Source organism: Gouania willdenowi, chromosome 12 (genome assembly GCF_900634775.1).
Source record: "Gouania willdenowi chromosome 12, fGouWil2.1, whole genome shotgun sequence".
NCBI lineage: Eukaryota > Metazoa > Chordata > Actinopteri > Blenniiformes > Gobiesocidae > Gouania > Gouania willdenowi.
In genome coordinates, this window is record NC_041055.1 from 20,800,793 (window position 1) to 20,856,408 (window position 55,616).

The following is a 55,616-nucleotide window of genomic DNA, read 5'->3' on the forward strand; positions in this document are numbered from 1 at the left end:
TTTTTAAAAAGAACCTTTTATTTTATCCAAATGCCTTAGTGGAAAAAAAAATTAAGATCCAATTGTGCAAGATCTCATCTCTTCCTTTTTTAGTTTATACATGAGATGTTTACTGTATGCAAAGGAACCGTGGTAAGATTAATTACCAAAAATAAACATGAGGGGTGAAAGTTACAGTAACTTTTACTTTGAGTATTATTTAATTGAGCTACTTTTTACTTGTACTTGAGTCATTTTCGTATGACTTACTTGAGTACAACATCAATCAAGTAACAGTACTTCTACTTGAGGATATATCAGTACTCTTTACACCTCTGATTATTTTAACTGCATTTCATGATTATTATTAATTACTAGATTTATATTTGACAAAGTGAAAATATAGAATACCATTGTTTAAGATTGAGTGGTGTTTTAATTTGAAAAAGTACATGATATATTGAAAAAAAAATTCAGGCTACCCCATTTAAATTTCAGGCGACCCCACGTGGTGTATCGGCCTTAAGGTTAAAAAACACTGGAGTAAAGTGATATATTGGATTAATAATATTAATACTGCTTCTAACAATAACTTTGGCATTTTCCAGTAATCAGGGTTTTCCCTGAGAGCACCTGGGCTGAAAAGGAGCAGCGGTAAATGGGTCATCTAATGCACGCCCTACAATAGTCCATGAGTGCAGAGGTCCCACGGCGACCGAGCCCACCGCCGCCTGCTGCCCCACCCTGGAGACGACCCGGTGCCCGGCCACAGGTTGCTGAGGCAGCGGCACCTCAGTGTGCAGAGGAGCTGCTCTGATGCTGAGCAGCTGGAAGGGAAGGGGCTGAGCTGGATGATGCTGACTGATGCTCTGCAGCTGCACTGAGGCTGAATTCAACACCCCAGGGTTAGTGAGAACTGGTCTGCCGCTCTCCTGTCGCTTCCCAAAGGGCGCCTGCAGGAAAACGTCCGGGGGCTCGGCCTCTTTGTGAGACACAGGATAGCAGGAGCTGCTAAGGGTCCCCTCACTTTGTTTTCTTGGTGTTTTAAAAGGAGCGAGCTGGAAGACATCAGAGCTACTGGGAGGAGGAGGATGGAGCTGAGAAGCTTCAGGTGTGAAATGAGATTGGACAGAACAATGCTGCCTGGTAGGCTCCTCTGATGGAACCGCTGTGTGTTCATTACAGATGTGAGCAGATGTGATGTGCTGGATCCTCACCTGTTGGTCGTGGTCAGTGGGCTGCAGAGGAGCTGCTGGTTCGTTTGTGCTGAGCTCCCTCTGCAGGTCTGTGTGAGGAGGAGGAGGAGGAGGAGGAGGAGAGGGCCCAGAGGTCAGAGAGAACAACACTAGCTCAAAAGATACATCAGATAGTCACACAATAAAACATGTTACAAAACATGTAAGCTTTAACGATTACTGTGAATGATAAGGAATTTTATTACAGCAAAGATAAAATAACAAAACCAAAATGTTTTCACTCAAAAAGAAAAGAAAGCTTGAAGTTAATTTATTTTCTTACCCGAGCAGAAAATGGTTCCAAGCAAATAAAAACCACAGGCTAACTGTCAAATCAGCTTTTTTTTTTCCCATAATAATGCATCAAGTGAAGTTGGAAGTAATTCAAAGAAACACAATCACTCCGGATTTACAGATCATACACTCAGGCTGCAGCGGGGGGGCATCTTTAATAGATTTGTGTATTTGGAGGTACTAAGATATTTACAACTGAATTTGTTGTTTATTTACACAATGAGTCATGTTTTCGCTGTCATTTTTACTTTCTTCCGAGGGCCAAATTGGGGGTTTTATAGGGCCGGATTTGGCCCCCAGGCCTTGAGTATGACACAAGCCCTAAGTCACTGTACATGCTGTATAAAAGGAACAGCATCCATCGCCAAATCAATCAATTCATGATGTAAAATCAAAGCAAATTGAGTGGATTTGAAGCCTTTTTTTAACCTTCAAAAAGTGTATATTGCCACCTATTGGCAGTAAGTGTGTATTACAGGAAGTAAATCAAAGGTTTGAATAACAAAAAAAAAACACATCAGGAAAGTTATTCACCTAACCTTTCCTTTTCAGTAAATCCACTCACTTTCAGTCTTTAAGTGAAGTAGCGGTGCACAAAATGACAATTTCCTTATATATCTTTTTCACTTGGACACTTCCTGCGCCTCTTTCTCTCCGTCCAGGAACGCGTCAGAATCAACACTCAACACGGTGACATTCACATATGTATTTTATTTGCCATCCCTTTTATATTTCTTTAGTTATCTCACAAAAATAGAAGGAGCACACGATATCACAGCTCTGACGTGGGTTTGGGCCGTAACAACAGGAGGCATCTCAAAAACACTCACTAGTACCAGATATTCAACAGCTTGAGTTTTGGCAAAAAACAACAGAGAAACGAATGAGGGAGCTTCGGTTTCACGTCAATGACTCGTCTCTCTCTCTCTCTCTGGTTTATCGATTATAACGGCATGCTGGCAGCTATAGGGAGAACTCTCAGGAGTTGCATAGGTTCAAACAGTAACTGCTGAATGGTTTTTTTTTTATCATGGAGATACAGTAAAGAGGATGAGAAAGGGATAACGGGAGTGATAGAGTGCACGAGCTGTGCTTGTAGTCATTACAGGAAAGTCACTGATGCTTTGCAGATTAAATCAACATTTGGCTGACATACTAAATGACATACCAAAAATGATTTTAAGGTCTAAAATTTTAAGTTCTACACACGGCCTACATATATATAATAACCAACTGTGATAAAAAGGCTTTCTTTGAGTTACTTGATTTATTTATTCTTTTTTAACTTTGGTTTCGAATAAAACGGGTCTGAAAATATAACACAAACAAATATTTCAAGTTTTTCTTTTTCCACCTGGCGAATTTCAGCATGATTTTTTTCTTCTTCTTCTTAACACGATAAAAACTAAAGCCCGAGTAGAAGTAAAAAGATTATTGTTTGATCCTATTAAACATCTGTATGGCTCAATTGAGCTGTTCTTTAAAACCCTGGATAGCTAATGTTCTGCCACGCTGCTGCTTCGTCATCATCATCATCGCTCTCAGTGATCTCCCAACACATTAAGCATCAGACGAGGTGTGCGTTTCACTAAACTGTAATAATACAACTCCCAGAGGCCGTCACTATACATTTCCAGCTCTCAAACTGAGAGCAACAAAACTCATCATCAGACTACCTGAGAGGATTTCACAGCAAAAAGAGGGGGAGGGGGCGTGTCGCTGTGCTTTTAAGAAGAGACTTCAATGACAATGTGCAAATCGCCATATTTCCAGCAGACAACACCACAAGTAGGCTACTGGGAGAGGAAAACACAGCCAACAATTCAAACTCCACACACACACACACGCGCACTTATTACACTGTATACACTGTATACCAACACACACAAACGTAACATTCAACATCACTGCCATGCTTTATTCATATGAACGTGATGACAACAAAGCCAAACAAAAGCCTTGAAATCACTACAAAAAAAAAAAAAGAAACAAGACAGAAACTCCCACGTCCCAGATAATGTTTTAAATAAAAATATAATCCTCCATCGGTGCATGTAAACAAGCATAACACAGGCTCACTTTCTTTCCTTTTGTTTTTTTTTTTTTTTTTGCACAACAGCGGATTAGAACAAGGGATCTGACCTTATCTTCCAGGTATGCAAAGACCAGGATTATCATCTATGCATTTGAATGAAAACACTTACAGTACAGTAAAATAAGGAAAAACGGTCTTATACACACACAATTCAACAGAGAGGAATGAAATATCTTTATAGAGTTTTTCTTCAATATGTTTGGATGCTTGTTGCCTTAAGAATTTTAGATATACTCTAGTTCAGACTAATGTTCATTACTTACATTCATATTCTAACACTTTATTCATATTAACATGTATTAACAGGAAAACAATGTCATATATATACTACATATATGTATATATATTTATATATTTATATGAGTGAGAGACTTTTCACAGGTAAAAGCAACATGTTTTCCACACGTAAAGCTCGATGACGAGGACTTTGTATATTTGCTCTGAATGTGGAGCCTGCTGAGGTTGCAGATATGCATTTACATTAAGTCTGAATGAACCAATGAAAGGAATGTAAAATGAGAGTGCAGGATGTTTCATGGGGGAAAATGTAAAATGACGCCCGTTTCTCTTTCTTCTTTTTTTTTCCCTCGCCACAGAGCTAACATTAGCTGTCCGATGCTACGGGAAAGGCTGAGTGTGTGTTCGGGCCGTGAGATTGTGTTTGTTTCTGTTTTGCTGTGATTTTTTCAAGTTTGCGGTTGTATTAAGTAAACCAAAGTTACACTTTTGGTTTTAAAAAGCAAAGCATGTAGATAAGAAACTCTCCCACATCCTGCCTGTGTCGTGCACAGGTCATTAGCTACTGCTCAGTGATTGTAGACTCCTGTTTTAGTGCCAAAAAAAATTAGATATGTCTATCCCTTTGAGATCAAACTTAGAATAATATAGAATTCTACTTACTTTCTATGACTGCAGCCTATTTAAAAATTTGCTGAGGTGCATGCATTTCTTATATGGCACACTGTAAATAACAAACTTCATTGAAATGTTTTAATTTCAATCCAAACAGAAAGCCTTAAAGGGATCCTCCACTGTTTTTTTTTTCTCTACATATGTCGCCTAAAACCGTTGAAATGTACTAGTTAAGTGAATAATAACGTACTGTTGAAGACACACAAACCCTGATAAAAGAAGTTGTTTTGGGTGAAAGTCCTTCAACGGTCCATGATTTACTAGCTAACTTCAGTGACCAGAGCATTAGTTGCGCGCATTGTTTAAGGGGGGAGTAAAGGTCCCTTAGGAGAGCTCTTCTTCATTCTCTACTTCCAAACCGCAAAGAGCCGTCGCCCCCTTCAGTCAAATGTTTTTATCCTCTTTTCGGTAAACAAATGAGGTTTACGTCAACATCTTTAACTTCTCCTGGTTTTTTTAGAGCAACCAAAAGCAGCACAATTTGGAATTTTGACCAAAAAAGCTGGCTAAATGATCTAAAAAGCAGGCTGATAGTTTCACTCCAACAGGAAACAATGGGATGTTTACAGACAGTGGGGCCTTGTGACATCATCAAGATGGCGAAACATAGGCTCTAAAATGGTAACGTAGTCCTATTTTTATAAGTTAATAAAAAATGAATGAGGTGCAAAATAATGTGTTTTGTTAGGCATTGATCTCCTAATAAGGTACATTTTAAACATTTTAGGCGATATTTGTAAAAACAGTAGAAGATCCCTTTAATAAGGTTTGTGAAGAGTTGTTTTTTTTAATGTTTTTTTTGCTACTTATCGGTTTAACCTTCAGCTTGTTAGACAATTCTCTAAAGATCATTTGAATTCCCACAACTTTTCTCTCTAATCTCTAGCAGCTTTTAAATCCTTATTCTATTTTACAGCCCCAAACAGAGGTCACATTTAATGCAACTGTGCAAATCAGGCTACATGAGTACCTTTCAAATGAGTTTGGCATTAATAGAAACAAACCTTATTTGAACTAAAGGTCCATTATTCTATTTTTTTTTTTCTTCTTCATATTTAAAATGTGCAAATAAATCGAGGGAGAAGAATTCCAGAAGGCAAACGACAACAAATTTACTTGTGCACGATTACTACGACCACTTAGAACTAAGTCTATTGTACAATACAACAATAACCGTCTATTTATTATCAGACAGAATGCAATATTGTTTAAACAAACTGGATAGCTGTTCTAGATTCTGATCGAGGAGAAGATGACGTTTCTTAAGAAAGGTTGATGGTGTATTAGTAACGTTACCCCCCCAATGGACAGTAAACGAGGTGATGCAACTAGGACAGAGCAGGAGAATGGGGTGAGAGAAGAGAAAAAAAAGACAAGTCAGATATGATGCGTTTGATTAGATGGAAAGGGGTGAGAATGAAGCGCTGTTAGAGGACATGTCTACAGAGTTTGGAACTACAGTGAAGATGAAAGCCGGGGGTTTGCAACGAGCCAGCAGTGCCAACAGTGTTGATTGTTGTTATGCTGTGCCAGTTAGAATCCAGTGTTACAGCTTCTATAGGGAATGGGAGAGAGGGGGGCCGCCTACAGGTCGATGAGCTGGTCCACCAGCAGCAGGGAGCGGGCCAAGCTGGGCAGGCTGGATTCAGAGCCGCCACTGTTACTGCGCGAGTGGCCTCCTGAAACTGGCCGGAGAGAAAAAGGGGGGAAGGCGGAGGGGGAGAGAACGGGTACAGGCAGACACAGGGCAGCAGAGGGAGAGGGGTGGGAGTCACACCAAGCATAGAAAGCAGTTAAAGAAAAGGAGGGGAGGGAGGTTTAGAATAATAGGAGGAGGGAGAGAAAAGGAAGAATTTACCCATTTAATACTACTGCTTGCAAACATTCTCCACTCTTTAGACGTGAAATTAGTGCAGGCCATTTTATAAGTAAGATATTGAAGAAAAGCCAGAGTGAACACCCCGATGGTCTCGCATTGTGCTTCCCTATGAGACTTAAAGAACCTACCTTGGGAGTTTTTTCGACCTGTGACTGGAATAGGATCAAACTCGTCCTCCTCCACTGCCTCTGCACCTGCTGCTTGAGACTCAAAGTCTGAGATGAGGAGAGACGAGTCTGCGGAGAGAGATGATGATTCTCTTCAGGGTGTCTCACTAAATACAAAATGTTTATCCATCCATCCAGCTGTTGTTTATATAATACATTAAACACACTTTTTGTAGATTTCAAAGCAAGACAAATTTATTTGTATAGCACATTTCCTATACAAAGGAATTCAATGTGCTTCACATAAAATAAAGTGCAACAATTAGAAAAATAACTATTAAACTGAGTATAAAAATCAACAAAAAAGTTACAAACAATGACAAAGAGTTTGAAATCAACAATAAAATTATTTAAAAAAAAATCTCTCCTTCAGTAATAAACAGGAGAAAAAAGGAAAGCTTTGGATTAAAAAATGTTCACATTTGATGCAGACTTCAGTTTGTTCCACTTCTTTGCAGCATAACAACTAAAATCTGCTTCACTGTGTTTGCTGTGACCTGAAGATGGAACAATGCTGCAGGGAACATTATTTGAGAAATGCATTGAAATATGTTTTGCTTTGGCTTGGAGATGTCAATTCTGCAAGTTGTATGAAGCTGCATGAAGTCAATGTCGGCACACATTCAAATTTCACACAAACAAAAACACAAATCTTGTGGATTTGAAACAACTGACTCAACACCCAGAACTAAAACTTAAACCTCTGGCTATCAAACATGCTGATTTGATGCATATCTTCTTTAAAAATATATTTAAAAAAAAAAACAATAAGTGTTTATAATTAGTGTGTACCATCAAACTTGGATTTGGAAACAAAAAAATTGTCAAATGCTTCTAATGAACAACTCAGGAGAAAAATCTAAACTACGGCTGTAGAAATGTCAGTTATTAGCTGCACATTTCTCTTTCAATTTGCCATTTCTTTTAACTCACCTGCTTTAATCTGTGTGCAGTCTCCAGACAAGATACTGAAATCATCCAAAGCGGAGGCGGCGGATGTGGGAGCGGAAGACACAGAGGAGGTGGTGCTGCCTGTAGCAGGTGGTGCAGAGATCAATGAGCAGCCCAGGAGAGAGTCGTCTGCAGTGAGAGGGTCTGAACCCAGAAGGAAGACAGAGCAGGATTTGTTATATCAGCGTGCAACTAATGATACATAAAGCACATGTGTGACTGTTATTCTGCTGCTAGTTTCTAATTATTAATGCAAAAGTAAACAAGCACAAACAGACACCTTTAGCAGACTCTTCCACAGATCCACCAAAAGGATCAGACAATGACAGGAGGTCGGGAAGCATGAGTGAGGAAACATCTGGAGACTTGAGTCCTTCAATAAGCTTCTCTGGAGGACAAAAAGAAAATGAGTGGGTGAGAACATTTTATGTTAATGAAAAAAGGACAATTCTAAATCAAATTAAAGTTCGACAAAGATCTGAGAAAAGAAACACATGAATGCCATCTCTGTCTAACTTTATTGCTTGTATTATTGGAGCTTTTTACTGGATTGTTTTTAGGTTGGAGCCAGACAGGTTTTAAATCATTCCTCAAATGTTTATCTCCATCATGTCATTATTTATTTAAGGTATAAATTGACTTCTACTTCTATTATTCATTTACTTTACCATTGCAATCAGGGCATATACACAATATTTTTTTTAAATGTTACTGAAATACAATGTGTTGTGTATTGTGTTAAATATTAGTATAATTATTAAGCTGACACTGTTTCAAAGCATCTGAATATTTACCTGGTGCATTGGAGAGCTCAAGAGTTTGGAACGGATCAGGAACAACCAACAGAGCACCTCCTGGTTCCATATCAAAAATGGTTGATGGTCTTTCAACTGGGAAGAAGAAACATCATCATGAGATTTCTATCCATTTTATCAACAGTTTGTATGTTCAGATCTGAGCATACGAAGTGCATTCGACCATATTCACGCAAGCTTATTTATCAATTCTGACATGCACGTAGGCTACAATCAAATCTCACTGTCAGGTCTGACCTCGTGTACGCAAATCTGAGAGTGTGGATTTGTGGAGCAGCAGCAAAATCTGACGTCTACTTTAAACCTTTACAAATGTGAGACAGTATTTAATCAGTAATGTGATGAAGTATAGGTGAAATTGGCTGAAAGCATAATAAACACAGACTTTCAATCGTTAATTCCTTTTAATGCGGTATTTATTGCCTAAATCATCCGCACAACTGAGGTTGATATAAACGTCATATTTCTGCGTGTGTCTCCAGGGTCTCTGCTGTGAAGTTGCTTGCAATGCACACAGGGGGGCAGACGTCACCTGCTCGGTAGCTGATCCTCTTCCACAGAGCGTTCAAATAGGCTCCTTTAAGTCCAGTTTTCAGAAAGCAGAGAGCTTTGTTTTGCTCCACCTCAGATGTTAAGATGCCAATTTTCATCTTGGAAAAGTTTCTTTTCTTTTTTGACCTCAATGGGCGGGACCTCCGAAACAGGAGGGCATAACAAGTTAATGACGATTGAACTCAGCCGCCGGATTTTTCAACACCCGATCATTTGTACGCTGGGATTGGTCAAATACATATACTTCTTAAATCACACGTTGGTCCTGTCGTACGACCAAATGTGCACTTAAATTTTCACCCGTTTTCACGCAAGGTTGATAAATGAGGGCCATTGTGCTCCGTTTTGACTTCAGTGCACTGAGTCTTATCTCGTCGATCATTCCTGAAATGATGGACATGCCTAGTGATGGTGAATGTGAAGGTGTGTATGCTGGTCGGCATGAGAAATACAACGAACTGAGTACATTCTCGTTTTTTATTTATCATGTACGTTATTCGAGCAGATATCATGACATTATACAAGAAGTTGCAAAGGATATCAGTAGATTTATCTACTTCTGAGATTTTGGATGATTTCAAATTAATTCCATAAGTGAAACTGCTCTCTCTGTCAGGCCTATTTAGACTGTTCTGGCCACTTACTTTTGACTTTACAGAGCAACACAAGAAACCCGTAAATGACATCATCGATTGATACGATACACACATTAATGTGCTTATAGCATTCTTCAGACAAAGTATAAAGGATCTATATTTGCCAGGCAGCTGAGCAGAGCAGCCAGACCTTAATTGCTATTTGTCAATCTAATCAAATCCAATATTTTATTCATGTGCTGCACAATGATAACCAGTGTTTTCAAAAGCAATTTAAGACTCTGAGATTAATGGACTCGTTACATTAAGAAGTTTACTTCCTAGTTTTAAGTCCCTTTCACTTTCTGTAGGCTTATAGAAATATGAAGAACCATTTTACAGCCAATAAAAGCTTTTAAAAAGCAGAGGAATATGTGTAATTTTTGTTTAAAGTGATTTTTTTTTTTAAATGCCTATTTTAAAACGGAAACATACCAGTTTCCTGGGGAACACCATCTACAGTTGAAGTCAGCAGGCCTGGTATCAGATCATCAGAAGGCGTTCTCTCAGTCTCTGAAGTTAGATCTGCAAATGAAACATAATCTGTTGCTGTTATTTGATTTCATACATCCTACATTCTTACATCTGTGCACAAACATTACCGTTCGCCTTTTTGTCACCAATTTTCACCTCCTCTGAGGTAAGACTGGGAAATGTGTCATCATCAAACGGGTTCCACTGAGGTTGGGTGGGAGTGATGGTTGCACCGCCATTAGAGGGAGCAGAGGGGGCGTCTTTGCTTTGGTCCACCGCTGCATCACTAGGAACAAAGTGCACAGGCTGGATGCTGCAAGGCTGGGATGTGAGAAATCTGCAAGTGAAATGACACAGACAGAACGGCACAAAACAATAAACATAAAGGGAAAAACAACATTTTCTCTCATAACAATGAGACTTACTGACTGACGGCAGTATCTCCATCAGTTCCCTGTGGCTCCTGTGAGGACACGCTAACTGAAGCCTCACTGGGTATGCGTTGATGACCTTTTTCTTCAGATGTCTTTGGAGTCGTGGGTGGAGTCTAAGAGAAAAAGGGGTTTATACTTAGAACATGGCTGAAACATATTTTAAAGCAGGGGACTACAAATACCGTACATCGATGTGTATGTATTAGTTTTTCAAATGATTTGAAGGTTTGTAACAAGATTTGTCAATTTAAAAAAAAAAAATCAGCCAATCTGCTTTAGAAAGTTGATTGTTAGGGTGATTTGTAAATTTTGATTTGTGATTTTTGGGATATCAGAGAATAGTGAAAATTGTGTGGATTGATGGGGTGTATTGATGAAGTTAACGGGCAGAAATTTAATTGAGTTGTATTCTTCTTACTGATCCTTTCCAATAATGAAAATGTTTTATTTGTAATGTACATGGGGAATCTGTGTTGGTTTGCATTTTTATGGAATAAATAAATAAGTAAATAAATAAATAAATACATAAATAAATAAATAAATAAATAAATAAATAAATAAATAAATAAAAAAAAGAGAATGTGCTGCTGATGTTCAGACATTGCATCACTGATAACTTCACAGAGTGCCACTCACTGTCTCAGCTGATTTTTGGCTGATCTCTGAGGAGGTTGGCTGAGTTTGCTGTTGGGACACAGTCTGCTGACCAGAGGCAAGTCTACTGGGAGAGGATGGAGCCTCAGGCTGCTGAGCCATGCTTCCTTGTTTGCGGCGTGCAGGGCGCTGAGGTGGAGCGGGGCTGGATGGGGTCGGTCCAGCCTGATCGAGGGTGGATGTGACCGTAGAGGGGGGTGTGGTCTGCTGAGCCTGAAGTTGGACCTCTGTCTTGGTCAGCGATGATGTTGCAGCCACTGATGCAGCTGACTCTGCTCCTGCAGCAGCGACTGTCTGCTCCGCCTATAAAATAAATAAATAAGATTGTTTTAAACAACTCTTAACATTTTAAAGAGAAAAAAAAACATTTCAGTATAGGGTGTGGTGTTCAGATCCAACACAAGCCTGTAAATTTCGAATCTAGCAGTTAAATCAGGTTATTATTTAAAAAATTACCGTACTTAGATTATAATTACAGCTGTTGATGACTTTTTTTTTTTTAGCAGTTTTACCAAATAAATGTTTGTCATGCTCTCTTTGCCTCCATTTGCATAAACTTAGACCAAACTCATTATTAATCTGTAGTGGAAACATCTGTCAACTCTAAAATAGTTTATACTTACTTGTTTCTGGGGAGGTGTGGCTTGATTCAGATTGTTTTGTGCCTGAACGAGTGGAACGGCGGACGATTGTTGCTTTTGGAATTGGAGTGCGGCAGCTGGCTGAGAGAGGTCTAAACTGACTCCTGCACAACCAAAGAACACAAACTATTAGTTACCAGACACGCAAACACCAAAGGCATGAAAAAGGTCGGAGGGGGGTCTGGGGGGATCCTTCCCCAGACAACTTTTCTGATTTTAACAAAATCAAGCAATCTTGTATTCACGCCACTCAAGTTGTGGTTTGTGAAAAACAATTAAAAATATATATATATATGAAGAATTGTGATGTTAAAGTAAAAGTACTTAACATTTGTACAGTTATTCGCTTTGTTTCTTAACACCACTGCTGCTGAGCTACTGGTTTTATAGTCATTTTAACAGTTTCCATCATGTGCAATGTTTCTTTCCTCTTTTGGTCTAGACAAGCCTCTCAAGCTTTCTTTGTTGATCCATGTGGTTTTTTAAACAGGCACCCTTTCTATCTCCGCAGCTTTTGCTTTGTTCTCAGCTGCACTGCACTTTCATCGTAGGGTGAAATAACTGAAAAACATTGACAGGACTTACATAGGGTGCTCAAATTTTTTTTTTTATAGTTTTTTCCAAATTCTATTGTATGAGAGCAGCATTAATGTCACCCAATTTTCGCTCATAGATCAATGGTTTACTGAATCCGAGCAGGTTTATTAAGTTTTGATCAACTTAGATCAGGGCGACAGTGGCTCAGGTGGTAGAGGGTCGTCTTCTGATCGAGAGGTTGGGGGTTCGATCCCAGTACTTGACTATGTGTCGAAGTGTCCTTGGGCAAGACACTGAACCCTAAGTTGCTCCCAGTGGTCGACTAGCGCCTTGCATGGAAGTCTTGTCCCACTGGTGTGTGAATGTGAGAGTGATTGGGTGAATGAGCTGATATGTAAAGCGCTTTGAGACTGCTTCAGTGTGGGGATAAAGCGCTATATAAAATCAAGTCCATTTACCATTTAATTTAAATGATCCTAATTTAAATAATCCTGATGATATTTTTCCTGATGATTAGACAAATATCGACACAAGATGCATCAGTTATTTCACCACTAGGTGCCAGAATATTAGAAGCTACCAAATTATCATGAACGTACGATGTATCAGACTCTACAATCTCTGGAATCAGTCTCGTCCACAACAACACACAACTTGTGACCACAGATCTTCTGTCTGCGTGTTTTCTCGATCAAGTGAAACCGGTCTAGCCCACTCCTGTGACATGTCCCAAGCAGGTCCGTCCAGAGCGCAAGACTGAGACCCATGCGTTCACATTAGTCCGCCGCGGAGTACAAATTACATCCATTTGTACAGTATATGGTAGATATGTGTGGAATGGATCTAGCCTCCAGCGTGCAAGGAGCGGCAAACAGCCTATGCCGATGACCCCCCCCCCCCCCCCCCACCCCCCACCCCCACCCAAAAAGAAAAAAAGTCATCAGATCTATACGATTCACATAAATGACCTATTTTGAGATCAAAAGGACGAATTTTGCAGAAAAGCGACTGATTTGCATGTATGGTTACCCAATGGTACTTACACAGCTGAAGATTTCATTAGCCACAATATGCATTCATCAGCTATAATTCTATAAAATGTATTAGATCACATCAGGGGTGCCGACTCGAGGTGTACGGATTGATCCAAAAATATCGATAGTATTGATACCACTGTTGGGATCGGTATTGAATGATACCCGTGTAAGAAGATCAACTCTCTGCTTTTGTTTTGTCCCAACTGACTGCTGCAGTTTCAACAAAGAGGCGACTTGTATGTCTGTGTCTGTGAGTGCTGCTTCTCAAGTGTATGTTGTGAAAAAAAGGGTGTGAGAAAGCAGTGGTAACAGAAACACTGCAAATGTATAGAAGCATGTGAAAACTTGTGCAAAACAAAGCCCCGAGCTACAGAAACGAAGGGAGGAGGAGATGTGTCACCTATTCCCTGTCCTGACAGACCCAGAATATACTAATATACATTCAGGTTGAGAAGAGTGGTCAACTTCATCATCAATGTATTTTTTTGACATGGAGTCGACAAGAACCATGACAAAAGTTTCTCGTCGAATATTTCAAATATTCGATCGTTGTACGTACCCACAGCCTGAGCTGCTGCACCAGGAACATTAGCTCGTTTGCGAGGGGTGAGAACTGCCGGTTGGATGGGTAGGATGCCAGCAGCTGGTTGAGTATGCACTGCTTTGGGCCTCTGCCGGGGTGTGATGGAGGTTTCAGTGGTAGGAATTGGATCTGTCAGTCTAAAGAGGAAAGAAGCATGTCGACTTCTTGGTAACTTATAAATAGTGTAAACGCTGATGTCTTCCAATTACTCCTACAGAGGGTGCTACAACAGTATTGATGGCAACAGTTAGTTAACGCATGTAATACTTGCCTCGGCTTAGCCTGGTTCTTCTTTGCTGCTGCAGCTTCACTTGCCTTGATTGGCTCAGGAAGTTTGGAAGGAATTGAAGAATTCTAATGATAAAACCATGCATTATCAACAAATCAATGAATAAATAAGAAAACATTCATCAAGATCCCCCACCAGATTGGTTGTCAATATAACTCACAAACTTTTCCTAAATGTCCTAAATCTAAGACCTTAGATGTATAAATAAGAAAATATTATCGCATCAAAATATAAAATTACCATCTTAAGTGATTTCTGAGAAAAACTGTCCCCTTTAACTCAGACAGACAGACAGAGCGGAGCTCAAACCTATATCCCCCTTCACACTTTGTGGTGGGGGATAATAAGATACAAGTTAAAATTTGTAATACAAATTTAAGCCCATCTACACAGTATGCAAGTCATACAAGAAACAAAATCACTTTCTAGCAGGTGCCAAAAGCAATGTAAGTGAAAGCTAAAACCAACCTTCGTATTCTGCACAGGACAGGTTCGCTGAGCTTGTTTAAAAGCAAAATGGGACACCTGGTAGATATCCGGTCTGATGTCTGGGTCAGGCTCCAGCATATAGCCTGAAAATACAAACAATAAAAACTAAAAAAATCCTCAAATCCGTAAATGAAAAATGCCACAAAGTAAAGTCAAACTTATTTGATTGGTTGTCATGAAAACACCAGAAGAGTCACTAACGAATGAGGCAGTGGAGATCGTAAGAATAACGGGAGTTATCTGGAATGGTGAAACTGCCATCACAGATGGCCACCTGGCTTTCACCAAAGGGCAGAGTGAAGAAACACAACTTGTACAGCAAGCAACCCAGAGCCTGGATAAGAAGACAAACACATGCAGAGCCCGTCACAAAGAGACAGAAACAGAGAATATGGAAAGAAAAATATTGACAGTTATTCAAAGAAATAATGCACAGAGGAAAACCCTTTTCACCATATAAGAGGTGATAAAACTAGCCATACACTGTGTGTTTCCTCAGGCAGTGATTCTCAACTGGTGAGTTGGGACCCAAAAGTGGGTTGCAGAGAGCTGGTCAAAAATGAATACTTAATAGCTCTCATGTTGGACTTGTCTTTTATTTTGAGAGAAACTTATTTTTTTGACAAACATGCCGCGCAATGCCTGAAAATATATAAATTTATGTTTTAAAAACGATTACATATGCATTTTTTCAACAAAACTAAACAATGTGAGCCGGAGATAGGCACCGGTAGACCCCGCAACCCTGAAATAGGACAAAACAGGTCTGAAAATGGATGGATGGATGAATGGATGGATAAATTTGGTTGGTTGAATTCTAAAAAAAGTGGGTCACGATTTAATGACCGTCGCAAAATGTGGGTCCCAGAGTGAGACAGATGAGAACCCCTGCTCTAAGGTTTAATATCTTTGAACTTTTGTTACATATTGATATGACATGTCATGTAAACTAAAGTTACAACTTTTTAAGGCTGCATATATTATCTGCAGCTTTTTTTTTTAAAGAGCCAACATAATTTTCTATCAGCTTCACTTACCCATATATCGGCCTTCGTTGTGATAATCTTGTTATTGTACAGGTTTACCATTTCAGGAGCACGATATGATAAAGTAGTATACCTGGAAAAAGCAGTAATAAGGTCACGAAACAAAAAAAGAAGAGTTAAGAACCAAAAGGAAAACAATGGTGACATTGTAGGGCAAACAAACGTGTGTATAAAGTGAAACATTTGCAAACATTTACATGTTATACCAGAAATATGCAAAGTTTGTCGTGCGTATGCGGATTAGGTATTTGAGTAATAGTGGGTGAATGTGAACGCATGTGTAAAAAAGTCACAAACTTTTTAATTTCCTCCTCGACGGCAGCCACCCCTTCAGTCTGTGGGCTCTGGAACTTGTTAGTTGCACTGCCGAAGTCACACAGCACATAATGTCCTTTATCATGCAAGAGAATGTTCTCCACCTAGAGATGTACAAGACATGGTTCACATGAGGGTTTTCACCAGTGATGCTGAGCATGTTGACTCGGGGTCAGTATTGGCAATATGTATCATGAATCTTGGGTCACGATACGATATTATCATGATATATTGCGATATTCTCCCCAGTTAATATCAAAATTAAACATAGAGATGCGGCTGTTTCTCTGCTAACACCTCAGCATGACGTCTTGCTAGGTGAGCTCGTAAGTTAGTCGTGCTCCCACAATATTTCTTGGGATATTGATTAAATATCAGAAGAAAATATATGTATATATTTTTTTTTTTTTCCAAATCAATTTAAATAAAAAACATACGATTTAAAATCGGCACCCAAAATATTGCGATATATCGTGAGATCAATTTTTTTTTCACACCCCTAATGTTGACACTTTTTTTTACTACTCATCTCTAAGCAGTAACTCAAATCATAATGCAAAACATTTAAATGTAAAAGGTGTAAATAGCATTCCATTCTGAAAGTGGGGAAAATATAACAGACGCTGAGCAACATTTGGTTTGCAAAGTACAGCAAAAACAGTGTTTTGACATTTCAACTTCAAATATTACAAACAAATAAAAAAACAAGTAATCTGAGTCTTAAGTTTATTCATAACCACATCGTGATTTTATAAATCAATAGCTTGTTCTCTCTTTTTTTTATTTGCACTTTTTTCATACACTCCCTCACGCTTCCAATCTTTTCATTATCTATCCTCCCAACTCGCTCTCAGTTTCCAGTCTGTGGCTGAGTGGTACACCCTATGTTTCCCATCTTTGTTGCATTAGTGCACTTTATGTCAAACAAATGGTTTATCAGAAGCCATTATTTGCAAAATTTGTTCTACTGTGGGGTTGTCCTCTCTGCAGTGACCCATTTTCTATATGTGGAAATATACCATGTGTGTGGTTATGTGTGTGTGTGTGTGTAGGAATTTAGAAATGAATCTTTGTCTCAGTACCTACGCTCTACGTGTATGTGAGTAAATGTGATTGATTGTCTGTTCCTGGCTGCTGTAATGCCAGTAAATGTACTGCGTCTGTGGGTTTAGACAGATAATGGGCAAGCTCACAAATGCTTTGTTTTCAGTTCTGATGGCGTTGCTACTTCGATCTACTGTATATATTAGGACAGTGTTTCTCAAATGGGGGTACGTGATGGCACTGCAGGGGGTACTTGAGAGATAGAGTGGAAAATTAACAAATGAAAGCATTAAAAATATGGGGTTTTATTTTCAATTTTGGTTAAAAAATGACAAGGTGATGCAGGTGTTGACCGGAAATTATAAAAACTATAGAAATAAATCTATTCAGGAGGCACTAAATAATGCACAATCCAATTATTTACAACAATAGATTCTTTAAAATGTGTGTTATCACTCATTCATCCATCATTATGCTCTACAGTTGATTTTTCATAGTATTCTTAGCAAAATGTTGGAGCCGGACCAATGGGGGTACATGGATTCAGAAAGAAGAGATGGGTGGTATTTGAGCCAAAAAAGTTTTAGAATCACTGTATTAGGAAAATCAAAATGAACTACCAACACTATTTAAATATCTTGCAAAAACTGAGACATTAAAAAAAGCAGAAAAGCATTTGGTTTCTCTTTTTCCTCAGAAACCAAATGCCTGACTATTAAAATAAATGAATACCTGTATAGCATTTTGTCTGAAACAAATAAGTCAATTTAACTCTCATTATGGCAAGATTATCCTCAGCAGGTGGTAACACAACTAAATGATCTATCCTCCTACCATACAGAGCAACTATAATAGGAATCTATAACGATTATTTTGTTTAAGAGCTGTTCTTCTTGCTAATTTGACTTAATAGACTTAAGCAAATATCCTTAAAGGGGGAATCATATTGATTTTAATAACAATGTAAGTAGTGTTATTATAGATCATAAATCGGGGGTCACCTTAAGGTCTCTGTGGATGATAGGTGTCTTGCGCTGGTGCAAGCGGGAAACAGCATCACAGGTGTCACAGAAGATTTGCAGCACCTCAGTCTCAGTGAAGCCAGTCTGCAGCCTCTGATTCATCAAATTCACCACCTGTCCTCCTGCAGATGGAACACAGGAAAAGCAACTTCTTTCAAACCATGATATTTTACGTCTATAGTCAGTCTTTGACTTGAAAAATCAATATTGCTGATGAATGGAAGTGCAAATACAAATTGATTCTACACAAAAACCCACAGCCTAACTACATGGTTTTCTACTCCCGACTCACCCTTGCAGTAGTCCATGAGTATGAAAACCTCCCAAACGTCCCGCGATCCCAACGCTGTGATACTAGAGTCCAAATAACCAACAATATTCTTGTGACCAACGAGGTCTTTCTGCAGGAACACAAACACACATTAGGGTCATTGAGGCATCATATTTAACAAATGTAGCACCAAAAAGGAACACAATACAACAATACAGATGTTAGTCTGTTAATTACACAGTGTTGTGACAAGCTTCCCCTATATGCAGGGTTGACAGTCATACATCATGGGTGGAAAAAACTTGGTTGGCCTGTGTTCTTTCAATAGACATAATTAAAATACCTCAGTTTGCCTAGGCGTCGGGTCCCAGGTTTTATTTTTCCCCTTTTCTTAGGTCTTTTTAAATTTTCTTTTTCCCCTCCCTCTTCTCTCAGTTTTATTATAATACCTATTTTGTCCATTATTAACTTGTTATTGTCCCCTCCCATCACCCACTAACAGCACAAGGCCATTACTATAATCATTATAATTATAATTGTCATTGCTGTTGTTCTCTTCCCCTCTCCTCTTCTCCATCCCCCAACCACGCACACACACTGCATTATATTGGGTAAGATTTGGAAATACCGTCTATGGTAACCAGTCAGCGTTTTTTGGTTTTGTTTTTCTGTAATTGTCTCTGTCTTTGATTAAATAAAATGTACCTTTTATTTAACGAGGGAAAAAAATGCCTATTAGAAAAAAGGTGAAACATTTGCATTCTTTAAATTACATTCCAAAAGTTTTGTTTAATTCACATGCAATAACTTACACCTCTATTGAAATAAAATGTCAGAAACAAAACTATGTTTCATTAAAACTTTATAAAAGTGCATAATTTAACACAAACTACACAAAAACTGCAGCATTAGTGGATGAAGAGCAGGAAACCTACATTGTATTTTGTCTGGCGAGAGGGCAAAATTATTCTCCGAGGTATCAGCAAAGAAATATGGGGGTTGTCTTTCAGAAAGTAAATGATTTTACCCTTTAGGCAAAGTTATTAATGTGCCAGTACCATCTTCCTCTGATAGTCTTTTTTTTTTTATTTTCTATCTAAGAATCTTCTGTGATTTGACTGCTCGGACAATCGACAAATGAAAATTAAAACATATCACAAATCACGTTACAACTAAGCTCCAACACCAAAGATAAATTCAAGAATCATCCCCAACTAAAAGATTTCGCAAAACTCATGACTAGCAAACAATCAAATTGTATTTTTTTTTTTTTATTCTCCTTTTGTCTGCATATGTCATCAAAGGTTAGCACTATACAGTATATACTGTAATTTTTTTGTGATCGCTATGCATGTTTAGTTCTTGCAAAAAAATGAAACAATGCATTTATTATATTGATTAGTAGTGACATTTTGTATTTAACAGAAAAAAAATTCGTTCTCTATTCCAAATGTAACAGAACAGACTCTGTACAGATTCAGATAGTTCTCTATATACAAAAAAATCGATTTATGGAAATCAATTTTTGGAATTAGTTGATAAAAACGATTTATTTTGCAAATTTGAGTTAAATAAATAAATAATTTTACAATTTTTTTGTTCCTTCCCACCACAGTTTTTTCAGACTTTTTTGCGTTCCGTCCTTGTGGGTTACCGTAGCACGATTTCTTTAAACAAAAATTGCACCTGTAATTTTGGTTTTTTTGCTTCTCTGTTCAAAATGTAATTCTCTAATCCAAGTGTAACAGAACAGACTCTGTACAGAATCAGATAGTTCTCTTAGGTATAGATGATGTATTTAGTCGTTCACTTTTGGTTTTTTTTTATTTTTCAGAAAAAAAACTAAATAGAAAAAAGAAACACAAAAGAAACCAAAGTGAATAAATTAATGATTGCTGTAAATATCTGTATGTTATTGGTATATAATTTGTTTAATTATTAGTATTATCTATCTTACTTTATTTTTTACTACTGTAATGTGTGTGTATCTGATCCTTATTTTTAACAGTGTTTTACTTATTTCTACACTTATTTAACGTTTATTCTTTCTTCCATTTTTGTTAAGCGTTTTAATTCTTTTATTTGTGATTTTAGATTTCATAAAGTGGCTGTAACAAAAGCAATTTCCCCCTGTGATTAATAAAGGGATTCTGATTCTGATTTAATTCAACCGAGGGGTCGAACAGGCAGGAGACATTTCCTGATAACCACATCATAATCAAGTAGACTCACCATGATTTGAATCTCACGCTTGCACACCTGCAGGTCATACTCATTGTTGACGTACATCCTCTTGAGGGCACAGCGCACCCCTTGATTGGTTCGCACAAGGAACACAATGGCAAACCCTCCTGTTGGAATGAGAGGAGGCAGAAAGTCAAATACAAGAGTCTGTTATGTGTGTGACAACAAACGTTTTGACTGTACTTAAAAGTACACAATCAGAACTTCCAAAGAAAAAGTGACACATTTATGAAAGTCACCAAAAAACAAACATCCAAAAGCATAAAAGTGAAAATCTACTTCTATTTTATGTTTGCTTTACACCTCAAGACTTTCGGAAATGTTGCAATTTCTGTCTGCGTCGCGTTGCATCACACTTGACAATCAAGACCAAATGGTGCAGCCTTATAGCATTATCTATTAGTCATGTCATAGCTGCAGGGTTTAACGTCAGGGCCTACATTGAGGATTCACCATCTGGTGTAGCTCAGACCACAAATTCACTTTGCTGAGTTTAGCTGTAGAAGATCGAGTCATCAAATCCAGGCAGAGACTGCGGCTTTTCACTGCATCCAGATCTTGGCATGCGGTGTCTCGTATTGCACGCAATGAAATATTAAAGAAAAGTAAATGCAGAGTTACTGAATAACTGTAGCAAGCGATTCCATCTGCTTTTAGTCAATCGACAGCTTGCTATACAGTATTTCATTCAAGCAGAAGTTTGTCAATGTGACCAAAGAGCTTTGCATAATTTGACTGGAGTGAAAACATACTAAAATCAACCAAATCTTTATTTTTATAGAAATATGTAAATTTTAGGACATAATTACAGTAAGTATACAAGTCATCTGCTTCATGTTTTACATCACCAATAGAAAAACACACCATATTTTAATATGAATTTACTATATCTATAAATCTCTTGATGTACTCTTCCTCATTCCTCTAGCTTGGAAGTTCCATCTTTAACATCCTTAGTGAAATATATCCATTTTCTCTTCTCTGTATGTCACTGTACCATCTTCACCTGCTGCATCATAACATAACTCTGACACGGTCATTCTAAAACTGGTCCATACTTATCACTAATTTAAAAATTAGTCTAGAATGTCTTCTTTCTCTTAAACTAAGCCACTGTCTTCAAACCATAAAGAGTGGTAACGCTCACTCCCTTCTGATCAGATTTTCCATTATTATTTGGATGTCCTGCATTCACTTATTCTACCAAAGTAAAATAGAAACCAGTCCTCCAATAACCGAAGGGTTGGGGGTTCGAATCCTGCTCTAGCCAAGTGGGGTTGTGTCCGTGGCAAGGCACTTTACCCACATTGCCTCGTATGAATGGGTATGAACTGTGCATGAATGGTAGCCACACTTCTGTTAGTCTGCCCCAGGGCAGCTGTGGCTACATTGTAGCTTACCACCAATGGTGTGAATGAATAACGTGCTTTCAGTCTCCTCGAAAAAAGTGCTATATAAAGCCAAGCCATTATTATTATTGTACTGTTATGTAATAGGATAGCAAGCTGCCTTTATGTTCTCCTGTGTAAGAAACAGTATAGATTCCTGACATTTTGTCTTTTTTTTTTCCATTTAACTTATCTTTAGACTCTATAGATTAGAGTCAAACTCGGGAAGTGAAACTCATTCAAGGGCCACATAGACCTAGTTTGATCTTAGGGGGCCGGATCAGGAAAAGCCATGTTTTTGCGAAAGTAAAACAGCAAAAATTCAGAAATGTGGTTACCCTGTTTGCACTTTCACAAAGAAACTTACATCCTAAATTTTAAGCAATCTTTCAAAATTCCTTGCGTTTGCAACTGGTGTTCTTAAAATTTGCAATGCAAATTGCCAACATTTTGTGGGATAATTTGCACTCTCTATTTTGTTTTATTTTTTTGCATTTTTTGAAAATTGGGAATTTGGAGGGAGTGAGATATCTACAACTTTATGGTGATGTACAAAGAGTTGTTTTATTTTGGAATTTTCACTTTGAACAAAATCTTCCCGAGGGCCTGACTAGATACTCTGGCCGGCCGTATTTGGCCTGCTGGCCTTTAGTTTGACACCAGTGCTTTTGAGTGCTGTACATTCATTTATATAAAAAAAAAAATCATAGATAAACACTGTGAGGTTCACATATACATTGTTTAAAAATAGCTTATTACATGTCTAGGGAATATAGATAGTTATCTAAAAATCTGGTAATGATTGCCTCTCCACATAGGCCTAGTGTTAGACGTACCCCTCGTTGGAAATCATTATTTTCGGGTACAGCTGTGAGGAACAAGTAGGCCTCTGTTTTAGAGATCCGGAGACCCTACACGTGAACATACAGGGACCCTAGAGCAAGTCTTTTTATTCGTTCAGCTTTCACGTTAAACACATACTCAGCGTAAATAATAAAGCATTCAATGATGCAAGAGTGGAAACAAAACATATCTCCTGGCATCCTGAGGGGTCTGCAGGCCTTCTCACCTTCAGCAATGATCTCCTCCACAGTGACTTGGTGCCTTCCGACAGTAAAGGCTCGTCCAATGAAGTTTCCTCCAGCGTGTCCAGACCCGGAGCTGCTGCCGCCGCCTCCACCTCCTCCTGAGCCGGGCCCGGAGCTCACCAGCTCCCGGCGAGAGTCGAAGAACTTCCTCATGTTGTCCGCACCACACCACACCACACACAGAAGGGCTACTGGTCTAGTAAGATGACTGACAGTGCAGCTTGTCAGACTGAAAAATCCTAACAAAGTCTAAGTGAAGCTTTAAATCCTACAACGTGTCTCTTAAAATGAGAGAATCCGGGTTTTGGCGGATTTTTGAGCCCATTGGCTTGTAAACACAGGCCAGTTGGTGAGAGCGGCTGCGACTAGCTGTTATGTAAGTGTATTACACGACCCAGGAGGCTAAAGCATCTCCAGAGAAAGCGTTTCTTGAGCTTCCCATCCAGCTGTTCATGATCGGCGGCGGCACTAGGATGACATTAGGTCCTTCTCCATCACTCACAGCCAGGAATGAGCTAGCCGAGTGCTAGCTGTGTGTGCGTTATGACATTTCTTGTACGTTAAGGTTATCCAGGTTATCCTCTGAAGACAACGTCCTCCGCTGCGATGTATCCGACGTGTAGGCTGTGCAATAACGACGTCCGAAAACGCCTTTCCATCCTCAAGGGGGTGAAGCGATCGCAGGCTGCCACATCGTTAGCTGCCCGTCGAGCTACTTAATCGCTGCCATTGACGATCAAACTATTATATCAGTTAGCTTACGACGCAGCCTCGCGTCTGCACAAAGAAGCGTCGGGGCAACAGCCAGCTAAAAAGGGTGACACTTTGCAAGACTGGCTGAAAAGATTTGACAAAACAAAGCGTCAAATTGGGGTTTCAGTGCAGCGTTTAATCTCCGTAGCACAGCAGTGTTTAGCTGCATGCAGCGCTGCCAGCTATCGCAGAATCCGAGCTGTTGCTGTTGACACGCGCAAAGTACTCTGGGTAGTGTAGTTCGGATGGCAGTGGAAGAATCTCACCCTCTGCTCAAATATGATGCTGCTTTCACATGATTATTACATATCAGCATAGGGAATATACATTTCCTGGTTATTTTTATTCGCCATATTTTTATTTATTTATTTTTTTTAATATATTTCTTTATATATCAGGGTTTATAAACCACAGCATTAACCTGAAAAACACTGGACATTAAAAGAGGGTAAATACCTCAGCACTCCACCCATTTAGAGACTGAAAAATGAACACAATTCACCCCACTTTCTCCTTTGTGCAATATCAGGTTATATTAATTTATTTATGTTTTTGTACGGTAAACTTCAGTTTTTTCCTTGTTTTGTACCTTCTATTGTTATACTGTCTTGGCTGATTTGTTGTTGGTAATTTTTCCATCTGACTCGGGACATTCCATTGTACCTGTTCTTTTTAACATGTACACTCGGCAATGAACTCTATTCTATTATATTCTAAAAAAGATTAGATATATACCAGATCACGATTTCAGAACTGAAATCCATCTTTTGTCTGTTAAATAGTCAAGAAAGAAAAAAATCCAACGTGTACACTGTATACACCATCTAACACAAATTCCATAATTATAGTAGCCATTGTACATTGTATATAATGCTATCATAAAACCACATCCATTAATTTCTACAATAGGTTGAGTGGACCTCAAAGGAGATATGCAAATATTTTTGGACAAAATTGGAGCTACCATCTACTGCTACAGAGCAGAGAAGTTTTGAACATAAAAGCAAAAGAAGAAAAAAAAGAAAAAGAATGAGAAAAGAACCATCAGCCCAGTACAAGTCAAGACAGCAGCAAAAAAAGTAGTCAAATAAGTCTACTAATGTAGCAACAATTGCATTAGAAGCACTAGAAAGTAACAAAAAGTATCATCAAGCAGTTTACAAGGCATCAGACAGCAGAGCTAGAAAGAAAATCCCCCTTATTTTTGCTACAGTTGCTGAAAAAAGTAAAAATAGGAGTCAGTGTGCACCGTGCAAAACCATTTACACATAGAGGTAGTAGAGGTACCAGTTTGGCTTTAATCGTCTCTCTGTTGTAGTGACAGGCATTTATCCTCACCAGTGGATGTCAGTGACCTCAGATACATCTGTTTTCATAAAGTGCAGTAAAGTCTCCTTAACACAACAGTCATAAACACAGAAACCATTGATGAAATTCAGGGCTCAGGGTAGTTATATTGTATTGCATGGCAGGTGTAGCATTTAGCATGTCTGTGTCCCAGCGAGAAGACCCTGGGTGCTGGCTTCCTCCCACAATTCAAAAAAAACTAATGGCCTAAGGTGTGCATTGGTGTGTGAATGGATGTTGGTTTGTTTCAGACTGGTTTCCTGATCAAGGTGTAATGCCTTGTGCCTGGTGTGAGCTGGGATAAGCACCAGCAGACCCCTGCCATCCTGCTCAGCAGTTGTTCCCAACCATCGGGCCGCAGACTGAAACCGGTCCATGGACCATAAAAAGTGCCAGGCTGCAAAAACAAAAAAAACACTTCCACTTTTGTATGTTTTACTCATTCATTTGATCGCACATGATTAAACTGTTTGGATGTGAGGTACACAGATGATTCAAGGTCAGGGAGCACATTCACTGCAGTGCTAGAGCAACATGCGTGCACTTTGGTATAAGGTACTGCAGTGTAATTCAAAGAAAGTGTCTTTTTGTACGGTTGTCATATGGACAACCCCGGTGCTATTGGTACAGTTACCGAAGTACATGTTCGTAGCGTCTAGGGTTAGGATAAGGTTTAGAGTCAGGTTTAGGTTATAACCCATTATTGCAACCACTTTTAGCGTTAGGGTTAGAATTGGAGTAAGGATAGGGTTAGGTTTAGGTTATAACCCAATATCGCAACAATTTTTAGGGTTAGGGTTAGAGTTAGGTTTAGTCTTAGTCATGTGACCTAAAGTGACCAATGACTGACCTATATCACTTGACCTAAACTGGCCAAATTGGGGCGCTGCGTACGGATAGAATGTTGGTATAATTATGGTAATATAATGACTGGTGGCATATTTTGTGCAGCTCCCAAAGTAAAACCATAAAATGATTAAAAACACACAAAACAATAGCAAAAATACACCAGATATTCCAAAAAAAAAAAAAAAAAAAAAAAATACAAAATACAAAATTACAGAAAAATATACACTGTACATAAAATGACAACAAATATATGCAACATTACTCCAAAAAAACACAAAACAGCACAAAAACCCTGAATGAGAGAATATTTATACAAACATGACAAAAATACATAAAAATACTTTAAAAAGCATACAGAACAACAATACAAATACAAAAGAGTTTTTTCGTTTTTTTTAATTACAAGAAAATAAACAAAATAACTCTAATAACTACATGCACACTAAATACTATCTTTGAAGGTATTTTGTGCAAAATAAATCTATAATGTGCTCTAAGTCTCAGTAACTTTTATTGCTTTAGGTAAACCGAATTAACTCAGTCCGTGTAACCAGGTGAGCGCTTTTGTACCTGTGCCTTTCCCTCAGTTCTGTTCTTTCGGCCTTCGCTTCATGTTAATATGGCCGGTCCTTGAACGCAGCACTGTTTCAGCCTCAGTGGGCGGACCGTGTAAATATGACATCTTTAGTGGGTGGGACGTAACGGCAGCTGATATTTATAATCTCCAGTTTTCCGGTACGTCGACGCTTCTTCACTTCTTTTTTCTAGGCTTCGGCCGACTTCACCGTCTTCCTTGAAGGTGAGCTGTTATGGTCATTGTTCCATATATTTGTTCAGGTGTCAGTGAATGTATCAGAGCGGAGGCTGCTGGGACTTTGTGTGCTGGGTGTGCCCATCAACCTCAGGCCGTTTACTGACGAACTCCGCAGCCTTTCTTTGCTTTAAAAACAACTTTATTAACTTAACCGACTGATAAAACACATATTTTAGCTCTATTGTTTTGTTTAAATATATTTAATGTAATTTCCATATAAAAAAGATGAAGTCTATAATTATGTTCGACTCTTCGGTGAAGAACAATGTGTTGCTTATGTTGCTCAACACCAATTAAATCGCTGACGATGGAATTCTGAACCAATGATATGTTTATATGAGAGAGAGAGACTTAGTCAGATTTAGAAATACTGTATGATACTGAAAACCCTGATGCAAGTTTTTTGTACAAAGAGTTTATTTTAATTCAGAAAAAAAAGTTGAGAAGTAACATCATCTTTGATTTTCATTGACAAACTTTGCCTCGATTCATGAAAACAAAGTGACCCCATGATCACTGACATCATTTTAGTTAAACTACGTGATTTCTTACTGTAAATCTGATTATGGGCACATTTTACTGTAATAGCCAATGTCTCTGTTTTACCCAGTGGTTAATGAATACAATATATTTGGTTCTTTCTACAAAAATGTAGTTATATGTTAATACATTATACACTAACAAGAAACAGGAGTCGATAGCAAGTGTGTAGTCTCAAATCTGGGCTCTTATTGTGAAAAGCTAGAAGTTGTTGTTTTATCTGTACAACAATTTATTGTCTTGACATCAATTACCAGTTAAGCTATCAATTGACTTGGTGATTAAAAAAAAAGTTCTGTATTTTATTTTTATTTATGTATTTATGTATTGTGCAGAATTTCACTAGTCACAATCATTCAATGTGTTTTTTTTTTAACCACATTCCTTCCTTAAAGATAATGTTTCCCTGTATTTCCAGTTTTTTATTACTGACAGTTCTTAACTTGATTTTAGTAGTTTTTACTTTTAGCAATCTCCTTAGACGTTTTCTCTGTTTGATGCATGACGATCATTTGACCCCTTTCAAACAGATTACCATATTTTCAGACTTCATAGGATGTGTCTTTTTGAAGTAAAAAAAAAAAAAATAAAATAAATGAGAAGCTGCATCAGTTAGAGTTAAATAACTTGTTTTCTGCAGAAACATAATCAACGGTGCATCAGTTAATCAATGGGAGGCTCTTACCTGGTTGTTACAGCCAGGTGTGACCTTTTTTCTCTGGCCGGCCAACGTATTTGGTTAAAATAATAATAATGAAAAAATGCAACAACAATGTTAGCTTCGAGTCTATCAATCCATCTTAAATATGTGTAAACACTGGAGCTTATTCCAGCGGACTCAGGGCCAGTCGGAAAAGTATAACCCTACAGTCCATCTTAGGGCGCGTATATTTGCTCATCTTGTCAATTAAGAAAATGTTAAGCTTAGTTGGCCCACTAAACATTTGGTCACCCAAAAAGTAGAAAATAAAGGAAATTTGCCCACCACCTTTATATTGTACAAAGTAAAACCTGGTAAATATAAATAGGAATTACCAGGTTAGGGGTTAGAGTTAGTAAATATTTTAGTATATTGTAGGATTTGGTAATGGTGTATTTTCAAATATTGTTGTGGGCAATTTTGCCTTTCTGCTACTGCACCATACTTGGATCATAATAATATAAATACATGATAATAATAATTTTAAACTGCTCAAAGATAATTAGCCTTTTACCCCCCAAGTCTACTGTGTTATTGACACTGCCTTTGCTTTAGTTCACCATTTACCAACCTTGGTTTTCATATTTACCCATCCTCTTGGCTAAAGATAACCTATATAACATTTTATTCCTTTAATACAAGAAGGTTATTCACATATAAAAATGTTATAAATGCTATTTGGAACAGTAAGAAAACAAAACTTCCCTTTATGGATGTGAAAGCAAAGCATGAATTTGATTCTTATCAGGTAGATACATCCGGGATCATCTTCCATCAGGGTTTGGCTATAAAACATCATCCTAGTTGAAACTAATGTGATCTATTCTGGTTGTTTTCTGCTACAAATATTGTTCTATGTTGGTGTTGTCATTCCCCTGTACAATCCTTTTTTTGCTACTACACAGAAGACTCAGCTTTAGTTTTACTCGGGCAGAGTTTGGACTGAAATAAACCTCACACGTTGGCTTAAACACACAGCTCGCCTAGCTTTGAGGCATTCTGCTTCCCATTGATCTACAGATCAGTCCTTACTATTAGCCTGGGGCCTCTTCCACTTTGTGTTTTCACCGCTGTCTGGAAGTGGTTGTGTATGACAAAGTGTGTGTGTAGGCATCACAGGCTCATTATTTACACCATAAACTGTTGAATTGTGGCTGTTGGTCTTTAGCACACACTTCAGGTTGTTGTGTTTGCTTAACAAATGTCATTGTTGTCCGACTGGTGACTTAAATGTTGAGTGCACTATTTTACAAATGGAAAAAACATTGTGAGCATCCGGCATTTGGTAACAGCATTAGTCGTACAGTATGTAAGATGATCCTGACAGGTAGAAAAACAGGTCGGAGTAAAGATCCATACGCTGACTTCCCTCCTGGCAGTGTAATAACAGGTGGGTCCTAAGCAACAGGATCTTAATAAGATTAGCTCCAGGGATGACTCCCAACGTGCACAATAAACTGTGAATGCATTGAGTGTTGGGACCTGCTTTCAGTATTGATCTGAGGTGATTAGGTAACACAATAAAAGCTTATTTCTATTCTCAGTCTTTGTTCTGCTGTCAACTCATTATTTCTGATGTGTTTGTTTGCAGCTTTCTGGACCAGCTTTGGAAAACCATTTCCTACAATGGCAGCAGTAAGTAGTAGTGTGACGATATCTCGATACGGCAATATATCACAGTATTTTTTTCACACGATCAATTATCGATAGGCTCGCGCTATCGATTTTTTATTTATTTTTCTTTTTTTCCAAAACCTTTTCTGCTTTTTCACTAAAATGTGCAGGTAGCCCTTCACATAAATTTTGTCACTGTTTGTTGAAGGAATCAATACATTGTTTACTGAAATATTGCACTATAATGGTGTCACTGGTAAGAAAGACCCTATTTTTTGTTTACAGAAAGCACTATTGGAGATACTTATTAGTTTACATTGGTATGTTGACACTTATTTACAGAAATATTGCACTAAAATAGTGTCACTGTTCATAGAACACTTTTTCAATGTTTTGTCTTTCAGAGATATAAAATAAAAATTGTGTTTTTTCACTTAATCTTTTTTTTTTCTTATTATGTCATAGATTATCGTAGATTGATTTCTGACCAACATATCAATAATTGCAGTACCGTCATATCGTGAGATAATTGTTCTCGTGAGCTATGTATCACGTATCGTGAGGGACCCAGAGGTTCCCACCCCAGGCAGTAAGTACTCGACCGTCGAGGCCTGTTGTATTCTGCTTTGAAGCAATCACCATCAACTCCACCCCCCACAATGCTGATGTTGATTCAGGAATATGCAACATTTTATGCAACATTTTAAGTTTACATTTTAAACTATTGTAGTGTGGTTTAAAAAATGTGCACATTTTAGACCCTAAAGAATATTTATCTTGACATTAACTACTGTATACAGTGTCATGTGCTCGTATGCAGCTACATTTCATTTAATTTATTTGTTGTTTTTTTTGTTGTTGTTTTTTTCGAGCTGGGACAAGAAAACCAAAACATAAGGAACCAAAAAAACTTTTGCTCAAAAGGGAGAGGGAAGAAGAAAGACTTATTGAATCCCACCCACCATTTCTTAATCATACAATTTCCATCATATTGCTTCTGTCTGTTTGGACTTCATTATTATTGGCCTATTAGTTGCATTAAGCCCTGCCCTAATCCTCACTGTACTGTGACCAGATCATGCGTTTATGAAGTGACTTGAAATGTTTTTGTGAATTAAGGCTGTTCCATAATTTCACCCCACATACAGACAGACAAAAACTCTTCCTGGTGCTCTTCCAAGATGCATAAAGTACACTAGCAACTTGACTAAAGCTATTAAGAGATAAATGACATAATTACAATATATGAGTTCAGGTGTAACGACTATTCCTCTGAGAACATCCACAATGCTGATCTTTAAGTTGTAAATCTTGAAAATGCATTTAACACCCATGCTTTAGTGTTCTGCCAGTGATCAGACGAGAATGATCAGAGCAATTAGAAAATCCACAAATGTGCAATCTCAATCCAATTGAGCACCTGAGAGCTTCTGCCTGATTCCATCATGTTACCTTGGACCATTAAAGCTTTTTAGCTCCTCAGTGCAGAGGGTAGTTCTCAAGGTAAAATGTTCAAAGTGATACTAGTGGAATTTGATTAAAGCTGCAGTATGTAAGGCCAGATGGGAACAATCACGCTCCCCCTACCCTCCCTGTTTAGAATACACCGGCATCCTCATGAACATGCACGGCTATGGAGCTATTTGCAGTGACTTTCTCGCTAAATCTTGCGACTTTCCAACTCCCCTTACAGACTTTTTTTTCTCAAAAATGACTAGCAACAAATCTAGCCACTTTTTCTTGTATTAATTGAGAGTTTTCTGATGTTTTAGAGACTCTGTCGTTCTTCCCTTTTACAGTATGACTTGCTTTGTCATGTATGCCGTTGTGCCTAACGCAGCGATGGGGACTTTTCCTTTCCGGAACACCTGTCATTGCACTTTTACTACAGATAGGATGTAAACACGCATTAACTTTTGTCGAGCAGCCAATAGTAACACCCAAGACAGCTCATGGAGCACTTCTTGGTTTGTAAACAGATCTCTGATTGCCTGAAAAAGAGTGTCCTGCTCCTTGGTTTCTAAAGGTTGAATAAAGTCAAAAGAAGGAGCAGAGGTCCAATGTCCTCTGTAAACACTTTGAATCACAATATGCTGAAAGGTTATTATGAATTTTCGACCAAATGATGCCAAAAAAAAACTTACATGCTGCAGCTTTAAGCGGCCATGCAGTAGTGTAATTATTGCTCAATTCACTGACAGGCCACCAACCTGGAAGTAAAACTAAAATTAGTTTAATTTGTCATAATTGTGTTGCTTATTAAAGTACAGTATCTTCTTGTAGTGTTGTTCTTAAAAAATAAATTAAATTAAATAAAAAAATACGCAAAAATCAAAATCAAATCAAAATCAAAAATCTTCATTTTAAAAAGGAATATGATAGATGATTACAGGCATACAGTAGTACAGGAAAAAAAAATCACATTTGTTGGACTGTTTTATTCATCCTCTTCTGATATGATTTGGAGCATTTAACCTTGAATCTGTTGAGCTAAAAAAAGAGCATTGTGCATATGTTTACTTGTAGTTTTTGAAGGTGTCATGGTACATAAATTGTGTTGAACTGAAATTTGTTGACCAGAGGTGTTGGTTGAACAAAATGTGAAGAAACAGTCCACAGACTTTAATTTGTACTCAGTAGTACATACTCAAATATGAAACAATTGTACTGTTTTATTTGATTTCTGCTCGGAAAAGAAGTGGCTCTAATCTGGTGTTTTCTCCTCAGATTGGGAAACGTGGCACAGTGACTGAGGCGCCGGGATTTAATGCAGAGGCCGATGCTAACAGGCTGAGGGAGGCCATGAAGGGAACAGGTTTGTGAACCTCTCACTGAAAATATCATGTTAAAATGAAAGGATTTACTGATTATTTTACATGTATTCTTAATGTAAACAAAAGCCCAAGGAAACATATTCAGGGATTCTCTCCCTCTGTGTTTTGCCTGTAGTTCAGTTTCTTGCAGTTTGTTCTGTCCTTGAACTTTGCCACATCCTTGTTAAACATTGGGTTGTAAAGTTGTCTGTTCACTCCTGATAAGAATGGAAAGTTGACCTGGATGTTGCTGGTCTATTGGTTCCGTTATTATTAAACCAAAAAGCTGCAGTTTAACACCCAGGAGTGTGTAACAACAGTGTTTGTCACCCTATCCGCGCATGGATGGCTGGGAATGTTAATAGCGTTAAACTTAATCCATCCAGTCATCTTCCCCCGTGACGTGACTCATTGGGGAATTGCTAACAGACAGTTGCTATGCCAACGATAAACAAACCACTGTGTGTGTGTGAGGTGGATAGTTGTTGCTTGTCTGTGTCAACAAATAATGGCTGAATTATTTAACGTGATCAGTGAAATCTTTTTTGACTGATTGTGAACATGTGTTTTTTTTTTTTTTCAGGCACTGATGAAGCAGCTATCATTGATGTTCTGGCACACCGCACTATTGCCCAGAGGCAGCAAATCAAAGAGGCCTACAAGCAAACTGTGGGAAAGGTGAGAAAGGCTGGACCTGTCAGAGGAGAAGGAATCTAACTAGCAGCTTTCATAATCTGTTGGCAGGAGCTGTAAATGTGTCACGTCTCCTTTCCACTCGGTGCTCCCATCGTTTTTCACCACTGGGTGGGGGTTGCTATAGTAACATATAGCTGATAGAAGGAAGTTAACCATTAACCGTAAAGCAAAAAATGAGTGGTTCTGTAAACAAATGGAAAGACAAAGAAGGTGATGTGATGTGTGGGAAGTGGACGGCCTCAACGTTTACTAACGACAAACACTGGCATCACTAAGCTATGCTTCCTACTTATTATCTCTTTATTTAAAGATTCCATGGATCAAGTGTGGGATTTTCACTGTGTTGGGCGAACAAATAACCAAACTGCGTAACCACGCCATACGATATCTGCTAACGTGTCTACTAATGTGTTCACTTTAACGATCTCGATGCCATAATTTATAAAATAGCAAACAGTACTAGATATTGACTTTGAAATATCATGATTTGTTGAATATGCATGTCTCGTTATGTAGAACAGCTCAAATAACTTCACAAATTATTGTGTATACAGTTTTCATACCTTGTTCAATTGAAGAAAAATAAAAATTTATAGAAAGCAATTTTTCTAGCCTAACTAGTTACATTACTAGATAATTTACTTGACTTTTAAATGGTTGCCTCCTCACATATTCCTTCTCATCCCACAATTACAAAAACATAAATAATATTAATAATGTATAAAAACACGCAAAGCCACAATTTTAATAACTTTTATTTTCAATATAATGATCAAGTAAAAGAACAAGTATAACAGCCAAATTACACCTCACCGTGGGATGTCGAAGGCTGTTGTGTTTTTGACTCCTCCGCAGCAAGTTTTCGTCTTTTATTCTCTCTCTCGACATGTCTATGACTTTGATCAAGTGACTTTGAGCTTTCCTTTACTTTAGAATGGCCAAGGTTTTGAGTTGGAACCCAGTCTGGCAAGCATTCATCATACAAAGTAGCAGGTTTACCTAGCAAATGATAGTCGGAGCAAAGGCCTTGCATTTTGCAAATGTCAATTTTTTTTGCACAGTCAGATGAAAATTCTAGAATATTATAGTACTTACCACTGATTAAATGGTCGCTGCGTTTTTCCTCCAACATGGCCGACTCCGGGTAGTAATTGTTATGCGAATCGACTATGACATCACATGAAAACCATCTATAAAAGATAATCTTCCTCACAAGACAATGAAATAATTTCTACTAATGAAAATATCTTCTTATAATGACGTTATTCAAAGTTTTCCTTCTGAGTAAAAGGAAAGAGTTTGGAGTCCTCTCAGAAACAGTGAGTCATGTTCCACAAGGCGACACCCACATGTGGTCACACAGGCAAGCTTTGTAAAGGAGTTCCCCTGTGTTTCCGCAAATATCTGAAATCATGTCTTCAAAATAGAAAACCCTCGTTAGCCAAAAGGATTTTCCTGGCAGATTGTGTAATTAAGGGGTATACTGTATCTAAGTGTGTGTCTGCTTCTTTTTCCTCTCCAGAACCTTGCTGATGATATTTCCTCTGAGCTGAGTGGGAACTTCAGGTGTGTCGTTCTGGGTCTGCTGATGTTGGCGCCTGTGTACGACGCCTATGAGCTGAGGCAGGCAATGAAGGTCAGTGCTCCTCATCCTCCCAATATTTTATCATTTTAACACATTTTCAAACATAAAAAAACTGTCTTTGTGATGTCAGTGTGGGGTGTGGTGTGTCAAATGTTGAGAGAAAAAAAGGAATTTGTTCCAATTTGGTATAAGGCTTGTTAGAGCCCGATATGTAACAATGACCCTAAATGTAACAAGACCCTAATTGTTATTAAAAAAAAAAAAAAAGTAGTTAAAGAAACTCTTTTTCTTTACTGTGTATGATTGAGAGGGAGATTTTTGGTCATGTTGTTGATGTAATGTGTTTGTTTTAATTGATTTTACTGATGATTTTTAAATGTTCTTATTGATTTTAAGCTGTTGATTGTTTTATCATGTAAAGCACATTGAGTTGCCTTGTGTACGAAATGCGCTATACAAACAAATTTGCCTTACCTTGCCTAGTGCTGAGCCTTAAATATAATACATTTTTTTTTAATAAAACCCAAATTGTTACAACTGGTCAATATTGTAAGAAGTTGCTGAGTCCAAAACGTAAAAACTTTTTGGTTCATTATTACATTATGAGGCAGACAAAATATGTTTCCCCTAATAGTGTAATAATGTTATTACATCATAGAGTGAGTCAATGATTTATGGATTAAAGGGCTTATTGCTTCAATGTAGAGTGTAGTATGTATCATACACAAATGCATGTGTGTGGGTGTGTGTGTATGTATATATAAAATTAAAGCATTTTGGAAAACTCTAACATTTATATAATCTTGACATTTGTCAACTTTTTTTTCTTACAATTAACCAATTACAGAGAAAATGCACAAAAAATGCAATTAATTGCTTTTTTGCACTCCGTGTGTGTGTAATGTATATATATATATATAAAAATGTATATATACACACATGCATATATTTACGCATACGCATTTGTGTATAATACTACATTGAAGCAATAAGCCCTTTAATCCATAAATAATTGAATCACTCTATGATGTAATAAAGTGATTACACTATTAGTAGAAAAATATTTTGCCTGCCTGGTAATGTATAAAACATTTTCTTGTTACTGACCAGTTATTACGTTTCCAGTTTTATTGAAAGAAATGAACAACAATTCGGGTCTGGTTACATTTCAGGTTGTTGTTACATAGCGGACTTTAACAAAGCTATAACATAAACACTTGATAAAGTGTGAATACTATCCGGATGCACTGCACAGCTGCGAACAAATAATGCATGACTGAATTGCATACCAGCATTTCATATTAATTCATTCATAGTAACTTTTAAAACATGACTCTCCTTCAGATCTTTATCTCTTTCCTCAACTTGTGCTATACTCTGATTCTTTGCAGGGGGCTGGAACGGAGGAGGCGTGTCTAGTCGATATTCTCGCCTCAAGGACAAACGCTGAAATAAAAACCATCTGCGCGTTCTACAAGAAAGGTAACTTTGTCTGCTCAGAGGCCGCTGTATGTTGCAGATGAAACAGTGTTTGTTTTATGTGGTATTGTATTTCATGTTAGGAGATAGAATGACATCCATTAAAGGAAAACAGTAGAGACTGTAAATGATTCATGAAAGCCACTGCTGCAGCTCATTGTTTGGTGCTTTATGCCACAAGATGAACTGGTTTGAAATGCATACAGAAATTGTCAACAATTTTGACTTATAGTGTATTTACTAAGATACAATGAATAATTGTAAAACTGTATCAAACACATTATCTAACTATTACCCATGTTTTTAGATTTCATTGAAAAATCTGATTTTCATTTTTTGATTTTCATGTAAATTGTCTCCTGTGCAATTGTGCAAAACAAAATCTGCTTTATGTGAACATTATTGTTAAAACTGTTAGTTTGGCATAATTAACATTGAACTTGCCTAAGATTTCTATTTGTCACTGTTTTGTGAAAACTGACAGATTTCCAAAGAGTGTGGAGCTTAGACGTTGTTTGTAGGCTAGTCATAAGCGGAATGCGTTTAGTGATGGTTGTGTATCTTTCTTTTGATTTAAATCCTTATCTGTTTAGTCAGAATAGAAACTGATTCCACATTGTGTCCTTTTTTCCTTTAATGACAGAATATGAGAAGGACTTGGAAAAGGCTGTTTGTGGAGATACGTCAGGAATGTTTCAAAGAGTTCTGGTGTCTTTACTGACGGTAAGAAACAGGCTACGAGACATGGGCAACTGGCAGTTCCTCAAATTAAACGCACAAAATGATAATAAAAATACAAATTAAAATCAATAAAAAAAAATGAAAAAATACTTAAGACTGAAAAATGACAAAACAAAGGTACACGAAAAGACCTAACAAAATTTAAGAAAAAAAGATAACAAAAATATTCAATAACCTATATTCTTTTCTGTGTAAATATTTAGATTGATTCTTAGTTTAAATACTGATGTGAATTTTGAAAATGTGGCCCTCAAATCTCTTTTTTGTGGCCTGTTGTCCCATCTCTTGACCACAATAACCTTTCCCAACTTGGGCTTACAGTATATAGAGTCAGATTTAATGTATGTCCACCATTGCTAAAAGAAAATGGTTTAGTGGTAAAGAGGGCCAGGGTTGTTCTTTGTGCAGTAATTGAGCACAAATAAATATCAGTGAAATAATAGTTAAACTTTCCTAGTCATGAACAGAATAATTGTACATTTGATAATGCAATTTTAGGACTTCACTATTCTTTACTGTTAGAACATGTACGTACAAAAGAAATCTTGCATGGACAATTCCCTAATATGCTGTATTATCTGCTTTGCAGGCTGGACGTGATGAAGGTGACAACGTAGACGAGGCCCAGGCTGTGCTGGATGCCAAGGTAAAGAGTGAAGTCCTCAGGTTAAAAAAAAGTGACTTATGATTTAAACAGTTTGTAATGTATTTAATTTGTAGGAAATCTTTGAGGCCGGTGAGGCTCGGTGGGGCACAGATGAGGTTAAATTCCTCACTGTGCTCTGCGTGAGGAACCGAAACCATCTGTTGCGAGGTATTCTGGCAGCATTTTTATACTCACTGTTACAACAGGAACTAGTGTTGTATCACATGACGGCGAATGTTCCTAATTGTTTGTAGATATTTTATAGAGTTCTTAAAAAAGAACTGCTTAAACCTATTTTCTCAAGGATCTTTGTGTTTTTGTGCAGTGTTTGAGGAGTATCAGAAGATTTCTGGTCGAGACATCGAGGAGAGCATCAAGAGGGAGATGTCTGGCTGTCTGGAGGAAGTGTTTCTGGCCATCGGTCTGTTTTATTCATCCTACATCATTTTCAAATGGATAATGAAGAACAGTTTGACTGATGAATGAAAAGCAGGTTTATTGATGGGTGAATGTTAGCGTCTCTTTTAAGATGAGGACTTTTTAAAACTGAATAGATCCAGAATGATCAATGGTTGAAGTTCTTTTATGACCCGTTGTTTATGTTTTCCTTTGTAGTGAAAAGCATGAGGAACCGACCAGCCTTCTTTGCTGAGAGATTGTACAAATCAATGAAGGTAGAGTGCTAAATCTAAGTTCTGTCGTTAACAAACTTTTACTCTGCTTAGGAAAATTAAGGATGTTTATTGAACACCGACTACGCGAGTCTAACTCCCGTTTAAGTGTGATCATAATTTTTGCAATAGTATTTAGGGTCCGACTAAAGCCTTGCCATTACGCCTTAACCCTTACCCTTCGTTCTTTGGTTATTCTGTTTTATAACCAAATCAAAATAACAAATAGTGTGGTTATTTTGTTTTACTGACTTAAAACCAAAACGGAAATGCAGAAAAATCAAAAACCAGACAAGCAAAGTTTTTCTGTTTTAAAATGAAATCTTGTTCTGTTTGTGAGATATTTAAATATTTAAGAGAAACAATGATGAGAGCTTCATGTTTTAAAGCTCACAGAGGGACCCACAAACAGGGGGTGGGGACTTTTACGCCCAAAAATAGAAGCAACGCACAAGTCACATTGACGAACTGGTGAATTTAAACATTAATTATACAAGAATAGATATTTTTTATAAAAGGATGTAAAGAAATGCATGCACATATGTGATTAAAGGAAGCAGATGTGGTGTAATGAATCTACTGGTGCTCCTCGTTTCTTGTGATCAAAAAATATATATTTTTACTGCCCATAAAAAAGCTGTAATTGTATTTGCAAAGGTGTCCAATCATAGAAGGTCTAACATCTATTGTTCCTCACACTAGCCTCACAGTCGATAGTCAGTCACCTGTTTGTTTGGATACTATTTGGACTGCAAACACGGCAAAACAACTTTAATATGAGCAGCTTTTTACGAGCTAAAACATTCACAGACTGCATGAAAACATGAGCAGGACCAGAAAATTGCTGAAATAAATCCTAAACAGTCCTATTGTGTGTGGAGACCTGGTCCAAGGACCTGTAGAGGGAACCGAGGTGCAGCAGATTTAAGGCTCAAACATATTTGGGCGAACCCCGCGCACCACAGACTTTGCGCTGACTGTCTGCTCTCCTAATTGTTTACATACCCAGGTGCACCGCCGTGTATAGTAGTTTCCTACATGTCCCATGATTCTTAGCCCTTCTCTGTAGTCCTTTTTGTCCTGGGATGTGTTTTAAAGGTGTCGCTACTTCCGTAGCTCGTCTCTCCCCTAAGCTTATGTTCATCTCTCCTGCTCTGTTTCACCAGGCGAGTGAAATGCAGGTCGGTGTTGCATTTGATGCGGGTCGATACAATGCCGAGCAGTGTGTAGTGTGACACCAACTACACAGAGAAGTCTGCGCGGTAGTAAAATCTGAGCTTTGCATTTAATTGGCCTGGTGGACTCTGCTTTTCGGGTGTCCGTCCTGGTATGTTTGAGCCTTTAAGGTTTCGCTCTAATGTCCCTGTAAATATCCAAATACCACACAAACAGGACAAAAACAAAACAAAAAAACAGAAAAACACTGCTTTTCTGGTTTTTGATTTTTCTGCATTTTTGTTTTGGTTTTAAGTCAGTAAAACAAAATATGCACAGAGTTTATTTGTTATTTTGATTTGGTTTTAAAACGAAACACCATACCTCCAATTTTCTGTTTTTTTTTTTTGGTCAATTTCTGTACTTTACTTCAGTCTAACCCATGTTTAAGTGTGTTCATCATTTTTGCACAAGGTACTAGTATTTAGTGATCTACTAAAGATTAGATTTACAACATTCATCTTGCTTTTCCTTTTTTGAAACCCTTTGGACTGCTTCAGAGAAACTGCTGAGTCATTATTGTTGAGAATGTCATAGTTTTTTCATCCAAAAGTAGAAACATGCCATAATAAAACATAGTTGTAATGCTGTTTATTTGTAGCAGAAGCCTGGTTATTTAATAATGTAGTTTGTGCTCTCTCTCTCTCTCTTAGGGGCTTGGCACCACTGACAGCGTCCTTATCAGAATAATGGTTTCCAGGGCAGAGATTGACATGCTGGACATTAAGGAACAGTTCCTGAAGATGTACGGAAAGACTCTGCACTCTTTCATCAAGGTGAGGCTTTAACGACACGGTGGCGGGGAGAGTTCTGCTGTCAGCACAAGTTTAGCATTACATCAGGTGTGATATAATAACTGCAGTGTAATGTGTGTGCGCGCACGCGCGTGTAAACAGTGACGACAGCTCAGAGCAGTAATGAGAGTCACTTTGAAGGAACGAATAAAAACATTACAGTTTACAATCACTGTGACTTATGTAGAAATCTCAATGTGATTTATGATTTGGTCAGAAATTCTATTGATTTATGTTTTGTTTTTTTTCATCCCGTTGCTGCTCAGGGAGACACATCTGGAGATTACCGCAAAATCCTGCTGGAGCTGTGTGGAGGAGAATAGAGGAAATCCCCAGCTCAAAGCGCAGCAGCTTTCTTTTTATTCCACAAACCACATGATTGGACATGTTCTGACATTTCCCTTTTTTAAGTGTCTTTCACATTTCAGTGCCTTGTCTGTCAAGACTCTTACTACCCCAGGTCATGGTTTGTTTTCATCCTACACGTTATTAAAGAAGTTTTAGTTATCGCCACCAGATATTTCACTGCCATTTTCTTTTTTTTTATCATTTCTGAAGCCAATTAAACCAAAGACCGGTGACCTTGTACAAGTGTCTGCGTTTTTTTCTTATTGATCCTGCTTCAGGAGCTAATTAATGGTAATAGAGAGGGAAAGAAATGAGCTTCACACATCTGCTGGAGCACAAAGGATAGATGTTATTGACCCTCAGCTCCATCGTCTGCCACAGTGCAACGTTTTAATCACCGTCCTGTTGAGGAGAGCAATTTGTTTAATTGGTAGATGTTTCTCATTTGTTGAGTCAGCCCTGTATCATTTTACTCAATTACATTAACAAGATCTTTACTCCATTTTGGAGGCTGTAAAGTTTGTTCTAATCAATGCAAAAAGGACAAACCGGTACATTGGTCCAGCCCCCTTTTTGCAGTGAAACCACTAGGGTTAAGCTCAAGGTGACCACTAGGTGGAACCAAAGTTACCCCCTTTGACGTGGCAATGCAATAGAAGAGTTTCTCAAATGGCAGTACGTGTTCCTCTCAGGGTACACGATGGCACTACAGGGGGTACTTGAAAGAGGGAGGAAAATTTACAAGTAAAAGCATTCAAAAATATGGGGTTATTTTTATTTCTAGTTTCAAATGACTACAAAACACACACTTGGAGAGAAAAATACTTACCATTACCAGAAACACACAAAACGACAACAAAGCCACACTAAATGAAAGAAAAATACACAAGATCACTAGAAAATACACAAAAATAACAGAAAAATACAAAACGACATAAGAAACAATCAAACACACACACAAACTGAAATAGAATAATTTAAATAATACAAACACAAAAAAAAAACGGGAAAAATTTACTGAATGATAATTTTTAAAAAAAAAAAAGACAAACAAGAAAATACACAAAATGATAGAAATGATCTTGATTAGAATTAGAAGATGAACTGAAAATACAAGGATCAGTCTTGGTCCCACATTAGAAAGGAAATGTAAGTAAATGATTTTTAAAAATCTAGCAAAATAAATCTATTCAGGAGGCATTAAATACTGCTACATTCAATTTATTTCCAAAATTTGATTCTTTGAAATGTGTGTTATCACTAATTAATTCCATCATTATGCTCTGTAGTTGTTTTTTCACAGAATTCTGAGCAAAAAGTAGTAGTTGGACATAGGGGGGTATGTGCATTCAAAAGTAGGAAAAAGGGGGAACTTGAGCCTCAAAAGTTTGAGAACCACTGCAATAGAATATGCTTCTTTGGTTGCATCGCACTGCGGTTCTTTTATCTGAACTACTAAAGACTCTGGTAAAGTCTGTTTAATCACAGTTCTCCTGCTGTCCTTGGACAACGAGTCACCTTGACTATAAGTGTTACCACTTGCACAGAACCAGCCAATGATCTTCTAGCTTTTGTCTTAGGCCCTCCAGACACACACACAAAAGTACAAGAAGCCGCAAAAATACAGCAATGTCAACGCTCTCGAACACCTGCACCCCCTCAACATCAAAGTCTTTATCTGTCACTTCTGAGCTTTCAAGGCCAGAATAAAGTGTGTCACTTTAAATTTTTCAATTGTTTTTACGGCACACATGTCAAACTAAAGGCCCGGGGCTCGAATCAGGCCCTTGAGAGCAGTTTTTCTTAAATTTGGGTACTACAGGGGGTACTTGAGACAGAGAGAATACAAATGAAAGCATTAAAGATATGGTGTTGATGGTGCTCAATAAGCAGGGATCAACCAGAAAAAAATCAGTTCTAGAAAATGATTTATGTACATTAGAATAAAAGGAGTACTCCCTTTTCTTAGGATTTTTAAACTGCCATGGATCTATGAGTTTGTGCATGTCTATGAATGCCTGGATTGTTTGTACTGATTTATATGCCTTTAACACAGAGTGAGAACAGCGATCTAAAATTGAGTCCAACACAAGATTATAATCCCCTGAAAAAAATCAGATGATGACTATCCAAACTGGGGATGGAAGTTAACATATTTTAAAAGAACTGATTATTGTCAAAATTGGGGGCATATATATTAACTAGAATTAAATTAAGCCCCGAAAGTTTACCCACAACCATTACATAGACCCTTTTAATCAGAAATAGTGTTAGATGCAATAAATGGAATATCTTTGTAGACCAGTATAGCTGTTGCTCTAGTTTTAAAATTGAACTGTGAATGAAAAACCTAAGCTAAACCAAGACCAATGAGGTAAAAATAGGAAAAACAACAAAATTTGTTTCGGCCCATTTCTTGTCAGGTAAGTAAATTTAAACTTGGATAGTGGTAAGGCTCTGTAGTTTATAGTGTATATAGAAATGTAGACTGTGGTCTAATGCATATCAAACTGGAGGTCCTTGAAATGAAAAACTCTTGGCTAACATTACACCTTGGGTATTCATGAGTCAATATAGACAGTTAAGGTTAGGACATTAATGCATTACTTACTTTGGTCTTCACAACACAACACATCTGTTGTTGATGACCAGTGCCCGTTTAACTTTGCTGTGCCTGTAAAACTCTTGTTTCTCATGTAGCGCAGCGGGCGCTCAGTGAAAACATCAGCTTTGATCAGCTTCACCAGCTCAAAGCATTTTAACATCTTAGAGCTACAGAAAATCCCTGGAAAAAAGTTGAAACAATTGATGTATCCTTGTGTCCCATTATTTTATTTTATTATAATTTTTTTTTTTTTTTTTGGTGCATTTATTTTTGTGTCATCATTACGGTCTGGAATGATGTCATCAGGACATTAATGCTGTTCTCATACATTTGTAACCAATGGGAAGGCAGGGGTTTCCTTTTTGTGAATTAAATATCATCACATTAGTCTGGCAAGAATATGAATAGAGGTCAAAGTGGAAGCAAAACGTTATTTTATTTATCTTCAACAATCATTATAAATACTTATTTTATTTCATGATATGGTTTAAAAACTTGACATACAAAAATATATAAAATTTCAACACCAACAAAACTTTTCCAAACAAGGTGAAGTTTAGAAAAGGAAAATATTAACAAACTTAAGGTTAGCAACTCAAAAAAAAACAACCCAAACGATAGACAAAGATGACGAAACTCAAACTAATCAGCTAAACCTCACTTCATTCAGTTAAAGTGCCTGGTGCTACGTTCAGTAAACATGATTTGAAAGCTTATTTGAACAGCAGCGGCCAATTTTATAAAAAAAAAAAAAAAAAAACATAATTAGCCTCCTGAACATCTAAACTCAATAAAGAATCAGTAAGACAATAGCCACCTTCCACACTTGGAAACCCGGTTCCCACAGGGGCTCAGGGCGCCTCACAAGAGCAGCATTTCCCCCTCAATGCAAACTCCATCGTTAGCCGAACCCAGTGACAGGGCAACAATAACTAATTGAGTACCTTGATACCAAAAAGCTTGAAGAAACTAGTACTCACATTTAGCACCTAACAGTACAGTCTAGGAGCCCCGAACACCCAAACGCTACGACGTGCACACCTACTTATAGTCCATCAGAGGGTGCGGTTACGAAAGTGTCCAGTTGACGGGGTTGATGCGTTCAGGGGATATATGACGGTGGGAAACTACCACACTTGAACCGCCTGGTTACACATTTTTATATGACATAAATAATTAAAAAGGAGCAGTCATAATAATCCGTGTCATAATTGTGTCTTACTTTATTTTATTCTTTTTACATACATTTATGCTTAATTATGTTTTTTAAAAATTAATTTATTAGTATTTATTTTGTTTCCTCACAGGAGTTAAAAACTAATATTTTCCTGAAAAATTGATTAATATTTCTTTAAAAAAGGGGGAAAAAACGAATTAAAGAAAATTAAAGTGAAAAACACGGAATTTGGGAAAAGAAAAAAAAAAACGGAATTTATAGGGCCCTTTGTATACTCTATGTCTATGACATACGAGTCAAGAATGCAGATTCGTAGAACAGCTGTTGACAGGTAGTCATGGTAACTGTGGCTACTATAAAAGCTAAATCGACTCTACGACATCACTGTGGCGGTAATGGTCATTTGCTTTGGTGCCAATTGCCGTGAAACTACAAATAAGACGACTAAGGTACGTTTAATATCCTTAAAACATCCTGTAAAGATTGGATTACTTTGTCAAAAAGCACTATTTAAGTCAAGTCCATTTTAACATTTACTATATAGTTAGAATTGGCTAATTTTGGCAGCACGGTGGTAGTGGTTAGCACGTCTGCCTCACAGGTCCCGGGTTCAAAGGTCCAACTCTTTTCTGTGTGTGGTTTTTATGTTTAATCTCCACGTACTCCAGCTTCCCCCCACAATCCATAATTGTGATAATAGGTTGAATGGAGGCTTTAAATTTCCCATGAGCAGTGAATATAAGTGTGAGTGGTTGTCTGTGTATCTGTGTCAGGGTTTGGGGTCAATGACATTATACTAAATTATAATTACGCCTTCAATTTTCCACTTCCAATTACAACTCAATTGCGATTATATTGACCATGCTTGTTCTCCAATGAATTACAATTAAAAATGCAATTATTATTTTGTCCTTGAAACTCAATAACAATTACGTTCTCAATTAGAAATAATCACAATTACTGAGGCTTTAATAACTATCCCCATAAAATGTGAACTTCTTCTTGTTAGCTTCCTGTTAGCATCTCTTATGATAACAGGTCAGTCTGACTCATTAAAATACACTACGAAAATACTATCTATCATTTAATTTGTTTTTCATCTTTTGGTTACCTTGTTAGGCTTCCTTATTCATCAAAATATTGGTATTAATATTTTTTGGTGTGGGCGTCTGAGCCTTTTCAATAGTTTTTTTTTTTTTTTTTATTATTTTTTAAATTTTTAAAGATACATATTATACCCAAGAGAACTGAAATGTTGTGGGAAAACTTGATATGAAACTTAATTAATTGATTATTAACTACGTACTGTATGTGTAACCCATAGAACTGTAACAAGCTTCCATAGTTTTGCATTTTAATTCAATTTTTTTATAGACTTTCCATGTAAATTAAAATTACAGAGTCAATTTTCTGAACTCAATTACAATTCGATTATGTTTACAACAGCAACAGATGTTTTCAATGACAGTTACAGTTATACATATGGCATGATTGCAATATCAATTACGTGATTGGAATTATAATTAATCCCAACCCTGGTTCTCACAATAGTAAATGGAGATCACCTCAATTGCTGCATGTTGTGTGTCTAATGTTTTGTCTGTGTAATTTACTTTACTTACCGTCATTGGTATCCGGAGAACACGCACACATTTACCATAAAAAAAAAATAAAACAAAAAGATGCAAGCTCTATTTAAAGTAACAGCTGTTTTTTCTTCTTCTACCTCCAGTACCAGTACCAGTACCAATTCCAGTACCAGTACCAAGCATCCAACAGTCAATAGTCATGGACTCAAGTATAATAAACCTGTGAGTGACAACTGTTAAACACATTTAGACACTACAGTATGTCAATGTGAGCGCCACAGTTAATCAGTTAACCATTAATCTATAATGCTGTATATTAACTCAGTACTCTCTGTATGTCTGCTTTTAGTGCAATTCTTAATGAGATGGCAGGTGGGAACGAAGGAGCGCTCAGTCTCCCTCTGTGCAATGCTCAGAAAATTCAGCTGCAGGCGATAAATGTCGCCTTGATGGAGGAAAATGAAGAGGTCATCGCAGAGGTAGATATGTTGGTCAAAGCTACGTCATGTGTTTAACAGAGAAGCTAAAGATTATCACCAATGTTAATCATTAATTATTCAAATTGTTTCAGCTGATAAGGCACCAGGAAGAAAAACAGATGCTCCAGGGCAACATAATAAAGCTCAGGGATGACCTGGAAGCATTGGAGGTTGATAATTGTTCTAAAATATTTCTGATAATTACTGATAAGTGTCATGCTGTGGCTGAGTCTGTGTTTGTGTTTCATCAGTGTACCACGGAAAAGGATGAGTTAACGCTGACGGAAATCAATGCAATCGTTGATCAGGTAAGAACACAGGGAGTGACCTAACGATGACTCCTTAGTAATTACAAGTCATCTTTACATTCAAATTAAAATCTTTGCCTTTGTCTGTGTTAGAATAAGTCGCAGTTGAAATGTCTTGAGGAAACCGATGAAAAGTACACCAACATCATTGAGGTAATTATATCTGCATGTTTGTAATTTAAATGTTAAAAACTTTAAGCAGTCATGTCAGTTTGGGTTTAAGATGTGTTATTCATTGTGAATGGACCCAATTAATTTATCTTTAGGTAGTAGTTGTTAAAGCTGCTGGAAATGGTCAGATACAGATATGGGCAACATCCTCAAAAGAATTGAGCTGAGTTTGCGACACGAGACCAGCGCAAATGAGCAAAAAAGTGACACTGTGCGACCCACAGAGCAACCGTGATATAAACGCAAACTGCGCTCAGCTGGAAAACTTTGTGGGCGTGTTAGCTTCGATATATGATTAGTGCAAATTAAGGAGGTAATGATTTGTTTTAGCAAAGATTCGACTTGAATCACGATTCGTTGTTGATGATTCAATTCAAGGACCAATTTGGTTAATCTAGATGATAAACGACTCGATCCGAAACAATTCAATGACCTGAAATCGATTCAGTAACTTTTTTGCCAAAATAATAATTCACTAAGTTTGACTGAAATACATTCCTGAATACTGTACAGTGCAGGGGAGCTTTCATAGACTCCTGATGTTTCTTGTAAGGGAATCATCTATAGATGTATTATGGACATAAACAAACAAGTAAACATAATTTAATGGCAAATGTATTCATCTTTTATTTATATATACACTAATAATTTAAAAAATGAAGTGCAACAAAGATCTGTTCAGCTTAAATGAGCAGTTGTTGAATCTGCTACTTTTCCTTTTAACATAATAGTGAAGCCTGAAGCAGCTTCAGCACAGCTAATGCTACATGTGCTGCTGCAGTGGTAAACACAGAGAACGACTCCTTTAGAATATTTCTGTTTGTGTTAAAGTATTTCCACACACTGGACCAAAAGGCAGATTGATCAATTTCTCGCTCATTGGTTTCTCTGTTTTGTTTTGTTGTCTGCTAGCGCGCACCGCATGACGTCACAGAGAACCGACAGAGTCTGCTGTCATGTCTTTAGTATTAAAAGTGCTTTTAAAACACATTCATATAAAGTCTGCTGTGATTAAATCCAATGCGTTAATTACTTGATCGATACAATCGATTGATTACCATTGAAAACGATTTTAGATCGATTGTCATCCTGAAGCCCAACTTTCCGAGCCCAGATTGATGTAGTTGGATCGTAGGAATATCAATTAAGTCATCGATCTAATGGATGAGTTGTTACGCCCTTAGTGCTAATTCTTCTGAGGATATGGCGTTAAAACAGTGCCGACTGCCGGCACAGACGCTGTGCAAATCGTGGCGCTGAGAGCGATTGCGCTGCATTTTTTTGTGGATGAGGCCCATAGTGCAGACCCCACAGATCAATAGATCAATAAATCAAACATTGTTTGCTCGAAAAGACGTGGAAATTGCAGCTCAAAAGATTTTACTAATCTCCACTGTTAACACTCTTTTTGACAATTTTGTAAAAGTTCCACGCATTGCATTGTGGGATGTGAAGTAAAGCTGTAAGTCATTATGCATGTCATTATCTGAGAAGTTTGGATGTGTTTTATTGTCTGATCTTGTTTCTGTGCTGAAGGATCTTGAACTGATGAACCAGAAGCAGGAGAGACAGCTAGAGGAATTACAGCAGAAGACCTCTTTGTAATAATGACACATCTGATCTTCTTATTTCCCATTAATCTATAATGCTGTATATTAACTCAGTACTGTCTGTATGTCTGCTTTTAGTGCAATTCAAAATAAGATGGCTGGTAAGAACAAAGGAGCGGTCAGTCACCCTCTGTGCAATGCTGAGGAAATTGTGCTGCAGGCGATAAAAGTCACCTTGATGGAGGAAAATGAAGAGGTCATCGCAGAGGTAGATATGTTGGTCAAAGCTACGTCATGTGTTTAACAGAGAAGCTAAAGATTATCACCAATGTTAATCATTAATTATTCAAATTGTTTCAGCTGATAAGGCACCAGGAAGAAAAACAGATGCTCCAGGGCAACATAATAAAGCTCAGGGATGACCTGGAAGCATTGGAGGTTGATAATTGTTCTAAAATATTTCTGATAATTACTGATAAGTGTCATGCTGTGGCTGAGTCTGTGTTTGTGTTTCATCAGTGTTACATGAAACAGTTTGAGTTAAAGCTGAAGGACAAATATGACAACATGGATCAGGTAAGAACACAGGGAGTGACCTAACGATGACTCTTTAGTAATTACAAGTCATCTTTACATTCAAATTAAAATCTTTGCCTTTGTTTGTATTAGAATAAGTCGCAGTTGAAATGTCTTGAGGAAACCGTTGAAAAGTACACCAACATCATTGAGGTAATTATATCTGCATGTTTGTAATTTAAATGTTAAAAACTTTAAGCAGTCATGTCAGTTTGGGTTTAAGATGTGTCATTCATTGTAAATGGACCCAATTTATTTATCTTTAGGTAGTAGTTGTTAAAGCTGCTGGAAATGGTCAGATACAGATATGGGCAACATCCTCAAAAGAATTGAGCTGAGTTTGCGACACTAGACCAGCGCAAATGAGCAAAAAAGTGACATTGTGCGACCCACAGAGCAACCGTGATATAAACGCAAACTGCGCTCAGCTGGAAAACTTTGTGGGCGTGTTAGCTTCGATATATGATTAGTGCAAATTAAGGGAGTAACGATTTGAATCACGATTCATTGACGATTCAATTCAAGGACCATTTTGGTTAATTTAGATGATAAACGATTTGATCCAAAATGATTCAATGACTTGAAATCGATTCAGTAACTTTATTGCCAAAATAATTATTCAACCAGTTTGACTGAAATACATTCCTAAATACTGTACAGTGCAGGGGAGCTTTCATAGACTCCTGATGTTTCTTGTAAGGGAATCATCTATAGATGTATTATGGTCATAAACAAACAAGTAAACATCATTTAATAGCAAATGTATTCATCTTTTATTTGAATAAAGACCAACCAACACTTCAGTTTTAATGAACAGGATATTAACCTTTTCTGCTTTCATTCTCAATACTTAATGTGTTTTCATTAAAAATATGTGTTAGGTTTACCTGACTCTTCTGCTTGTTTTTTTAAAAATAGAAATATTAAGATATTAAGATAAAAAATGAAGTGCAACAAAGATCTGTTCAGCTTAAAGGAGCAGTTGTTGAATCTGCTACTTTTTCTTTTAACAAAATAGTGAAGCCTGAAGCAGCTTCAGCACAGCTAATGCTACATGTGCTGCTGCAGTGGTAAACACAGAGAACGACTCCTTTAGAATATTTCTGTTTGTGTTAAAGTATTTCCACACACTGGACCAAAAGGCAGATTGATCAATTTCTCGCTCATTGGTTTCTCTGTTTTGTTTTGTTGTCTGCTAGCGCGCACCGCATGACGTCACAGAGAGCCGACAGAGTCTGCTGTCATGTCTTTAGTATTAAAAGTGCTTTTAAAACACATCCATATAGTCTGTTGTGATTAAATCCAATGCGTTATTGTCTTGATCGATACAATCAATTGATTACCTTTGAAAGTGATTTTAGATCGATTAATGTCATCCTGAAGCCCAACTTTCCGAGCCCAGATCGATGTAGTTGGATCGTAGGAATATAAATCAAGTCATCGATCTAATGAATGAGTTGTTACGCCCTTAGTGCTAATTCTTCTGAGGATATGGCGTTAAAACAGTGCCGACTGCCGGCACAGACGCTGTGCAAATCGTGGCGCTGAGAGCGATTGCGCTCCATTTTTTGTGGAAGAGGCCCATAGTGCAGACCCCACAGATCAATAGATTAATAAATCAAACATTGTTTGCTCGAAAAGAGGTGGAAATTGCAGCTGAATAGATTGTATTGATCTCCACTGTAAACACTCTCTTTTTGACAATTTTGTAAAAGTTACACGCATTGCATTGTGGGATGTGAAGTAAAGCTGTAAGTCATTATGCATGTCATTATCTGAGAAGTTTGGATGTGTTTTATTGTCTGATCTTGTTTCTGTGCTGAAGGATCTTGAACTGATGAACCAGGAGCAGGAGAGACAGTTAGAGGAAGGACTGCAGAGGACCTCTTTGTAATAATGACACATCTGATCTTCTTATTTCCCATTAATCTATAATGCTGTATATTAACTCAGTACTGTCTGTATGTCTGCTTTTAGTGATGCTTTTAATGAGTCGACAGGTGAGAACAAAGGAGCTCTCATTCGCCCTCTGTCCAATGCTCAGGGAATTCAGCTGCAGGCGAATGAAGCCACCCTGATGGAGGAAAATCAGAAGCTCAGTGCAGAGGTAGATATGTTGGTCAAAGCTATGTCATGTCTTTAACAGAGAAGCTAAACATTATCACCAATGTTTATCATTAATCATTCAAATAGTTTCAGCTGAAAAGGCTCCAGGAAGAAAAAGAGAAGAACCAGGAGGAGATAATAAAGCTCAGGGATGGCGTGGAAGCATATGAGGTTGATATATGTTCTAAAATATTTCTGATAAGTGTCATGCTGTGGCTGAGTCTGTGTTTGTGTGTTTCATCAGTGTTACGTGAAACAGCTTGAGTTAAAGCTGAAGGAAAAGGATGAGATCATTGATCAGGTAAGAACACAGGGAGTGACCTAACGATGACTCTTTAGTAATTACAAGTCATCTTTACATTCAAATTAAAATCTTTGCCTTTGTTTGTATTAGCAAAAGTCGCAGTTGAAATGTCTTGAGGAAACCGTTGGAAAGGACACCAACATCATTGAGGTAATTATATCTGCATGTTTGTAATTTAAATGTTAAAAACTTTAAGCAGTCATGTCAGTTTGGGTTTAAGATATGTTATTCATTGTGAATCGACCCAATTAATTTATCTTTAGGTAGTAGTTGTTAAAGCTGCTGGAAATGATCGTCTTTTATCAGATACAGATATGGGCACAAAACAATTTTAGATTGATTGTCATCCGATCGATCTGTGCTTGCTGAGCACAGATCGATGTAGTTGGATCATAAGAATATAAATTGATTAATCAAATAAATGGATGAATCGTTATACCCTTAGTTCAAATTTTTCTGAGGATATGGCGTTAAAACAGTGCCGACTGCCGGCACAGAGGCTGTGCGTCCCATAGTGTAGACCCCATAGATCAATAAATCAAAGATTGTTTGCTCGAAATGATGTTGAAATTGCAGCTCAAAAGATTTTGTTGATCTCCACTCTAGAACAACTTATTAACATAATCTATTTCATGTGCCAGAGGCCAGCCTTCCATTCACCACCTTAGCATCCATCTGTGCGTCTCTCACGCTAATCACGGTTCATTTACAGCACAGCACCCAAACCCAATCCGACCCTTTGTCAAAACGATAGAACTTAAGCCTATGATGTACAACTCTATTGTGGAGTCCTGCATAGAAGTTATTTTCAGTCCATGACAACTCCAGAAATGTGATGATAAATCACTTAGGCAGAGTTTTGTGGAGCAAACACAGCAAGAGGAATGACCCGGATCGTTATCAGGCTTCTGCAGAGCTTGATGGTGAGTTAATTATTTGAATCAGGTGTGTTGGAAGAGGGAAACATCTAAAACATGCTGGATGGGCCCTTGAGGACCAGGATTGGGCACCCCTGGTTTAAGGCTAAAAGTTAAAATAAATGTCTCCAAGGACATTTCTTACACAAATTAGTAACAAAGTTTCAGCTTTAGACCAATCAACCACCAATCAAAAATATAGAATAGGTAGATCAGTCCGGACGATGTTGAAACCTTGTAAAGCTGCTTTATCAGTGTACATAAGCTACATTTGACCTGTCATGTTTTGTGTGTCTGCAGAAGGAAACTGAACCTGAGACAAAGCCTACCGGTGTCACCACTGAACTGACAGTACATCAGCACAACCAATGGTATATCCGTTTTCACTCTTACATCCAGTTTTTTACTCTAAAGTTTTACTTGTTAAAAAAAAAAAAATCATCTTTCAATATGTTCCATACTTTCCTCAGCGCTGATCAAAGCTATGCAGACAAGGAAGAATATTATTATGGTTGGAGCTGGACCCTTTTTCTGATCACGCTTTTCCTCATCTATCTTATACTTGTGAAATTTGCGGCTCCAGGACATTCCTTCTGGATTTTTTTCAGCGACTTCTTCCTGATGTTGCAACCACACGTCAGCCTCACCTACCAAACCATACCTCCTATATGAAAGAGAGCAGGGAGGAGCGATTCAAGGTAGAGAAATGGAAGGATGGGGAAGAGTTGATTACTGTAAAATGAGATGTGAAGTTGTAGGCGTGAGGCTTAACTATAATGGTGGTGGTTGTGGGCAGAGGGAAGGAGTGAGTGGTGATACCTGAAACAGGTATTTGGGATCAACGTGTCTAAAGTTAAGCCCACTACAAGTTTTATCCCACATTCCAAGGTATGCTAGTGCATCGTAGACTGACGTAAGTGCAAGAAACTGCCACTGTAAACTCAAGCGCTGCCCCGGACTCGAGGACGCAGCCAGAATAGCAGAAAGAGCGGGGGCCAGCAAGCCCAGGCAACCCCCCCCAGCCGAGCAACGCCCCCAAGACACCAAGCCGAGAGGCAGCCATCGCCCCCCACATACACACCCGAGAAAGCACCTAGAAGCCGAGGAGCCAGCACACTCCGCCACCGCCCCCAACCCCCAACCCCAAGGCCCCCCACCGACACCCACCCCCGCCCGAGATCCCAGCAGAGGGGCCAAGGCCCACGCCCAGCAGACGGCCAGAGCGGCGACAAACGGGCAGCCGGCAGGCACCCGCCAGTGGGCCCAGAGCCAGCAGGGACCGGACCCCAGGCCAGACGGACCCGGAATAGAAGAAGCACTTAATGACAGCCTTCATGACACCATATTCATGCTAATGACAGGTGTCACGTCATAATAATGACAGTGTAATGTTGGCCTTTATGAATAAAACTTTAAGTGTTACCTAAAATGTAATCAATTTTTTTTTTTTTTTTTTAAAGTGGGTTTTCATATATTTGGACCTACAGTGTCATTATTAATGAGGATATACATTTTTTCCAAACCTTAAAGTGTGAATGATCATGGACACCGTCATCAGGATTACTGATCCAGATAAATGAACATCTAGCTGCGGATCCAGAATGAGAGTTTGAGAGTTTAATCCAGAAATGGGCTCGAAGGCCAAATCCAGTGCTTGTATTCACAATGCTAGAGTCTCTCATAGAGCTCCAAACTTAGCCGCCCAAATGTTTCGCGCCGCATCCGTTGTGAACGCTGCATATGTCTATCTGTCAATGAAGCCGGTCTAAAGACAAGGAGGCGGACTGGGCTATGATGTCATTTTTTTGTGCTGTCTAGAAATCACGGAACATGGAGTTTTCCCAACACTTGTATATGTCATTGAAATCTGTGAAAATGATAAAGCGCCATTTTAATTTGAAACGCCTTAGCTGAAAAACAATGTAATCGGTGGCTTAGTGGTTAGCACGTCTGCCCCACAGCAAGAAGGTCCTGGGTTCAAGCCCTGGGGTGGACTTGGGTCCTTTCTGTGTTGAGTTTGCATGTTCTCCCCGTGCTGCGTGGGTTTCCTCCGGGTACTCCGGCTTCCTCCCACAATCCAAAAAACATGACTGTAAGGTTGATTGGAGTCTCTATATTGCCCATAGGAGTGAATGAGAGTGAATGGTTGTCTGTGTTGCCCTGTGATGGACTGGCGCCCTGTCCAGGGTGTACCCCCGCCCAGCGCCCTATGAGAGCCGGATATTGGCACCGGCAGACCCCCGCGACCCTGTTAAACGGGAATAAGCGGGTATGAAAATGGATGGATGGATGTTTCCAAGGAGTAGTTTGGTTTGGGAACACTGCTCTAAGTAACAACTGATGCCAAATTGCTGAGATTTCTTCAGGAAGCCAAGAGTTGCTGACAACTTTGAATGTTAAAAGAAAAACAAAAATCAGACATGGCTCCGTCACAATTATTAGGACATCATCAGCGTAAAGCGTAATCTTATGTTCCCTGTCTGCAACTATAAGTCCGCTAATGGAGTTATCTGCTCTGATGGCCTCAGACAGGGGTTCCATCGCCAAGGCAAACAGCAGTGGCAATAACGGACATCTCTGCCAAGTTCCCCAAAAAATTGTAAAGTAAGGAGATCGGAGACCATTTGTGATCATTGCAGAAAGAAGATTTTTAAATAAAATTTCAATCCAACTAATGAACGTACCACCTAGACCAAATGTATATCTAAAGGTATAAAGTGCTCTATGCAATCAAACGCTTTCTCCGCATCGAGAGAAAGCACAAGATCTCTTTTAGAGTGTTGATGAAAATACAGTATTGGATCGTGTTGAGTAATTATTGTATATTGTTATGAGAATTTCGACCTTTGAGGAATCCAGTTTGGTCATCATTGATTAAAATTGGTAGCAGTTTCTCCAATCGGCTGGCAAGAATGTGGCACAATCTTCAGGGAGTTTGCCTTTTTTTTTTCAAATCAGGGAAATATTAGCTTCTCTCAAAGACTGAGGCAGTGTCCCTCTGAGAAGTGAATTGTTCTACACGTTCACCACAGGATCAACAGAGAGCCCCACAATCCGGACATTCTTCCTACGGGCCCTATTTTCTGGGTCGTCGACTCGTGCGACCAGATATTTCACCGTCTTCTCCAAGGTTGCTACTTTAGCATTGGTCAGGTCAGC

The 55,616-nt window shown here is 38.1% G+C and overlaps 3 protein-coding genes across 5 annotated transcripts; 2 read left to right on the forward strand and 1 right to left on the reverse strand.

The window, feature by feature from the left end:
- Positions 1 to 439: 439 nt before the first annotated feature.
- On the reverse strand, positions 440 to 24,038 carry LOC114473187 (AP2-associated protein kinase 1-like). Of its 2 annotated transcripts, none has more exons than XM_028462623.1 (20): positions 23,052 to 24,038; positions 20,583 to 20,701; positions 18,372 to 18,480; positions 18,059 to 18,201; positions 15,996 to 16,117; positions 15,690 to 15,771; positions 14,854 to 14,986; positions 14,632 to 14,735; positions 14,146 to 14,228; positions 13,851 to 14,011; positions 11,700 to 11,821; positions 11,059 to 11,379; positions 10,414 to 10,535; positions 10,117 to 10,325; positions 9,950 to 10,039; positions 8,307 to 8,402; positions 7,793 to 7,900; positions 7,495 to 7,656; positions 6,523 to 6,630; positions 440 to 1,264 (listed from the first exon to the last, which is right to left on the reverse strand). In XM_028462623.1, exons 1-20 carry the CDS (start codon positions 23,221 to 23,223, stop codon positions 591 to 593), a joined length of 3,240 nt encoding a protein of 1,079 aa, XP_028318424.1. In that variant the 5' UTR covers positions 23,224 to 24,038; the 3' UTR covers positions 440 to 590. The 2 variants fall into 2 exon arrangements, with proteins under 2 accessions (XP_028318424.1, XP_028318425.1); XM_028462624.1 differs by lacking the exon at positions 440 to 1,264 and adding an exon at positions 3,832 to 6,200.
- A 2,646-nt stretch (positions 24,039 to 26,684) lies between these two features.
- anxa4 (annexin A4) lies at positions 26,685 to 40,913 on the forward strand. The gene is made up of 13 exons (XM_028463401.1): positions 26,685 to 26,818; positions 29,665 to 29,708; positions 32,415 to 32,502; positions 33,084 to 33,178; positions 34,719 to 34,832; positions 36,173 to 36,263; positions 36,904 to 36,983; positions 37,591 to 37,647; positions 37,722 to 37,815; positions 37,973 to 38,068; positions 38,263 to 38,321; positions 40,187 to 40,309; positions 40,594 to 40,913. Exons 2-13 carry the CDS (start codon positions 29,700 to 29,702, stop codon positions 40,648 to 40,650), a joined length of 963 nt encoding a protein of 320 aa, XP_028319202.1. The 5' UTR covers positions 26,685 to 26,818; positions 29,665 to 29,699; the 3' UTR covers positions 40,651 to 40,913.
- A 3,923-nt stretch (positions 40,914 to 44,836) lies between these two features.
- On the forward strand, positions 44,837 to 53,793 carry LOC114473424 (MAR-binding filament-like protein 1). Of its 2 annotated transcripts, none has more exons than XM_028463031.1 (18): positions 44,837 to 44,906; positions 46,190 to 46,268; positions 46,396 to 46,525; positions 46,618 to 46,695; positions 46,777 to 46,833; positions 46,927 to 46,986; positions 48,541 to 48,605; positions 48,693 to 48,822; positions 48,915 to 48,992; positions 49,074 to 49,130; positions 49,224 to 49,283; positions 50,956 to 51,020; positions 51,108 to 51,237; positions 51,324 to 51,407; positions 51,481 to 51,537; positions 51,631 to 51,690; positions 52,758 to 52,828; positions 52,928 to 53,793. In XM_028463031.1, exons 2-18 carry the CDS (start codon positions 46,246 to 46,248, stop codon positions 53,127 to 53,129), a joined length of 1,407 nt encoding a protein of 468 aa, XP_028318832.1. In that variant the 5' UTR covers positions 44,837 to 44,906; positions 46,190 to 46,245; the 3' UTR covers positions 53,130 to 53,793. The 2 variants fall into 2 exon arrangements, with proteins under 2 accessions (XP_028318832.1, XP_028318833.1); XM_028463032.1 differs by having other exon boundaries at positions 53,041 to 53,793.
- Positions 53,794 to 55,616: the final 1,823 nt, after the last annotated feature.

Coding starts and splice junctions, on each gene's coding strand:
- LOC114473187 (XM_028462623.1), bottom strand. CDS start 23,223: ATGAGGAAGTTCTTCGACTCTCGCCGGGAGCTGGTGAGCTCCGGGCCC. Junction 18,202..18,371: donor ACTCATGGACTACTGCAAGG/GTGAGTCGGGAG, acceptor TTCCATCTGCAG/GAGGACAGGTGGTGAATTTG. Junction 16,118..18,058: donor TCATCCACAGAGACCTTAAG/GTGACCCCCGAT, acceptor GTACATCTCTAG/GTGGAGAACATTCTCTTGCA.
- anxa4 (XM_028463401.1), top strand. Junction 36,984..37,590: donor TTCTGGTGTCTTTACTGACG/GTAAGAAACAGG, acceptor TCTGCTTTGCAG/GCTGGACGTGATGAAGGTGA. Junction 38,322..40,186: donor GATTGTACAAATCAATGAAG/GTAGAGTGCTAA, acceptor TCTCTCTCTTAG/GGGCTTGGCACCACTGACAG.
- LOC114473424 (XM_028463031.1), top strand. CDS start 46,246: ATGGACTCAAGTATAATAAACCT. Junction 46,526..46,617: donor ATGAAGAGGTCATCGCAGAG/GTAGATATGTTG, acceptor AAATTGTTTCAG/CTGATAAGGCACCAGGAAGA. Junction 46,834..46,926: donor TCAATGCAATCGTTGATCAG/GTAAGAACACAG, acceptor TGTCTGTGTTAG/AATAAGTCGCAGTTGAAATG.